General features: G+C 39.3%; 1 long non-coding RNA gene across 1 annotated transcript; it reads left to right on the top strand.

Moving 5' to 3' along the window:
• Nucleotides 1-52,781: 52,781 nt before the first annotated feature.
• Nucleotides 52,782-68,674, top strand: LOC126950042 (uncharacterized). The gene is made up of 3 exons (XR_007724038.1): nt 52,782-53,028; nt 61,623-62,761; nt 66,750-68,674. It is a non-coding gene; the product is annotated as an uncharacterized LOC126950042 (long non-coding RNA).
• The last annotated feature ends 3,415 nt before the right edge of the window (nt 68,675-72,089 follow it).

Raw genomic sequence — 72,089 nt, 5'->3', positions numbered from 1 at the left:
TAAGCTTCTCTACTTTTTTCACTCCCCTATTTTTTATTTTTTTCTTAAAATTCAGTAACATTAACCTTTCTAATAATAAAAGAAAGAAAATTTGGAGACCTAGATAAGTATATATATATATAGAAATAAATTGCTAATTATATTCTCCCTCCCCTCAGCAGAGGTTAATCATTGATAATACATATGAATATTTCCTTCTGGTTTTATTCCCTTCCGCTCCCCAGTTTCTCTCTCTTTCTCTCTCTCCCTCCGTATTGAACACAGTTGGGGCATGTGTTTATTTAGTTCTTTTCAAATTCAGCACTGTTGCATAAGCAATTTTCCTTGTTTCTAATTATTCTTTAAATACTTGATTTTTAACAGCCTTATAAATGTTCTACGGCATGAATGCACCATAATTATCTTAATTATCCCTATTATTGGGTATTTAGGTTGTTTCTGATCTTTTTGTTACAAATGACACTTTGATAAACATATTTTCTTGCACAAATCTTTGAATCATTGTTTTCAAGAAAATGTGTACTGTTTTAACACACTCCCAATGGTATTTGCTATGGTCTGAATGTTTGTGTCCCCCTGAAATTCACATGCTGAAATCCTAACCCCCAAGGTAATGATATTAGGAGGTGGGCCTTTGGGAGGTGACTAGGCATGGGGTGGAGTCCTCATGAAACACATTAGTGCCCTTATAAAAGTGGCCTGCAGAGAGACCCCTTCACTCCTTTTATCATGTGAGGACGCAGAAAGTAGGCACCGTCTATGAACCAGAAAGTTGTCCCTTACCAAACACCAAATCTGCAGGCTCCTTGATCTTGAACTTCTCTCCCCCCAGAACGGTGAGAGATGAGGTTTTGTTGTTTGCAGTATTCTGTTATAGCAGCCTGGATGGACAAAGACAGCACTGATGTGCTTACCTCACTGCACCTTTGCCAATTTTGAGGATTGGATTTTTTAAACTTTGCCAACTTGACGGATTGAAAAATGGCACTCACTGATGTTTAAATTTGCTTTTGTTTGATTATTAATTAAGATAGACTCCTTTAATATACTTGTTGACTGTTTATAGTTCTGCAAACCTATTTTATTCCTTTGCTCACTTTCTTTGATAGAGGCAATGTTTCTTATTATTTAGTGATAACTAGTTGTGTATATATTAATTTGTAATACAAACATTTCTGCTAGCTTTATTCTTTATGTTTCTATGCTCTATCCTCCATCTTGGAGAAGATTTACTGGGACTGAAAGATGGGATTTTAAAAAAAGCTTGGCGAGACCCTGTCTTTACTAAAAATACAAATATTAGCCGAGTGTGCTGGCACACGCCTGTAGTCCCAGCTAATCCGGAGGCTGAGGCAGGAGAATTGCTTTAACCGGGGAGATGAAAGTTGCAGTGAGCCGAGATCGCGCCACTGCACTCCAGCCTGGGTGACAGAGCAAGACTCTGTCTCAAAAAAAAAAAAAAAAAGAAAAAGAAAAAAGAAAAAAAAAGCTTGAAAATGAAAATAGTTGTTTGAACGTTCTGAAACAGGAGATTATATCAATCAGGAATGAGTCACTAATGATCCAATCATAAGTTAATATATTTTATTTATAATAGTTAAAACTTCCTTCATTTTGGGGAATAGTTGTTTTACAAATGGCAGCATTAGCAGCAAAGATAATGGTAAGATGAATATCAGATGCCTATTCTGCCATTATTTAAAAAACTACCTTCTTACCTCTTTTAAAGAAGAATGTTTGTTTTAATTTATAAAAGTCATACTTGCTTACTATAGAAAATATGGAAATGTATGAAAAAAGAATTTGAAATCACCTTTCAGAAACAATCACTATTTACCTTTTGGTATATTTATTTTCATACTAGGAAACATTTCTTACCTACATTAAAAAAATATACATATGTGTGTGTATGTGTGTGTGTGTATGTATGTGTAACATTAAACTTTATATGTAGTTCTATATCCTAGTTTCAAAATTTATTTTAGTTTCCCATATTATTAAACTCTTAGTATAGTTTTAATGTTTGAGTAACATTCTCTTGAATGACTTTGTGATGATTTGTGACTTTCTTATTTTAAAAATTTAAAATTATAAATAACATCATAACATGTTTTTCGTTATTTTTGTTCATGTTTTCAGATATGAACTCCTAGAAAATGATGTTACTGAGATATCGAATATGAACTCATTTACACTTGCTTTTATATTTGCCAAATTCCCTACAGAAAGGTTATACCAATGTTGCTCAAAACAGTTATATATAGGCCTGTCCTTCGCATTGCATGCTTACCTGCATTGAGTACAATTATTTTAATAATAATTGCTCTTTCCTTAAACGAAAATATCACCGTGCAGCTTTTGATACCTTTATTGAGATATAATTGACATACAATAAACTGTCTAAATTTAAAATTAAACACATACAATTTTATGCATTAAAGATCTGTATCACCTGTGAAACCATTACCATAATCAGGATAATAAGTATATCCATCGCACCCAAGTTTCCTCACACTCCTTTGTAATGTCTCCCTCCTGCTGGTCCTTGCTTTGCTCTCCCTGTACCATTCCCAGGCAACCACTGATCTGCTTCTGTCATTATTCCTTACTTCACATTTCCTGGAAATCTATGTGGATGAAATAATAAAGTATGCACTTTTTAACCTTGCTTATTTCATTAAGCATAATTATATTGACATACACAGAGATACTTCTGTGTCGTAGCATGTGTCAATAATTCTTTCCTTTCTGTTGATGAGTGGGTAATGCATTGTGTGGATATACCATCATTTGTATATTCATTCACCTGTTGGTGGACATTTGTTTTTTTTCTAGATTTTGACTATTACAAATAAAGCTGCTATAACTTTTATTTGTATACAAGATTTTGTGTGTGTGTATATATATATATATATTCATATGCATATATATGTTGATATAGTTTGACTGTGTTGCTACCCAAATCGCAGCTTGAATTGTATCTCCCAGAATTCCCATGTGTTGTGGGAGGGACCCAGGGGGAGGTAATTGAATCATAGGGGCAGCTCTTTCCTGTGCTATTCTTATGATAGTGAATAAGTCTCACGAGATCTGGTGGGTTTATCAGGGGTTTCAGCGTTTGCTTCCTCCTCATTTTTTTTCTTGCTGCCACCATGTAAGAAGTGCCTTTTACCTCCTGCCATGATTCTGAAGCCTCTCCAGAGATGTGGAACTCTAAGTTCAATTAAACCTCTTTTTCTTCCCAGTTTCAAGTTTATCTTTATCAGCAGCATAAAAATGGACTAATACATATTTGTATATATACATGTACATATGTATATGTGTATATACATGCACATATATATGAAATCATGTATATATATGTTTTCATTTTTCTTTGTCAAATACCTAGGAGTAAAATGGCTGGATCATAGGATAGGTGTTAGTTTAAGCTTTTAAGAAACTATTAAATTGTTTTTCTAAGGTAGTTGGGTCATTTTATATTCTTTCTAGCATGTGAGACTTTAGTTTCTCAACATTCATACCAATATTTAATTTGTTATCCTTACCAGTACTTAGTTTTAGACAGTCTAATAGGTGTGTAGTGGTATTTCATTGTAGTTCTAATTTTATTTTCCTGAAGACAAATGATATTGAACATCCTGTCATGTGTTTACTTGCCATTTGTATATTTTCTTTGGTGAAGTGTCTGTTAAAGTCTTTTACCTAGTTTTTATCAGATTATTTCTTTTTAAGTATTATATTTTGAGAATTCTATTTATATTCAATATAGAAGTCCTATATCAGGTATAGGACTGTCTGTTTTGCAAAGACATTTCTCAGTGCATGACTTGTCTATTTATTCCTTAACAGTATCTTTTGAGGAACAAGTGTAATTTTTTTATTTGTTCATTTATAGGTTGAAGAAGTCCAATTGTTAAATTTGTTCATTTATAGATTATGCTTTTCAAGTCATGTTTTAAAAATTTTTGCATAATCCAAAGTCAGATAAGTTAGCATCTATGTTTTCTTCATGAAGTTTTATATTTTTATTAGTTTAAAATTGTCAATTTTTGTCAAAAACCTATCATTTTTCTGCTGAATTGCTTTTGCACTTTGTTAAAAGTTAGTTGCCACTATATGTAGTTCTATTTGTGGACTCTGTATGTTTCTCTCTCTGTCATCTATCTTTGTTTTTACAGTAATACCAGATTGTCTTGATTAGTGCAGCTTTAACACAGATCTTGAAATAATGTACTGTTGGCCCTCCAATTTTGTTTTTTTCCAAGTTGTTTTGACTATTGTGAGCCCTTTCCATTTCCAAGTGATTTTAGAGTGAGTTTTTTTCAATTTAAGAAAAAAAAAAAAAAGCCTACTGAGATTTTTGCCTGGATCATGTTGAATTTGTGGTTTAATTTGGGAAGAGTTGACATACTACCAGTATTGAGTCTTCTGACGCAAGCACTAGATATATTTTTACATTTACTTAGGTCTTCTTTAATTTCCCACAGAAATGTTGTGTAGTTTTCAGTGTACAAGACTTGCACATCTTTTGCCATATTTACTCTTAAGTATTTAATATTTTTTGATGCTACCGTAAATACTTTTTAAAATTTCAATTTCTGATTGTTTGTTGCTGGTATATAGGAATATACTAGACTTTGTATATTGACCTGGAATCCTGTAACCTTACTGAACTCACATTTTAGTTCTACTAGTTTTTAAATTTTTTTTGTAGATTCCACCAGATTTTCTCCATAGATAATCATGTTGTCTGCAAATATAGACAGTTTTGTTTCTTCCTTTCAAATCTGGGTACTTTATTTCTTTTTCTTGCCATAGTGTACTGGCTGGGACCTCTAGTAAAATATTGTGTAGAAAAAGTGAGAATGGACATCCTTGTCTTTTTCCTGATCTTAGTGGGAAAGATTCATTCTTTACCATTAAGTATGGTATTTATCTATAGGATTTTCTATATGCTTTTTATCAGGCTGAAGAAGTCCTGTTCTACTGCCAATTTGCTGAGCATTTTTATTGGAAATGGGTATTGAATTTTATCTGTATGTTTGCTCTGCATCTTTTGAGATAAAGGTTTTTTTTTTTCTTCAAAGTTTGCTAATATAGTCAATTACATTAAAATTTTTTTAATATTAAGCCAAACGTGCATACTGGGATAAACCTCAGTTGGCTATGATGTATTATCCTTTTAAAAAATATTGTTGTGTTCAATTTGCTAACCTTATGTTTATGAGGGATATTGGTCTATAGTTTTTTTGTTTTTGAAGCAGGGTCTTGCTCTGTCACCCAGACTGAAATGCAGTGGCATGATCTCAGCTCACTGCACCCTCCCCTTCCCGGGTTCAAGCGATTAGGACCACAGGTGTGCGCCACCCTGCCTGGCCAATTTTTGTATTTTCTGTAGAGACACGGTTTCACTAAGTTGCTCAGGCTCGTCTCGAACTCCTGGGCTCAAGCCACGTGCCCACCTCAGCCTCCCAAAGTGCTAGGATTACAGGTGCAAGCCACTGTACCTGACAGATCCATAAGTTTCTTATGTCTTTGGTTTTGGTATTAATGCAATGTCTTCTGGAAAAGTTTGTATAGAATTAATATTATTTCTTCCTTACTTTTTTGGTGAATTTCACCAAAGAAGCCATGTGGGCCTAGAGTTTTCTTTGTCAAAATATTTTTCAACTACAATTTCAATATCTTTAATAGTTATAGGGCAATTCAGGTATCTATTTCTTCCTGAGTGAGCTTTGATAGTTTGTGTCTATTGAGGAATTTGTCTATTTAATGTAAGTTGTTGAATTTATTGGCTTAAAATTGTTCCTAATCTTCAACTGTTATCCTTTAGTATTTGTAGAATTTGCAGTTATGCCACCTCCCACATTCCAGATATGGGTAATTTGTAACTTCTTTCTTTTTTGACTAATCAATCTGGCTAGTGGTTAATCAATTTGATTGATATCAAACAACTAGGCTTTTTTTATTGTATTGACTTTATTGTTTTTTCATTTTCTATTTCATTAATTCTTGCTCTGATCTTTATTATTTATTTTCTTTTATTTTGGGTTTCACTTGCCCTTCTTTTTCCTGTCACTTAAGGTTGAAGCTGAGATAACTGATTTGAGAGATTTATTCTTTTCTAATATAGACCTAAACTATCCTCTAAAAACTGCAATAATTGTTATTAATTCCTCTTTAAATACAACTTTAACAGTAGCACACAAATTCTGGCATTTTGCATTTTCATTGTCATTCAGTTGAATATATATTCTAATTTTTTTAAATTTCTTTTTTCATCCCTGGGTTGTTTAGAAGTGGGCTATTTAGTTTCCATATATTTTAAAACTTTTCCAAAGATGTTTATGTCTTCTTACTCATTTCCACTGTGGTCAGAGAACATACTCACTATGACTTGAATCCTTTTGAATTTACTGAGATTTGCTTTATACCCAGAAAATAGCCTACCGTGTTAAACATTGTGTGTACTTGAGAAGAATGTGTATTCTGCTCTTGTCGCATAGAGTATTCTGTAAATGTCAACAAGGTCAAGTTGGCTAATAGTATCGTTCAAATCTTCCATATTCTTACTGATTTTTAAAAATGTATCAGTCAACATTCAAGTGATATTTTACTACTTCAGATATAGGATAAGAAACAAATTCGATTTCTTTTCATTTGACTTTTGTGTTATTATTGTCATATATTTCACCCGTGCAAATGGCAGAAAGCCCACAGTCCATTGTCATTATTTTTACTTAAACAGCCGACATCTTTTAAAGAGATTTAAGTGATGAAAAAAATTAATTTACCCACAGAGTTCCATTTTTAATCTCATCATTTCTTTGTATTTCAATCTTATATCATTTCTTTTGTGTAGGAAGACTTTCTTAGCATTTCTTGTAGTGTGGACCTGCTGGTAATCAATTCCTTCAGCTTTTTCATCTGTTGCCTGTCTAAAGGTCTTTAATAGGCTTTCAATTTTGAAAGATATTTTCTCTGGATATAGAATTCCAGGTTAATAGTGCTTTTCTTTCAATATCTTGCTCTTTTCTCTTCTCACTTGAATTTTTGTCCAGTGACGTAGCTGCTGTCATCTTATTTTTTTTTTCTACACATAGCATATCTTTTTTTCCTCCAGCAGATTTTAAGATTTTTTTTTCCTTATCACTGGTTTTGAACAATTCTATTATAATATGCCTTGCTGTCATTTTTCTCATGTTTCCTGTGCTCAGGGATAGTTAGGGTTCTTAGATATGTAGGTTTATAGTTGTCATCAAATTTGAAAAAGTTTGAACCATTGTTCCACATAAAAATAATGTTTCTACTGTTTTTCCTCTGACCCTGCACCCATGGTGACTCCAATTTCAGGTGCATTCAGCTCCTTGACGTTGTCCCACAGACCCCTGATAGTCTGTTTGTTTTTCTCACTCTCTTTCTCTCATTGCATTTGAAGTTTCTCTTGCTGTGTCTTCAAGTTCACTAATATGGTTCTACTATAATGTGTGCCCTGCTGTTAATCCCATCCAGTGTGTTTTTCATCTCGCACACTGTAGTATCATCTCTACAAATTTGATATTGTGTCTTTTTTATGTCCTCTATGTCTTTAACTTTTTAAATATAAGGAATATTGTTATAATACTTGTCTTATTGCTTTTAGTTCCTAATTCTAACATTTGTGTTAGATTAATCACCTGTATTAATCCCAATTAACCCTGAGTATAGGAAACACGAGAAAAATGACAGCAAGGCATATTATAATGGAATTGTTCAAAACCAGTGATAAAGAAAAAAAATCTTAAAATCAGTCAGAGGGAAAAAAGATATGCTACACGTAGAAGAAAAAAAGTAAGGATGACAGCAGCTATGTCACTAGGAACAAATTCAAGTGAGAAAAGAGCAAGATTTTTAAAATACTGAAAGAAAAACACTATTAGCCTGGAATTCTATACCCAGAGAAGTATCTTTCAAAATTGAAAGCCAATTAAAGATTATTTTGGACAGGCAAGAGATAAAAAAGCTGAAAGAAGTTATCACCTCATTGTGAGTATTTTTCTTTCTTCCTTGTGCACTTGTTTAATTTTTGGTTGCATTTTAGACATTGTGAATTTTACCTTGTTGGGTACTGAATATTTTTGTATTCACATGATGGTCTTGAGCTTTATTCCAGGATTCAGTTAGATTACTTGGAAACAGTTTGATGCTTTGGGGTCTTGCTTTTAAGGTTTGTTAGATGGGACTGGCGCATTGTTTCAGTTAAGGGCTAATTTTCTACCACCGAGCTAAGTCCCTTCTGAATACATTATGTAATGTCCCATGAATCATAAGCTTCTCCAGTCTGGCCAGTGAGTCAGGTGCTACTTGAACACCAGGCACTGTTTACCTCAATCCTTTCAGGAGAGTCTTCCCCTGGCCTCTGGTGGTCTCCTCCTGTGCATTTGCTGATTAATACTCAGCTAAAGACTGACAGAGAGCCTCCTGCACATTTCTGGGGTTCTCTCTCTGTTCAACTTTCTCCTTCTCATTATTCCATCCTGTAGGTTCTAGATGCCTTGGTCTCCCTGGACTTTCTGCTCCATCTTTCAACTCAGGAGTCTGCTAGACTCTGCCCGAATCTCTCTCCAGGAGTTGTGACCTGGAAATTCTCTCAATGCAGTGACATTGCCTTGTTTGCCTCCATTTCTCAGGGATCATTGTCCTTCACTGACTGATATCCAGTGTCTCGCAAATCATTGTTTCCTACAGTTTGTCCATTTTTCAGTTGCTTCAGGCAGGGAGGGTAAATCTTAACATTGTTATTCATCTTAGCCAGAGCAAACCAAACTCATGGTGCAGTTTACATTTGACCTTTTTCAGTTTTTGGTGAGGTGGAAATATTTGTCCCCATATGTGTCAGTAACTTTAGTTTCCCCTCTATTTTTGTTGCTCATTTTTTTCATACACATTAAATGCTTTTCTCATCAATTTATTGGAGCACTTTATGTGTTGTTTCTTGGCCCATGTTATTCAGTATAGGCCGCGAGACAATGACTTGCTATTAGAAATTTGTTTTGCCCTGAAAGCCTCACATAAAGAGTTATATAAATCAGTGTGATTCTCACCCTTTACTTGGTCCTAATACCCTTGAAAGGTACAATACACTCTCTTCAGTAAGAGAGGCTCGTTATGGCAGTAATTCTCAAGAAAGAAAAAGATTCCATCTTCCCTGTTTCTATGGAGGGCATATCAGTTTCTCTGCAGGAGCTCAAGGAAATACACACGGTAGCTTGCAAAAGTCCCTGAGGTGATTTTGATAAGCCCTTTAAAGGCAGAAGCCTCTTCTCCATTGAGATAAATTGATATAAACACTAATTATTAGACTGGTGAATCTTTATTTAGGGATCCTGAAAGGTAGCAATGGAGGTGCCCAAGGCTACTTTCAGTATTTTAGAAACCTAATAAATTTTCATTAAAATGTCTAAAGGCATTTAGATGAATACCTTTAGATGAAAAAACTGACAGATAACCAGAAAGTCAATTATTTGCTTTTACCTGAAGTTATAGCAACTGAGTGTGGTTGCTATATTACTGGCTACAGAATGTTAATCAGTGACCCAGATAAGTGGCCATATGTGTATAATATAACTAAGAAGTCAAAAATGGAAAATGAGTTAATTTTTATTTAATGAGTATACTTTGATATTGTTTAATAGACATTACCTTATAAAAACATGCAATCCCTGAAGGAAAATAATAAATAAATGTGTTCTAGTTGGTCAAAGCTGAAAACTACTGTATATACCATATCCTTTTCTTAAGTACAGAATTGCATTGGGAATCCAAATTCTCTAAGAATACAACTCTAGAAGCAAATAGAATTAGATGGAGAGAGAACCAAGGACAGCCCTTTTCTTTAGGCTTGGGAAGTGATTGTTTTCCGTTATTACTTAGACCGTCTTTTTCTTACTTTCAAAGTCACGTTACACACAACCTGAATTCCATTCCTTTCTCAGATGTTGGGCTCCAAATCTTGTTGCCAGAAAAAAACCTACACAGTATTGTGCTGCTGTGATTTTCAAAAGCATCTCATGAACAGAGTGAAGCTTCTCACATTTCTAAAATATCTAACTAAGTTGCCTAAGGTGGTCAAACTTTTAATTTTGCTGAACATATGTTTTTGTAAATTTTTTTTACAGTAAAGTACGCATAACATAAAATTTGCCATTGTAAACATTTTAAGGTATATGTTTCAGTGGTATTTAGTACATTCAAAATGTTGTGCAACCATCACCACTGTCAAGTTCCAGAAATTTTTCATTATTCCAAATGGAAACGCTGCGTGTTTCATTTTTTGAAATTCAAAGATGTATAGCTGGTCACAGTAGAGATGTTTTTAGAGAATCTCTGTAATTTTTCCCCTCTAAGAGGAAGGAAGTAATTTTTTGCAATTGTCAGTCACAAGTTTCAGGAGCAGCCCATCTGAAATTACAACTTGTTTGTCTTTGCCAGAAATTGAAGTCAACTAGATAAAATTATTCTAAAAAAAAATCTGGTTAAAATTCCAAGTATTATAATACTAATGTAAACACATAATATTGAATATAACCCAATAATACTTCATACATAGTCATGATTTGTTTTCCTTTCTATTGATAGAATGTCATTTTGAGTACTGTATCATCTTTTCAAGAGCAAATAGCTGAGTAGTACTGTTTGAGGCACTTTCTCTACAAGCACTTCTGCTCACATTTTCCCTCTTTTGGGGAATGCAGCTGCTCACTAACCCACACAAGAAGCCCGGGTGATGGTCTCCACTTATCCAGACTCATGCATTTGACACAAATGTTTGTTGAGTATTCTACCATGTCCCAGGTACTGATCAAGGCTCATACAATACAGTGAGGGAAGCTGACACATAAGAGCTGATATGGTTTGGCTGTGTCCCCACCCAAATCTCATATCGAACTGCAGTTCTCATAATCCCCATGTGTCGTGGGAGGGGCCTGGTGGGAATTAATTGAACCACGGGGGTAGTTACCCCATTGCTGCTGTTCTCATGATAGTAAATTCTCACGAGATCTGATGGTTTTATAGGGGGCTTTCCTCCTTGCTTGGCATTTCCCTCTCCTGTTGCCTAGTGATGAAAGACATGTTTGCTTCTCCTTCTGCCATGATTGTAAGTGTCCTGAGGCCTCCCCAGCCATGTGGAACTGTGAGTCAATTAAACCTCTTTCCTTTATAAATTATCCAGTCTTAGGCAGTTCTTTATAGCAGCACGAGAATGGACTAATACAAGAGCCTACCTTTTTTCCCAATTATTTTTCCCATTTCCAGTTAATTTTCAAGTCTAGTCACTCTTACCACTCAAAACTCAAATCCTTTCTCTCTAATCCTTCAGTTTAGGCAACGTCTCCTAACTCTCTCCTTACCTTCATTCATTTATTCAATATGTAATGATTGAGTAATACACAAACCAGTATTGTGCTAGGTGATGGGGACACTGGTGTAATAAGAGGGTCCAGAGTGTAGTGGGTAGGGGTGAGGGGCATCATTTAATCAAGAGATCCCACCTCTGAGAAAGTGAAGGTTAGGCTGAGATCTGGATGAAAGGCATTAAAAGTCACAGACAGATGAGTCCAATATTCTAGGCAGAGAAAACAACCCATTTGGGGTTCCTGAGAAGTGGAAATGAGAGCTTAGTCCCTTGGAGGTACTGGAAGAAAACTCATCATCAGTGGAATAGAAAGAACCAAGGAAGGCTGGGAGCAGTGGCTCTTGCCTGTAATCCCAGCACTTTGGGAGGTTAAGGCAGGAGGATTGTTTGAAGTCAGGAGTCCAAGACTAGCCTAGGCAACATAGAGAGATCTTGTCTCTACTAAAAAACAACAAAAAAAAAATTAGCTGGGTGTGGTGGTGTGCACCTATAGTCCCAAATACTCAAGAAGCTTAGGAGAGAGGATCACTTGAGCCCAGGAGTTCGAGACCAGCCTGGGCAACATAGCAAAACCCTGTCTCTACAAAGAATACAAAAAATTAGCTGGACATGGTAGTGTGTACCTGTAGTCCCAGCTACTGAGGAGGCTGAGGTGGGATGCTCGCTTGAGTATAGGAGGTTGAGGCTGCAGTGAGCTGTGATTGTGCCACTGTACTCCAACCTGGGCAACAGAGTGAGACCCTATCCCCCTCCCCATAAGAAAGAGCCAAAGAAGTAGAGATGGGGTTGATTGGATGGGTTCCTTGGACTAGATTGAGCCATAATTTGTGAATCCTATTAAGATGTTTTGCCTCTTTGTAAGGGCAATGGGATACCAAATCATTGTTTGAGCAATGGAGTAACCTGATCTGATTTGCATTTTTAGTTGACTTATGAGAATGGATTGAGGGACTCTTTGAGAGACTGATACAATGGTACCAGAAAGAAATGACAGTTACTTGCATATAATGGTAGGACGAAGAGGTGGAGCAAAAGTTGGATTCCCTCGAATCCTTGCTCTGAACTATAGCCAAAGTGATCTTTCCAAAACACCAACTAATTCTAATGGTGCCCTGCTGGAAACTGTTCAGTGATTACCCATTACCATCTGGCTAAACACCTTGAAATTTAAGTTGAGCTTTTCCTGGATTGGCACCAGCTTACCTCTCTAGACATCTTTTCACTTTCCACCATCCACTTTAAACTTCAACCTTATTGAATTGGCTTGCTGCTCATTGAGTATCCCTCACACTCTCTTGTGCCAGGTTCCCTCTTTCTTAGAGCACCCTTGCACTCATCCCTGAGCTTCAGGTCTGGGCTTGATAACCTCACTTCTTTGATTCTTCATGACTGGGCTGGTGGCCCTTCCTATGTGTTCCTGTAGTCCCCTCCTTTTACTCTATAGTAGCACCTCGTCAGTTTTCTCATCTGTCTTTCCCAATATAGTGTAAGCTCCTTGAGGTCAAGGATTTGTCCACTTGTGAATCACCAGCACGGAGAACAAGACTCAAAGGTAATTATGGAGTCAACAATATTGAGTAAATGAGTGAATGAATGACAATCCTTTCAAAGACCCAGTCTTAGAATTAAATGTGGAGTCTCAGAAGATTTGAATAAAATTGTTTTGCCAATTTGCAAGGGTCTCAAAACTCAGGACCTAAGAAAAGACATTTTTATTTTAGAGTAGATTAGTTCCCAGGCAATTAAGCTGTAAGTATACTCTGACATTTTTCTGTAGGATACTGATCTCCACAATGATTTGGAATATTCAGCATAAAGTTTCTGACATCCGATCAAAGGAGCAATTTTTTAATGCTTGGAAAAGTTAAAAGTTTTAAATAAATATTGCTTTTACTGTAAAGGAAAGAAAGATTATTTAAAATTGTGTAATGGTTGAACATGTTCTACAGCTGACAGATTCCAGGATTCTTTCTGTTAATGTGGAATTAAAACAAAAAAATGAAAAGCAATATTTTGTCATCTAAAAACTGCCAGGTAAGGGGAATTGGGGCAGAGGGATTATAATTAACTAGCCATAGTTTTGGGAATATCTGTGCCTTAAAATATCTTAATGACTTACAACAATTTTGGTTTCTATATTTTATTTGAAATGACACTGGGATTCTTTTGTGCAAAATGCCAGGGTGTTAAATTAGTGCCACTTAGACAGACTGTGGGTAATATTCTATCAATACCCTGGCAGCTCCCCTCCTAATTCCAAGAGTTTCCATGGCAATGGATGGGCCTGGTGCTAGGATATAGAAGAGGGCAATTCAATCAGGCTGCTCCAAGATCAAGAGCCTTGGAGTCATTTTTTACTCTTCTTTTTCCACAGCCCATAATTTTAATCCATCAGGAATTCTGTTGCCTCTAACTTCAAAGAATAGCCAGAAGGATCCATCTACTTCTTACCACCCTTACCACTACCATAATGTCCAAGCCACCAGAACCTCTCACCTGGATTCTTGAGATTGCCTCATCGCTGTTCTCCTTGTTCCCACCCTTGCAACCCACCCCTTCATGGTCTATTCTCAACACAGCACTCAGAGGAGTGCTTCTGAAACATAAGGCAGATCGAATTACTCTTCTATCCCAAACCTTCCCTCTTACTCAGAGTAAAAGCTAACGACCTTGCAATGGTGTGGTAACCCATCTCTAAAATGCTTTCAGTGATCCTCACATCGTGATGTTCCTACCCTGAGAATCCCTTCTATGCAGAATCAGGAATCAGTGTGTGACTTCCAGTTAGGTCACAAAAGGCATTGCAGCTTCTGCGTCAATTTCTTGGATTATTTTCTGTGGGGGAAGCCAGAGACTATGCAGTGAAACCACCTTTCAAAGATTATGACCACAAGAGAAGTCCAGCATGATTGATTCCACCTTGCTTCTAGCCTCACAGGCTGGCTGTCCTTGCTCATTCCTGGGTATAGGCCAAGCTAACTATGGGAGGAATTTAGTTTACAGCTCAATTTTAAAGTGAGGTTAATAATAGTTTCTCCCTAAAACCAGTCTCCTCCTTGTCTGGGGTCCCAAACTGCCTTTGTAAGATGAATGTAGGGCATTGAGATTAGAATTGTGGGAGGGGCTCGAATTCTGCTAAGATGTAGGTGTAGCAAAACAATAACCAGCTATTGTCTCCTAGCTTGCTTTTCTATAATCTCTTGCTGATCAGAAGTCATGTGGCCAGAGGTCATAACATTTGTGACTTTCCCAGTTTCTCCTGTAGATAGCATCACTATTATAAAACCTAAAATTGCTCTTTTGAGATGCTTTTCAGACTTTTGCATTCTTGCAACCAACCTATTCCACCCAGACCTGGGATTCATGACTCAGCTGGTCCTGTAGCCCCCCAACCCAGAGGCAGACTCAGCTCATGAGGATGCTTTTGCACACCCTTATGAGTTCATCCCAATGAACAGCAGCACCCACTCCCTAGCCCCCTGCTTACCCCAAAAAACTCTAGCCTCTGAGTTCTTGGGGAGACTGATTTGAGTAATAACAGTTTTGTCTGTGTAGCAGGCAAGAAGAACCCATTGGGCCTATACAGCAGAACCCTCAAGCAGCTCTGTGGAGAGACCACATAGAGAGGAATGGAGTATCCTGGGCACCAGCTGACACCAACTCTTTGGCTGTATGATGAACCTCTTCCAGCCTCATCCAGGCTTCAGGTGTTTGCAGTCCCACCTGACAGCCGACTGAATCTCATGAAGAACTCCAAGTCAGAATTACCCAGCTAGACCACTCCCAAATTCCTCACATACGGAAACTGTTGGGGGAGGAAATAAATAGTTATTGTTCTTCTAAGCCACAAAGTTTGGGGTGATTTGCTCTGCGGTCGGACAGCTAGCATCATCTTCCCCATAGTAGGGTCCTCTCTGGCCTCCAACTTTCTCTTTTTTCTCTCTTTCCCTCATTTACTTTCTTGGCTTCTGCCATCAGGCTTGCTCCCACTTTAAGATATTTGTTTGTACTTACTTCCCTTTTCCTGCTGTGAATTCCTTCTTGGGTGTCCCTGCAGCTTGCCCCGTCATTTCTTCCAGGTCTCTGCTTAAATGGCTCACTGCCCTACACCTCTCTTCTTCAGCCCTTTGTCTCACCTCATTTCTTCCCTAGTACTTGTCACCATCTGACATACTATACATTTACTTGCTTATTTGTATATCATCTGTTTGCTACAAGACAAATTCCATGAGAACAGGAACTTTGTGTATTTTATTCAGTATTTTAATCCCCAGTATCTACAGTGCCTGTTATTTAAACACCTCAAAAAATATTTGTTGGTAATACTGAATGTCGGCAAGAATGAAGAAGTGAACGAGGGAAATGTTACCACTTCGGAAGGACTGTAGGAAATTCTTATGGGTAAGGAGAACATTTTTAATTTACCCCAATCCTGTCCCCATGTCTTAGTTTGGAGCCATATGCTGATTTCTATCAAGTGTATATTTAAGTCAAGAAATACCAGTCTTTTACCATAATTGTAACAATATTCTAAAAATTGTTATCCTCAAAATGCTACTTGCAACAAAAGTTCTGTGTCTACATAAATAATCCCTGGGAACAGTAAGTTTTATATCCTCCTTTAGAGGATTCACAGTGTACATGGCACAGAAAAAGTACTGAGAGTACTGAGAAGTCCTGCAAAAAAAAGACACTTTACATTGTTTAACTCAATGTTTCTCAAGTTCACTTACTTAAAGAATGCTTTTTTTTTCCTTCCAGTGGCACAATCTTGAGTAACTGAGACTACAGATGCATGCCACCACACCCTGCTAATTTTTTAAATGTGAATATGGACTGTATATCATTATACTTTTATACTATCGACACATTTCATGATTTTGAAATTTTTACCAAAGTCAATGTAAGATGCTCAGGCTCTTAGAAAGTAAATGTTGAAGTGTTTTGGGTTACAGGAAGATAATGTCGGCAAATCATTCACAAATAGTACATAAAATGATAATGCTATGTATAAACACATGAAGGGAAGAGAGAGCGAGAAGAGGAAGCAGGCAGAGAACACAGCGATGCAGAATAAAAAGTCAATCTGGGTGAAGCGTAAATCAGGTTGCTCTGTGTGATTCTTGCGATTCTGAATTAATTCTTGTTGGCTCTGTTTCAATGAACGAGGTGCCAAGCTTCTATAAAAGTTGTGCCCCTTGAGAAGCAAAGATGCAAGAAGATCCCAGAGGGAAGCAATAACAACAGCATTTTGGTGATGCTGCAGATGGAACCACCATTTGTCTATAATCCTCCATGTGGTCACCACCTGCAGGAAAGATGTCTTTGTCCTCCTTGACTATGAAAGATGCAGCACTTTTGAAGAATGACGTCTACAAAAATAGTAAACAAGCACAATGATTTGGATTGATATGCAAATTTCAGTCAGTGAAGAAGTTCTCACTTCTTAAACTGGTACCACCTCAACTATAACTTACAGTTGGATAGAACACTCCATTTTAAAGATATCTATTCTCTCCTAATTAATCTATTAAATTTATTGCAAATGAAATTAATACTGCATTTTTTCCAACTTGCAAAAATAATTGTAAGCGTCAATTGATAGAGAAAAATGCAAGTGTAGACAGGAAATATTCCTGTGTTTAGTGAAAATTATAAATATATGCACTTCATACTTACAAAAGCACTGAGATGAAGCCCTTCAAGTTCCACTATCCTGATTTCTTTGTTCAATAATGTCTGTCATTCCAGCTCCTGAGATATGATCCAACAGCAACCATGAAAACGATCATGGTGCCTACTTAAAATTCACTTCAATGACACTCTTTAGGTGACCTTCCAAAAGTGAGCTTTCTCAGTTTTTTCTATCTGCAAAGAGTGTCTACTGAAACACACGTGAAGAGTGTCTCCACACATCATAAAAAGCATTTTTTGATTTTGGTGAAGATGGTGGTACAAATAGTGGCACAGTTTCCCTTTTTCAGTCATCACAATCACATTGCTGAGGGAATGAAGAACGCTTCAATGAAAGCACTGCAACAGGTCATTCACTGATGGTACGTACCATTCTTGAGATTAAAAATAAAGATGATAAAATGTTCCTTCTTGGAACTATCATCTCCTATGTTTGCAGTTAACTTGTAAATCAAAGGACTCCATAAGAAAGGGATGTTCCTGATGATTCCATTTGCAGTTTAGCTGCAAGTAAGTTTTTCACTCATCCTGATTGCCTCAGATTCCATCTTCTGCTTCTTTCCTTAGGTAATCCAATACTCTGTTTCATGGTAGTCACTGCATTAATGTCTAAATCACATGCTTTTTGTGAGATCAATCAAAAACCATTCATAATGGCTGTTGGGAATAAGAAGTTGAATACAACAGCCCATTTTTCCTAGGATGTTGAATGTCAAAGATGAAGACAGTCACAAAGTGGTTGTCTCTAAAATTTCCTGTTGTTTAAATGTTCATTTGAAAATAACTTTTGAAAATTTCAGATACAGGAAGTAGAAGTAGTCCTTCTATTCTCCTTTCACTACACAGGACTGCTAAAACTTTGTCACGTCCTTCCAAACAATTTTCATGTGAATCATGTTCTTTCTGGACTTTTGTCATGTAGCAGTATACAAATATGCACATATACAATCTTTTGATTTTAACTCATGTGTTACAATTTCAAACAGTATATTTAAGTAATCACCATTATCACAACACTGAAGTATTAAATGTCAGAATGACAAGCCCCACGTATAATTCATATTTTTATAATTAACTGTTAATATTTCAGTTAGAAAAGCTAGAGATATATGCACAGACCTCTGTAAACAACTAGTTATTCACTGAAAAATGATATAAAATATCAATTTAGGACTACAAAACATATTCCATATAGAAATTTTTTAGTGTTAGAATTACATTCATGTGAAATAAGCTATAATCATTGCAATCTTTGATTTATTGACAGATACCTCGGATAGTTGTGATTTTGTGACCAACCTGTATTCGGTAAATTTTCAAGAATTGGAATAGATAAAACCCCAGTAGCCAGCTATAAGATTTCAAAACTTTTACATAGTATCAATTTGATTGTCATTGTCAAACTGCTGCTTAAAAAGACATACAATTTATACTTTGGATCAATACTGGATAGAATCTTTATAAAAATTTTCCTAATTTACATTGTAAGTAAACTTGAAATCTATCTCTGATTATCACACATCTGATAGTTTTTTGTTTGTTTGTTTGTTTGTTTGTTTTGAGACGGAGTCTCACTCTGTCGCCCAGGCTGGAGTGCAGTGGCCGGATCTCAGCTCACTGCAAGCTCCGCCTCCCGGGTTTACGCCATTCTCCTGTCTCAGCCTCCCGAGTAGCTGGGACTACAGGCGCCCGCCACCTCGCCCGGCTAGTTTTTTGTATTTTTTTTTTTCTGGTAGAGACAGGGTTTCACCGTGTTAGCCAGGATGATCTCGATCTCCTGACCTCGTGATCCGCCTTTCTCGGCCTCCCAAAGTGCTGGGATTACAGGCTTGAGCCACCGCGCCCAGCCACATCTGATAGTTTTTAAAAGCTATCAAAAAGTAAAAAATATTCATAACCATAGTTTTCCTATACTCATATAAATATGGAAAGAGGTTAGAAAAGAAAATGGTTACAGATCTGCTTATTATTTAACAAAAAATCAGCATACATTTAGATGTAACAGTAAGTGGAATTCTAGAAATATCTGCAAGCTTAGAAATAAAACACTAGTTCCACAATTTAAAAAAAAAAAACCTTTTTTTTTTTTTGATAGAGTTTTGCTCTTGTTGCCTAGGCTGGAGTGCAATGGTGCAATCTCAGCTCACTGCAACCTCCGCCTCCAGGGTTCAAGCGATTCTCCTGTCTCAGCCTCCCGAGTAGCTGGGATTACAGGCTTCCACCACCATGCCCAGCTAATTTTTGTAGTTTTAGTAGAGATGGGGGTTCACCATGTTGGCCAGGCTGGCCTCGAACTCCTGATCTCAGGTGATCCGCCCACTTCAGCCTCCCAAAGTGCTGGGATTACAGGCATGAACCACCAAGCCCAGCCACACCCTGCTAATTTTTGTATTTTTAGTAGAGACTGGGTTTCACCAATGTTGGCCAGGCTGGCCTTGAACTCCTGACCTTAAGTGATCCACCCACCCTAGCTTCCCAAAACGCTGAGTTTACAGGTGTGAGCTACTGCTCTCAGCCAAATGCTTTCTTCTTAATACAGAACTGGAGTTCTAATCGATAATACAAGCGTTCATGAAGTCCTTTCCACAAATCGGATTCTATACCTACCACATCCTCTTAATAACTCTGTAAGGTAACTATTACTATTATCATCTTCATTTTACAGATGAGGACACTGAGGCACTGACGGGTTAAGTAAGTTGCTTAAAGTTGCACAGTTAATTGGCAGACCCAGATGTTGTTGGTGTGTCCACCAACACTGTAAATGAGAAATTTGAGCTCCTTAACTGATATTACTTTAAAACTTTACCTGTTCCGTGAGCATTAATAGTGATCATAAGCCATCCTCTTCCTTTTCAGAGAACAAAACCTCAGTATGATTTCCTCTATAACAACATATTGGAGCCACTTTCCCTATCACACCTGTCCTCAAATACTTTGATTAGTACGAATTTACTGTATCTCTAAATTTCTCTGAGGTTCAACGGAAGGAAAGTCTCTAGCTGAGAGAAACTGATCTGTGATAGAATTTTACATAATAGAAGAGTCTGGAAGAAGATTCTCTGAGGTTTGGGTTCAGAGTTTATGAAGAGTGGTGGTTCCCCAGACTAGCAGCATCAGTATTACCTAGGAACTTGAGAGAAATGCGCATTCTTGGCCTCACCCTAGGCCTTTGGAATCAGACACTGTGTGGATAAGTTGTTTAATGAGCCCTCCAGGTGATTCTGATACATCCACAAGTTTGAGGTGGTTCTTTTGTGCACCTACATTCAGCCTGGGTATCCCAAAGAATAAAGGTTGGCATTCTTTCATCATGTGTGTGTCTGTGTCTGAATATACTAATTTGTGAATTTCATAGCAAATCTCTAGAATCTTTAAAACATATTTTAGTCCTACATCAAGTTTAAATAATTTTCTCTGGTGGAAAAATGAAAAGAAAGGCTTTGAAATTTCCTTGGCTTTTAAACAGAATCTATTTAAGGGAGCAGATAGAGAACGTCCTTTAGAATCCAAAAGAAATGCATTTAATTAATAGCTCGGCTTTGTTATAGCTAATAAGCTAGTTATGTGTCCCCTGTCTGACAAGTGATAATTGCCTTTTAATATTTTTCTTCCCGTGTTGTAAACTCAAAAGAATATACGTGATAACAACTTCAGCGTGCTGGAGCTGACTTGACGGGCTAGGGTGAAATGATTGTGTACATCTTTTTCTATCTCTACCTCCTGTGGTGTCAAATGGGTAGCTTGAAATCTCCAACAATGGGAGTATTTACACCATGGAAATCAGTAATCACTTCAGGGCTGCTTTTTTTTTTTTTTTTTTTTTTTTGAGACAGGGTCTTGCTCTGTTGCCCAGGCTGGAGTGCAGTGGTGTGATTACAGCTCACTGTGGCCTCTACCTCCTGGGCTCAAGCAATCCTCGCTTCTCAGCCTCCCAAAGTGCTAGGATTACAGGCATGAGGCATGAGCAACTGCGCCTGGGCTGCCTTTTTTTTAAAAATGTAAACGGTCAACTGTTAAACATTTGCCATCACACCACTGGATATATCTGAAAGAATGCTCATTGAAGCATAGAGAAAAACAGGAGGGATAAGCAATTATCTATAAGGCACTATTGAATTAGAAAGGACAGTTATGCAAGTGTTAAAAAAGAATCAGGTACGTCATCGAAGGACATTATTATCAAGTGAGAACAATTTGCTGTATAACATGCATACTATGATACTGCTTTTTGTACATTGTTTTTAAAAGACATAATGCTCTTGCACACTTAATAAACTATAATCTAGTGTACACATAACTTTCAAATGGAAACTGGGCCACAAGATTTTATAGTGGGCCAGGCCAGCATGATTTTTCTCGGTACAACAGAAAGAGTGCAGGCTTGGGAGGAGATCAACCAACATTTGAGTCCCTTCCTAGCAGCATGACCCTAGTCAAGTTGTTTAACTTTCCTGGGCCACAGTTTTCTCATTTGTGAAATAATGATTCTGATACCCTTTCCTTAAAGTTATTATGAGACTTAAATTAGAAATCATCTCACCTGGTGCTGAGTAAGCTAACAGATAAATACTTTTTCCTCCCTCTGGGAGCCCAGTAGTAGCAGCAAAGCAAGCATGCAATGGGTGTAATCCTGGGTTGGTGACCCATGCACAGGACATGACAAAAAGTCAGGGGCCATGGGTCAGGGAGAAGGGGATGCCCTGTGGTGGTTAATTATGGAGTCTAGGGCTCAGAGGGTGCTAATGAGCTGGGTGAGTGACCGATCCAGAGAGTTTTACAGGTGGTATGGGTAACAGGAGGGTGGAGGTAATGCATACACATGGACTAGGGAAACAAGACCTCACAGGGTGATGCGGCCTAGGAGCTCATCATGATTTAGGGGCTGGTCTGAGAGATCGAGGCTGCAGTGAGTCATGTTCGCACCGCTGCACTCCAGCCTGGGTAAAAGAGCATGACCCTGTCTCAAAGAAATAAAATAAAAAATAAATAGGGTCTGGATATGGTCTTCAATTCCGAAGGGCCAGGAACTTGATTTTGTCAAGGTACCCAGTGGCCATCAGACCTTGAGGATGGGTTCACTGGCTGCTATAGCAGTTGATAGTAAATCACTAAAAACCCAATTTAAAACTATTTGAACAGGCAATGTTATTAGCTGATATATCTGAAAATGCAGCAGTTGGTGTCTGCAGGGGACTTTATTGTTGCCTGCCTACTGTCCAGTGCATCCATTCTCATTGTGTAGCTGCAGTGTGGGTTAAGGCTCTGAGGGTCGGTCTTGACTAATTTAAATCAATCATGATAATATCCCTGCTTTTCCTGCCCCTTTGACAGTGACTGTTTCAGGGATGAGTGAACCTGTGTCAATCTGGGCTAATGCAATATGAAGAATCTCACTCATTTTTGAGAAACAGAACCATGGAAATCCAGTTCCTTCCATTGAATATGATGGAGGAAGTGAGTAGCCCTGATTGTTGTCAATGTTAGCTAATAAGTACAAGGGTGTCAGAGTTGGGATAAGGCACTCTGGATAGTAGAGCAAAGCAAAGAACCTGCCTTCTGATGACATGACTGAGTTGCTGAATCAATTGACCTGAACCCTGTTCTACCATTGGAATTTCTACTTTGCAAGGCATACATTTCTACACATTGAAGGTAGTTAGGTTTTCTGTCCCCTGCTGCTGAGATCATCCTGGTTGATACACGTGGGCTTCGGCCTGGGTTTGGTCCAGGTTCTGGCTTGTGACCCCTATCGTTGTCTCACTCTGCTCTCCTCTGTGTGTCTGCTTCATTCTCAGACTGAAGTAGCTGTATTAGTGGTAGCTGTGTTAGTCAAGTTTCTCCAGAGAAACAGAACCAAGAGGAGAGAGAGGGTGGGGGGATGAGAGAGAGTAAGAGAGTAAGAGAAAGATATATATTTATTTTAAGGAATTGGCTTATGAAATCATAGGGGCTAGCAAGTGCAAAATCTGCATGGCAGGCCAGTAGGTTGAGATCCAGAGAAGAGTTTATGCTGCAGTCTTGTCTGGAGGCCACTTGCAAGCCGGCGTCCCTCTTCCTCAGGGAACCCCACTCTTTTTCTTTTCTGGCCTTCAACTGATTGGATGAGGCCCACCCATATTATGGAGAGTAATCTACTTTACTCAAAGTAAATCAAATATTTAAAAACCCTTTAGCAGCATCTAGACCGGTATTTGACCAAACAACGGAGCATTATAGCCTAGTGAAGTTAACACATAAAGTTAAGCATCAAAAGAGCTAACTGGCTTCCCGTGATATCCAGGAGTGACATGCTACTTCCTTCATCCTCAGGAATACAGATCGTTTCTGTTCCAGTTTCCTAGGCAAGACTCTTGAGTTTCACTCAGATTAGATTGGGATAGGCCATGTGCCAAAATCTGAGTCAATCCCTGTGGTTATGGTGTAATGTGATTATTGGCTAAAAACAATCAGGGGCTGCCTAGAGCTGGAGGTGGGGTCAGTTAGCCTAAAAGCACAAGGACTGCATGGAGAGCGACAGGTAACTGGAAAACGTTTCACTGACGGGAGAGGGACGGGGGAGATGGATGTTAGATAAACAACCACAAGTGTTGGCTATCCTGACCAAACACAATGGACATGGATCTGTCAATGATAGTGCCAACTTAATCATGGCAAAAATAGAAATGTCAACCAGACTCAAAAGTTTGTGTCAGCTAATCAGTGCATTTTATGCTCATAGACAAGATTCAGAGGAAGCCAAATTGTGATCAGAAAGTTGTTTGGTGAGCATGGAATCCAATTTAATACAATTCACAGCAAACAAATATTAATTGAATGTCTACTACGCAGGATGAAATTAACAGCTGGTGCCATCAAGTTACAGTAGACTAATATGCTTATTTATAGCATTAGGCTGCACCTACAAGTCTGGACACTAGTGCTGAAGACACACTGCTAAAAATCTTCACTTTCTGTTCCTAGCATTTTGGCCCTAGGTTGACATGCCCTTATAGCAATGCACTCTTTCTTCAGACTGAGTGTAATAAAATGGAAAATATTTAAACTTTTGTGTTTTGCAATTACCTTCCTTGATTAGGATTTAAAGGACTCAGCCATCCCTTACACATTTCAAAACCATAATATCAAATTGTAGGGGTACTTTGTTGCCCTGAAGAAATTCCTCCCTGTGGTTGTTACAACCATCAACTTCCCAGCCCAGACTACACACAGCGCCCAGGGTGACTTTCTTGTCTTTTAAGCCAAAACTCTTTTAAAAAGTTTTTTTTTTTTAAACCAGCTTTATTGAAGTATAATTGATATACCAAAGACTGCACATATAGTATTTATTGCATACAATTTGATGAGTTTGAATATATGCATATACCCATGAAATTATCCCCATAATCAAGGTAATAAACATATCCATCACCTCCAAAAGTTTCTTTGTGCCTCACCCCACTTCGTGGTAAGAACCGTGATGGAATAGGAACTTTTTGTAGAGGCCTGCTGGGCTCCCCAAGCATGGAAATAGAGAAAACCTTGAGTTTCATTAAGGAAAATTGCAGGCACTTAACTAGCCTTGAGAAGTAAATGAGTAACCCAATAGGTAAGAAGGTAATAATACCTTAAAACAATAGTCAAAGAAGTTAGAGCCATAAAATGTTTGGTCACCTAGAGAAAGATAACATCTTAACATGTGTCCCTGAGTTGTTCTTCAGAAACCCCAACTGTTACCAAATGGAAGATGCCATCTGCTGGCACATAGACCTCAGATAAGAGGGAGCTGAGGACTGAACTCTGACTGCCTCTTTGATCAAAATTTCTTCCCCAGGGGCCTGGAGGAAGTCGTGTCCACATGCCAGAGCTCAACATTTCTTTCTGCTGACCCATGTTTTTACACAAAACTGTCTCCTTAACCAATCGCAAATCAGAAAATCTTTGAATCCACCTTTGACCTGTGGGTCCCTGCTTTGAGATGTCCTGCCTTTTCAGGTCAAATGAATGTATGGCCTCTGTGTATTGATTTATGACTTTGCCTGTAACCTCTGTCTCTCCACTTTTAAAAACCCTTACCCCTAAGCCACTGGGAAGTTCTGCCCAATTCTCCTTGCTTGGTGTCCTGCAATAAATGTCTCACTCTCTCACTGCAAATTCTACTATTCTCTACAAAGTTTGCTTTTGCTGTACAAGGTGGGCAGACCCAAGTTTAGTTTGGTAACCAAACACTTAACGCTTTAACAAAAATTTAAGGGATGGACCCCTTTTATCAAAAATTTTAAGTGCATAATACAGTACTGTTAACTGTAGACACTTATGTTATGCAGGAGATCTCTATAACTCATTGATCTTACATAACTGAAACTTTATCCCCATTGAAAAGCTCCCAATCTCCCCACAACCCCTTTCTGGTGGGGGTTGTGGGGAGATTGGGAGCCATCATTCTACGTTCTGCTTCTATGTGTTTGATTATTTTAGATACCTCACATAAGTAGAATCATGCAGTATCTGTCCTTCTGTGGCTGATATTTACTTGGCATACTATCATCCAAGTTCATCCTTGGTGTTTCATATGGCAGGATTTCCTTCTTTTTTAAGGCTAAATAATTTTCCATTGTATGTATACACCACATTTTCTTATCCATCCACCCTTCAACGGACATTTAGGATGCTTCCATCTTTCAGCTATTGTGAATAATGCTCCATTAAACATGGGAGTGCATAAATCTCTTCAAGATCTTAGTTCTTAGTGATTTCAGTTCTTCTGGGTATATACCCAAAGGTGAGATTGCTGGGTCATATGGTAACTCTATTTTTAATTTTTTGTAAAACCGCTATATTGTTTTTCACAGTGGCTGCAGCATTTTACATTTCCACCAACAGTGTACAAAGGTTCCAATTCCTCTACAGCCTTGCCAACACTTATCTTTTGTTTTTTTGGTAATAGTCATCCCAACATCTATGACATGATATTGCAGTTTTGATTTACATTTACCTGTCCAGAGCGATGTTTTAAAAACAAAATCAGATTCTGTCACTCTTTTCTTTAAAGCCTTTCAATGGCCTCTTGTTATCCTTGGTATAAAATTCAAACACTTGCATGTGGCCTACAGGCCCTTCATTTCCTTTAACTTGCCCCTCGCAGCCTGACCATAGGCCTCATATTTGTGTTATTTTCTTATCTCTTGGCCTTTGTACATAATATTTTCGTGCCTAGAATCCTCCTCCTCCTCCCTCCTCCTCCTCCTCCTCCTCCTCCTCCTCCTTCTCCTTCTCCTTCTTCTTCTTCTCCTTCTCCTTCTCCTTCTCCTTCTCCTTCTCCTTTCCTTCTTCTTCTTTTAAGGCAGAGTCTCACCCTGTCACGTAGGCTGGAGTGTAGTGGCACGATCTCGGCTCACTGCAACCTCTGCCTCCCTGGTTCAAGGAATTTCCCTGCCTCAGCCTCCTGAGTAGCTGGGACGGCAGGCTCCCGCCACCACACCTGGCTAATTTTGTATTTTTAGTAGAGATGGGGTTTCGCCATGTTGGCCAGGCTGATCTCGAACTCTTGACCTTAGGTGATCTGCCTGCCTTGGCCTCCCAAAATGCTGAGATTATAGGCGTGAACCACCACGCCAGGCCAAATACTTCTTTTTCTTCCTTTGTTTAACTCTTTGTCATCCTTCAGGTGTCTGTCTCTTAATTGTCTCTTCCTCCAGGAAGCCTCTTTCACCATCATGCCCTCCCACCCCCACTGCCCCCCATTATTTATCCCTACTATGCTTTTCCTTGCCCCTAGACCCATAGATCCCACAGATCTCCTCCCTGGCACTCATCACTTGGTCTCCTCTAGACTATAAGCTTCTTGAAGGCAGGGGCATGTCTCTATTGCTTACATGTTATCCCTAGGGTCCAACTTGGTACCACCCCAAAAAGATATTCGGTAGTTATCTGTGGAATAGTGAAGGAAGTGTTGAAGAAGAGAAGAATGACTCATCATTACTGATCTATTTATTACGCACCTGTTCTGGATAAGGTGTTGCGCTAGGTCACTGGGGATACGGAAGTGTTACATTAGGTCCCATGGATAACCGAGTCAGAGAAACATACAATTCACAATGTCACAGAGCGTATGTTAAAGATCAAGTAGATAATGTAGGTCAGGATTTTCCAGCCTTAGCACTACTGACATTTTGGAATGATATTTCTTGTGCGTTGTTAAACTGTTCAGCAGCATCCCTGGCCTTTACCCACCAGGTGCCAGGAGCATCCCTACCCCCAGCCACCTCCAGCTGAGATGCCAAAATATCTCCAGACACTGCCAAATGTTCCCTGGGCAGCACAGTCACCCCTAGTTGAGAACCGCTGAGGTAGACATTGATGATCTGTGGCCTGGAGCGAGGATGGAGACCTCAGAGTTGGGGCAGAAGCTTGAGACTCACAAAGTCTAGGGAATGGCTCTGCTGTCTGGTTCATGTGAAGCCAATAGTGTAAAGGAAGCAAATAAATACAAAGCCTGAAAGCCTGGAGATTGTGATAGCTGAGTAATATGGAAGGAGTGGATCAGAAAGGAAGAAAATAAGCCAGCATTCAAACCTCAATGTGACTTGGACAAGTTACTTAATTTCATGAAATCTCAATTTCATCATCTGTAATAGTGGAATAGTAATTATATCCACTTCATAGAAATAGAGTAAGGATTAGATGCAGTAATATATTCAGGTGCTTCATATGGTTATTGGTTTTGAGCAAGCATAATAAATGTTAGCTACTATTATCAGGCTTTAAAATAAATGATAGGGGAGATAGAGAATTAAACTTGAAAGTTTTAATATTTAATTATCTATCTCCCTTATCATTTCTCTCAAAGCTTAATCATTAAAAATTAAATTAAAATTTAGAACTCAGAATAAAAAATGAAATTATACTTTAAGTCTAAATAAGTTTAATAAAACTTAGTAAATTATTATCACAGAGAAAATACATTAGCATAAAAATCACATAGCTATAAAAACCAATTATGTGAAAAAAAGGGTTTCCAAAGTGAATGGTGCATTAAATATTTGACTTCTCCTTTCTTGCTTTTGATCTAGAACATGTAGGTTCCAAAAGTTGCAGGAAATAGGCTGTTTAGGCTTACTTTCGTTTTCAAGGTAGCTCTATGCCTAGTGTATTTTATAGGATCACTAAAAGCAATTAAGAAGAAGGTTGTGTAATGATGCTGCTGGGATGTCAGTCTTCTGAGCTCGGAGGGGCTGGCTTTTCTCAAATATCTCTGGGGCTTCTGTAGCCCTTAGCACACTTACCTCCTTGCATGAGGTAGCTCTGCAAATGTGTATTGAATTGAACTGAATTGCCTTAATCAACTTCAAACAAGGCTTCAGGTGACTTTGAATTAAATCAGACCAGTTCCTCCAACCTCTTGTGGCTCATCACCAATGGAAGAGAACACATTTCACATCTGCTCAGAAAGCAAAAAGCCTGCTGACTTAGACACATCTTGTTTTGTGCTTCCATAACAAGTTAAAAATCCATCTCCCAAAAGTCCTGTGATTCATTCGCTCTACTGTGTTGTTAAATGAATTTTGCAGTTGTTATGTGTATTGTTTGTTTGTAATTTCAAGGTGGAACAAAGAATGCCACTGAAGGACTAAATATAGGAAAAGAAACCTAGACACAGGATTGCTCAACACACACACACACATTCACACACACACACACACACACTCACACACACACACACACGCACACACATGACAACCTGAAAAATGTCTCGAGTGATGAACTGTGTTTTCAGGATTTTTTTTTTTTTTTTTTTTTTTTTATGAGACAGAGTCTCACTCTATCACCAGGCTGGAGTGCAGTGGCATGATCTTGGCTCACTGCAACCTCTGCCTCCTGGGTTCAAGTGATGATCCTGCCTCAGCCTCCCAAGTAGCTGGGACTACAGGTGTGCACCACCACATCCAGCTAATTTTTGTATTTTTAGTAGAGGTGGGGTTTCACCATGTTGGTCAGGATAGTCTTGATCTCCTGGCTTCATGATCTGGCTGCCTCGGCCTCCCGAAGTGCTGGGATTACAAGCATGAGCCACCGTGCCAGGCCAGGATTTGGTTGAAAGAGCTGCTAAAACCCTCTCCTTTATAAGAAAGCCCAAAATACCAAATTGAGATTTTTAGCACAGCATTTTCTGAATCAACTCAAGTTCTGTCGATGAGTCAGTAAGTTTCTATTATGGGCTTCATAAAAATTCAACGCAGTCGTGTAAACAATGAAGTTTTTTTTTTTTTTTAAATAAAAAGCAAATAAACAGTACTTTGATTGACTGCTAATTGCCTTGTAGAGGTTGGGTAATTGCCTCCTCTTGGATTTTCCAAGGGTCCCTTATCCTTAAGACTATTATTTTCAAGCAGAAAAATCCATCATATTTTTGAAATTCAGAGCTGAGAGAGAGAGGTTTTCAGAGGTTTCTAATTGTGGCACTTAGAATACAGTCATGATTTTTTTTTCCCTCAAGGTTTACCACCTTAACTTTTCTCTCTGCTACTGACTTTGACTTCCCTATAGCCCAAATCAACTTTAGAGTCAGGAGTCAACAGCCATTTACTATTTATTTATTTATTTTTTTAGTGAAAGCCCATGAATCATTCCTTAAGTAGTCTGCCTTTCAGGAGGAATGTTGATTTCTTCCACCAACTGCGACCATCCCAGCTCATTTTTGCTCCATCTGCCTCCCAACAATGACAGACGAGATAGAGGGGGCTTTCAGACACGCTGATGACAAACAGCCAGAGACAGGTGACAATGAGCAGCAGCCTTGGGGTAGTTTGTCACTGAGTTTGGAATTATTAAGCTCCAATTTACTCGGAAGTGAAATGAAATTTGTGGAGGGTGCTTTGGACTAGGACGAAAGGTCTTTAACTTCCACTGTGCTCTTCTAGAGAAAGCAGGGCCCCTCATTTGGATGAGAGGCTGCCAGGAAAGAGAACTGAAAAAAGGCAGAAAAGCCCAGAGTATTTAATAAATACTATATTATTCGATACACTGAATATTCTTATTGGGCATGAGGTATAGAGAACTCAATTTCTGATGGATATGCCACCCTGGGGCAAACAGACCCTGACACATGGGAAGTATTCACTATTTGCTGAATGAATGAATAAATGAATGAGTAGCTGAACCGGGCTGTGGCAAAATCCATCCAGTTCACCTGCTCTTAATCATAATATCGAGAGACAGTGATGTGTTATGATGAGTTATAAAATATACAGCAACTAGTTGGTTAATAATTCTAAAACAGGGTTCTGAAGTTCCTTTTTTTTTTTAAGAAATCAGAACTGATTCAAGGTTATATCTATAGTGATGTTGCTTCATGTTTTTCCATTCTGATATGATTTCTTTTGATAGTTACCGATGTCTCTTATAGTTGTGATTAAAAACGTGCAACTTCTGATCATAGCTACTTCTGTTTATTTTTTAATTTTACCCATGAATAAATTTTTAAGGCAAGGGTAGATAAAGGGCGTATGTAAAATACATCTATATTTGCATTGCATGAGAGTAAGAATAATGCTGTGCACTTATCTGTTAATAACACAACAGTTATGGTCATAGAATCAAAAGCAGATTTTACTTGCATGGTACAAGTAAAAATTGCAATATTATTCATATTAATAAGATTAAAATTTATATTTTACTTTCTATGTTTAACAACTGAAATACAAAATTTCTTTATATTTGTTCTTTACTGATATTCACTGACTTTATCAATGTTAACTTTGGAGTGGAGGTCTAGAAAAAAATTGTCTTTAAAAATGTTCAGTTAAACAGATTAGCCGTCTGTATTATTGGATGCCTTTAGATGACTGATTTTATTATTCATATAAAAGCAGTTAATAGATGCCATATTAAAAAAAAATGTGTGGCCCTAATTGCTTTACCATTAAATTGTGTCAAAAATTGAGGATATCCCAAAAGCTGTGTTTATTATGCTTAGCTCATCACATCATATCTATCAGAGTGGGGAAAAAAAGATTAAAGGATCCCAAGCTGCAGCAAAGTCAGCTAATTAAGAACACAAGGACAGGAACAGAAAACCAAACACCGCATGTTCTCACACATAAGTGGGAGTTGAACAGCAACACATGGACACAGGAGGGGGACATCACATACCAGGGCCTGTTGAGGGGTCGGGGGCTAGGAGAGGGATAGCATCAGGAGAACTACCTAATGTAGATGACGGGTTGATGGATGCAGCAAACCACCATGGCACGTGTACACCTATGTAACAAGCCTGCACGTTCTGCACATGTATCCCAGAACTTAAAGTAAAAAATAAAAAAAGTAAAAAAGAAAAGAAAGGAAAACACAAGTTTTGTGCTAGACTACATTAAATTTTGGCTTTGCCTCTTGCTGGCTGTGTGACCTTGGGCAAGTTACACGGCCTCTCTGTTTCTTGGTTTCTGTATCTGTAAAATGGGATTAAGAATATACCAATACATGCAAAGTACCTAGAGCAGATGTGGCATGTAGCAGGCATTCAGTACACATAAAAAATAACTACCTAAGTCTCTAGCATTTGACATTCATTTTTAGTCATCTTTATTATAGATGCTTGTTTTTCTTCCTTTTTTCTTTTCTCTTTTGTCCCTCTGAGGCCTTTTTAAAAGCATGCAGCAATAAAAATTAGTTTATAAACTCAATATTTCGGACAGACTCTGTGATGTAGGGCCTCTGTGTCTACTCAGTTCCACAGAAATGTTTTCTTTTCCTAATTCAACACCATGGGTGTGTGCTTTTGGTAGCATAAAGTACAACTTGTATACCTTCTCACTCCATGAATCTTTTCTGCTGTGGGTCTGAATCAAGTGTTTCAATTCTTCAGCAAAAAAAGAAAATGGAATAACATGTTTTCAGCCTCAATTTCTTTTCTCTTAAAACAGCTCTGAATGCCTCACTTTCATCCTTGCAGGAACATCAAATTCTTGGCAAATGAAGAAAAAAGAATTATGTTTGTAGCTTCTTATTATGTAGCCAAATTGGTTTTAATTTTTGGCTGGCAAGGGTAGTGGTCCCAAGAGATTGTGCAACTTGCTATGTTGGAACTGAATCCGTAACGGTGGGGGGGATTCATTTTCATCTTTGAGTTTTTGGCACTCAGGAGATCATTCTGAGAGAACAAACAATTCAGCATTTGTCTTGGCTAAGACAGGATGGCAGTGTGAGGGAAGTCGCCTTCCGTTCAGAACAGACCCCAAGCTGAACGCGAGCATCTCACACAAACAAATACAGAAAGTGCTGTCCACAGATGTTGATCCTGCCTTTGACCGCCTCCTGCCAGGCTGCAGTGCCTCGGCAGGCAGACACTTCTCCAGCTTTCTTTGGAGCTGGTATTTAGAAGGAGAAAGAGGCAGAGTGGTTTGGAAACCCCTAAACGTAAGATTCTGTTCTACTTGAGCTTGTCTCGTGGTGATTTGCAAACTAAAACATCCTACCTAGAAAGGGATTTTTGTGCTATGTGGATTTTTAGTTCCCTGAAGTGCTTGGTGTAACTACCAAAAAATCAATATCCCCTAGCTGAGTTGTATGAGCATAAAGCCCTGAGGAATGCTGCCCACATTGTCCTTCCTAGAGGTGATGCCAGAGTCGGGCTCTACCCAGCCGCTCCTCAGCTCCACATCTGTATTATTCTGTTTTCAGTTCTCACGATCCCGAATGGTGAGTAGCTTTTATTAGATGGCACCTGCACGCACATGCAAATCCACCTCCACTGGGCTGGTGCTTTTCAAAAACAAAATTGCTTGTGATCCTAAGGTCCCTGCCTCAGTATGCTGATCCATAGGCAGAAACAGGACAGATAGTCGGTCGCGGTGGCTCACGCCTGTAATCCCAGCACTTTGGGTGGCCGAGGCAGGCAGATCACAAGGTCAGGAGATCGAGACCATCCTGGCTAACACAGTGAAACCCTGTCTCTACTAAAAATACAAAAAAATTAGCCGGGCGTAGGTGGTGCACGCCTGTAGTCCCAGCTACTCGGGGGACTGAGGCAGGAGAATGGCATAAAACCGGAAGGTGGAGCTTGCAGTCAGCCGAGATCGTGCCACTGCACACTCCAACTTGGGAGACAGAGCCAGACTCCATCTCAAAAAAAAAAGAAAAGAAAAAAAAAAAAGAAACAGGACAGATTTGGCCACAGCCACAAAAATATAAATGACGATGCTCATTTTTCAGTGTATCTGATCCTTCTTCTTTGACAGAGCTGTCACCAGAGAGTCCAGTCCAGTTTGAGCTCATTCTTTGAAAACCATGGCAGCCTCTCAGCAGCCCCACCTTGCACTCTTCTACCTCCTGAGAATGCAGAAAAGCAATATGGAGCTTATCATGCTGTTTCTCCTGCACCACAGCCCCGGCACCCTGTTGAACAGGAATTCTTCATCTAATTGGGCTCATTTGCAAACATCATGTTATTCTCTGCCTACCACCTTGTTTTCATCAGAACTTTTAGAAACTACATTGTTTGCATCCAAGGCTACATGCATCTCCTATATTAAGAGTGTCTTAATTTTTCCTCATTAATATTAAACATTGCTAATTTATTTCCAAAATAGAATAAGATCTAAGGCTGTTTAGAAATGGTTATTTAGTTCTTGAGCTTAAAGACACAAACACTGGCAGGACCTTGACCCAAAGCGTCTCTGATCACAGAGGGGCTCTCAACTGGGAAGTGAAGCTTCTCTCACCCGGGCTGCCTGCCTGGTGGAAAGCAAAGATGTTAGCCAAGGCTTTAAAATGCTGCTGTCATCATTATACCATGATATTAAGTTTGTCAGTGTACCTTGGCAGTTATAGGAAGAAGGCATTTCCAGACCAGTCTATTCCAAAGTCATTAAAATATTTCACCCTAAAAAAAATGCACTTTTGAGGCTTGTCACTATGGTTGGTACCTGTTGTCAAATACTTAATAACATAGAAGATGTGTGCTCATGGCTTCATCTTTTGGTAAAATTCCTAGACATTTTTCATGTCCTGGGTCTCCAACAGGTTTCAAGCAGGATTACAGTTCAGATAATTGTGGCACAGTTTTTGACAAAGAAAAACTGGTTCAATTCTATAATGTGCACGGCTATTTCCTTCATCTGGAAGTTAGGTCTCTCCTGCTTTGCTATGAAATAAAATGGATTCTGCACAATATTATAGCTAGAAGCTTAAGAAGTTAATAACCTGTTACCACACCAAAGTATTTTAGGATGATGAACCATGAAAAGGATAAAATTGGACCAACTTCAGACCTGTTTCCAAATAATAAGCAAGGTTTTATGAATCCCTCTCTGTGAGGAACCCAGCCCCAAAAGAATGTGTTTGGGGTTTCGATGAGCAGTTAGGTCTTGAGTTTTGTATATTTTAAGACACAAGAATGTTTTAAATAACAGATGGTTTTACTGAAAGATGTTTTGAATCCTGGCTGGGCTGGAGGGAGAGCCACAGGGTTGAGGCATCAAACATTCAATCTTTCAGCACAAAAACAACTTTCAAAAATTAAGCCATTTGTGAATGTCACTTAAAATGTTTAAGGGACTTAAAGGTTAAAAAAAATAATCCAGCCAGCTTGTTGTTCCTTCTTTTCTTTTTCCCCCCTTTGTAATCTTTTCAGGCCTTGAACAACACAGAAATATGCACAAACAGGCCACGAGGAAGTGACTTGTATTTGTTCTTTTGCCTCAGGTGCTGTTTAAAGGAGCATTTTGGAGTTAGCCTTCTGACGCCAAAGTGGACTCCAACTGTATTTAGGTGCCTTAGGTCACAGCAGTGGCCTTCTGGAAAGCTCATGTGTAACAGATGCTTTTCTTTTTCAAATGCCATTGCTCTTCCCTCCCCCGACCCCTTAGCTATATACCTAGGGGATTGTCAAGAAATTTCAAGACTTTTTTGTTTTGTTTTGTTTTTTGAGATGGAGTCTCTCTCTGTTGCCCAGGCTGGAGTACAGTGGCGCTATCTGGGCTCACTGCAACCTCTGCCTCCCAGGTTCAAATAATTCTCCTGCCTCAGCTTCTTGAGTAGCTGGGATTACAGGTGCGTGCCACCATGCCTGGCTAATTTTTGTATTTTTAGTAGAGACGGGGTTTCACCATGTTGGTCAGGCTGGTCTGGAACTCCTGTCCTCAGGTGATCCACCCACCTGAGGCCTCCCAAAGTGCTGGGATTACAGGCATGAGCCACCGCGCCTGGCCCAATTTTAAGACTTTTAAGAGAGGAAGAACTGCAAAAGAGAATATAGTTTCCCACAGAGAGACAATATAATTTACAGAACCTCCAAATTCAGAATCTTAGATTATAATTCTGGCTCTGACAATGACTTGCTGTGAAAACTGAGGGAACTCAATTTCTTTCTGTCAGCCCTCTAACATGGGGGCAAGTACTAAATTGGATCACAAGTTTTGTGACATACAGTGTGATGGCTAGTGAATGGCACTTCGACATTTGATGTTACTTCCATGATAATCCGCAGCCTGCATTTAATGCTGTGCAAGGGGATGAGACTGAGGATGTGGGCCCAGTGACAGTTTAAGAAAAGGCAATTTCTATGAAAAGCAACTGCAGAGTGTGCCTCCCAAATAGGATTGCCAGATAAAATACAGGTCACCCAGTTAAATTTGAATTTCACATAACAACAGATTTTTATTTTTCGTATAAGATAAGCATGCCTCAGAGATGGCGTAAAACACAGTTACCTTGAAAAAATTATTTTTGTTCACCTAGAATCCAAATTTAACTGGGTATCCTCGATGTTTGTTTGTTGGCTAAATCTGGCAAGTGTACTCTAAAACAGAAGTTTGACTCAAAACGTGATAGGTGGAAGATGTTAGACACCAGGAGGCTCTCAGATCAGAGAATTATTCTCAGGTGGAAAGTCTTAAGGCAGGTTTGGGGGTGAGTTCCTAGAACAATTAGGACAACTGAGGCCTTACTGTCCAGTCTGTGCTTTTAAATGGATGTCAGATTCAGTTCTTCTTGTGTTCTCTTGCTTCTTCCTGCCCTACTGAAGTGGCCTCGTTGTCTGGGGCAAATACCCGAGGTTTGTTGCCTCATGCCAAGGAAATCAAGGACATGGACACACGTGGAGTGAGGTTAAGAGCAGAGGTTTAATAGGCAAAAGAAAGAGGAAGGAGAACAGCTCTCTCTCCTTGAGAGGGAGGGGTGCCTGAGTGGGACTTCTGGCCCATGGCTAGTGCACAGGCTTCTGGCCCATGGCGAGTGCATAGACAGGCTTGAGGAGGCAATGTCTGATTTACATAGGGCCCAAAGATTGGCTGGACCAGGTATGACATTTACATAGTGCACAAGGAAGCTGGCCACCCCACCCTAATCTTTTATTATGCAAATGGAGTCTCTACTTTGCTATGTTGCCAGCTCCTTACCTTGCATGTGGTTGACAGGGAAAGGGGAAGATGGAGCCACCATGCTGGACATGCCTGGCCCCCAGGTAGCCCTTTCCTATTAGCACAACTGCTTGTATTCACCCCTGCAAGTGCAGCTCGATTTTACAGGCTGCTCTTTGTTAGAAAACAAAATGATTTCGGGGCTGCTTTTCAATAAAAGGAAAACCTTACTGAGGACTTCCTTATCCTCACTATCTGCTTAAATAATTTCTTCTCAACTCCTATAGCACTTACTCAGAAAATGAATTAAAGTGAATTACTTCTCAGAAAACTTGTCGACTCAACCTTCGTTCTACAAACATTTCACTGAGTGTGTACCATGTGAAGCACTCTGCTGGTTGCTGAGGAGTAGGACAAGATGGGCATGGCCTCTGCCTTCCTGGAGCACCTACTCAGGGAGTGCTAAGATCTCTTTGCACCTGGAGCTCTATCTGTCTCCTGGATTCAAACTCCAACCCACTCCCTTGTTTCCTACCTGCAATTTAATATTATACCCACTAAGTACAAATTGGGTTCTATAGGTACAAGAGAAATAAAGATAAATAAAATGTAGTTCTTGAATGCAATGAGCTTACCATGAAATGAGGCCCTTAGGCCAACAACTACTGTATAGAAAAAGGTAGGCTATGGTAAGAACACTGACAGGGACAGAGTGGAGCAGGGATCTTAAAAAGGAATCATTGCATTAGTTTGTGGGCACTGAAAGGTTTCCTATAGGAATCCAACATGAGCTTGAGGAATGCCAAGCTATTCTCTCATAACTCTGGAACTTAGAATCATCAAATTGTGGAATCTTAGAATTGGAAGTGTCCTTAGAAGTCTACATATCCAAAAATTCCTTCTATAACCTCTGCTGAGCCTCATTTGACTTTTGCTTGAATTCTTCTCACATCTTCCCAAAAAGTCCATTCCATTGATAGAAAACTGATTGTTAGAAATAACATTTCAAAACAGCTCGGTTGAAACCTGCTGTCTCTAAGCTTCCCTCATTGATTCTATACCTGCTGTTTTCCCTGCTTACCACTTTAATCAAATACCTGAATGAAGATACAGAATGGCTTACTGATTTTCCTATGATAGAAGTATAGGAGTGATGGCAAACACTACAAATGACATAAAAAAATTTCAAAACTAGTAAGCAAAGGTGTAATAGTAATATATGTAAAATCCTGCATTTAGATTCAAAACCATCAATTACAGAATAGGAGAGAATTGGCTTGGTAGAAGCTCCTGTGAAAGCAAACTAAGAGTTTAAATTAATTCTTAATTTAATATGAACCAACAATGTGATGTGACTGTTTAAAAAGCTAATAATCTTGGGCTGCACAGCTAGAACAGTGCCGAGATCATGGAAAGTAATAGCCCCAATATATTCTGCCTTGGTCAAGTTATATTTATATGCTGGTTTCAACTTTGCATGCTACATTTTAAGAGGTGTATAGATAAAAATGCTACCACTATTACATCTAGCAATAGGGGCATCTGCCCTGGTCACAGGTTTTAGAGAGCTCTACATATGACAAACATTGATACAGAAATACTTTTTTTCTTTATGTTTTATAGATTTTTTTGAAAATTTGATAACTGATTGATCAAATGGAAATCTTGGTAAAGGGACACATGTGGGAACTGGACCCTACTCCAGCCTCACAGGAGGATGGAGGATGCTGGGCTGAGCACATGATGGGGTAGTTAGTGGGTAATGGTACGGGGGGTGGCAGGGAAGTGCTGGGTAGAGAGCCCTGGTAAGGGCTCCACCCGTGGGCCTGTGCCCACGGACCTAAATGAGGACAAGAATTCCTGTTTTTGTGCTAAAAAAGTTGCTTTTTGGCCTGCCATGCCCTCCATCCTGTGCTCATATAAACCTGAGACCTTAAGTGGGCACAGACACAGCAGGTGGACATTGAGAAGAGCAGAGGAACACACCAGCAGACAGACACCAGCAGACACTGACAGACCAGCAACAGTGGAACAACACAGATGCCCAAGGGAGTTAGGCCAGGGGTGGTTGGAGAAGTCTGGCCACTGGGTGGCCCAACTCCAGGGGAAGACCAACTTCCCACTCCATACCCCTTCCAGCTCCCCATCTATCTTCCCATCTACCTGCCACCTCCACTACGCAATAATATCTTGCACTCAAACTTTCAGCCCACATGTGATCTGATTCTTCTGGTATACTGGGCAAGAACTCAGGCTGTCACACTGGCCGCCTGTCCTTGTGATAAGGCAGAGAGTCTATTAAGCTGACTAACACAAGCCGTCTGCAGATGGCATAGCCAAAAGAGCATACTGTAACACATGCCCACTTGGGCTTCAGGAGTCCTAGATGCTGCTGTGGGGCCAGAGCACCAAAGCACTCTCTGTGGTCTCTGCATCTGCCCATCTGCATGATACCCCTAGGGTTTGAGCAGCCAGGCAGGAAGTGAGGCACACCCCTATTGCATGCCCTGCAAGGGAGATAAGGAAACTCCCCCATTTCAGTAAGATGGGGTAGCAGTTAGAAGAAAATCATGGCCTCTGTCTAGAAACCTGGCAAAGAGCTGGGCTGCTGTGTTTAATGTTGGCCATCCCAAATACCCCAGAGTAGGTGTTGGGGCAGACTGGGTTTCTCAGTTGACTGCACTTTTTTGAGGAGTAATTTTGGGAAACCTTTTGAACTGCTTCAGTTGGAAAAGTGAGGCAGCCAAGGGAATTAGCCTGCTGGGCTCCCTATGGTGATGACCAGATGACCAGGCTTGTTCCTATCATAGTGCCTGCCCTGGGCTCCTGGGCCTAGGGGAAGGTTCCATCTTGCCCTTATCCCAGCATATCTATGCGCCCATCCAGGAAAGAGCATGGCTCTTTTAGCCTTTGCATTTCAAGGGTAATCCCCTGGGATGGCTGTGGGGCCTTGGTTGGAAACATGAGCTAGGCATGCACCAAGCTTGACTTATAACTTCTAAATATTTAGACATATGGTTACGTGGCCTCCATTTATACTCAGCCTATAAGTGTCAGACAAAACATTGCAATTTCTCTAGTTTAGAGGAAGAAGATTCCCTTTATTAAGGTTATACTAATAACCTCAAACAAAGGACTTGACCATCTGTAGCCCTACCCTTCTTTTTTTCTTTTTTTTCACAATTGAGTCATTCTATGTAAAAGACCTAGGATGGAGCCTTACATACAGTAAGTGCTCAAAAATGTTAGTATTTTTTCTTCTTTAACTTTCTCCTGTTCCCATCTTCCATGTACAACTACAAATATCAGCATTTTTCACAAGCTTCACCTTGATCTGAGCTTTGAAATTCTATTCACACAGGATCTTTTGTGTTTAGCCTTGATTCTGAGTCCCTTCTTCTAGTTTTTGCACGTCTTTTAAAAATAAGGACTCCTCCCAAACTCTTTGATATCCACAATGGTTCCAGAGATATTTCTCCCTTTCCTTCTCATCTAGAGTGTGTGCATGTGTGCATGCGAGAGAGAGAGAGAGAGAGAGAGAGATAATGAGAACGAAGGCAGGATTTTACTCCCTTGAATCCTCCTCTCTTTCTAAGACCTGCTATTTCCTTTTAGAGTCTCAAATCCTGGGTTTCATTATAAAACTTCCACATCTCTCTTTTCTTTAGCTATTTGGAAAACAATTTAAAATATCAGTGCACATATTTGAGTATGTTTTCCTTTGTATCAGAATTCTTTGATTTTTAGGTTATAGAAACAGACTCTGACACAAGAAAAAAGTGTTGATTGAAAGAATCCCTGAGGGTTCACAGATTTAAGGAGGAAGGATACCCGCGACCTTGGGAAGAGCAGTACTCAGGCCAGCTCTTGGAATTTGAGAGAAATACTTCATTATTGAGTGACTTGGCTCCAACCGCCTACTGTCTCTGCTCAACGTGCTGGTTCCAGGAAGCGAGATTCTGATTGGGCAATGCGATCAAGAGGAGTGAAGATCTGCAACTGGCAGCCCCTATAGAACCTCAGAGGGCTTGGATAGGGCAGGTCCCTGTGGAAAGGAATGCCAAGGGAGCAAATCCACACATACCCATCTCATTTTCTTAGCGATGTTTGAGATTATTGTTGAGGTCTCCATCACTTCAGTATTAAAAGTGTTCGGATTGAAGGCCAGAAAAATACATTTCTTTCATGAGCATCTGCTATCTGCTGTAAACTTCTCTGATTTGTTTAATCCTTAACACTTGCTTCAGCAAAGGAATAGGAAGAATGGGAGAAAGAACAGGTTTGCCAGGTCCTGGGGGTGGGGAGAGAGGATGGTGAATGACTTTGGATCTGTTTAAAATCTCTTTGGGGTATGCAAGCAGGGCTGTCCAACACCCAACTGGAAATATGGATCTTGAGTTCACGATAAAAATCAAGACTAAGACAATAGACTTGGAAGATAACTACATACTATTCATTCCATCTTTTAACTAGATACCTAAGAGCAATTATTAAATACCTACTTCATATCAGACACCATCCGGGGCTTGCATAGCAAAGTCAAATAAGTCAAGAGGGGCAATTTTAAAGAAGCATTTAGAAGACAATAGAGAAATAAATTAATCATTGTGATAAAGCATCTACTAGGGCAATGTTTGAGGTTTGTTAAGGGTGCCAGGGGAATACAAAGAAGGGACCCTGAAAGTGGTTCCTGATCCTCTGCTGTCACTTGCATTGATAGAATATATTCAGACCCTTGACTCTGCTTTGATATTAGAATTTGTCCCTATCCTGGGCCCATCCTGCGCCCTCTGCCCCACCTCTAGCCAGCCCCTTGAATGGTCTTTACCATTCTGTAGCCTCTCATAGTCCTGGAACTGACAATAAAATACCTTAGATGTAGAGATTTGGGCTAAAGATGAACTAATGATAATAAAGATATTTCATTAAAAACATATTAAGAATATGCAGACATAGCCTGGAAAAGGCTACGTAAGACAGTATTTTTTTTTTTTTTTTTGTAATTCTGTTCATTTCTCAGCATTCCTTAGTCAACCCCTTCTTTTTCAGCCCAATTAACTACTATGGCAGCATAGGTACACTTAAAAAAAAATTCAGTGATCTAACTAGAATTACAATTTTAGTTGCACTATTTAACTTCATTAGGGTGCTGGAACAGATGATCTAGAATAGAAATAATTCAGAATCCATTTTTAATTTTCTTTGCTACTAAATCTTTTTGAATGCATATTTGTTCATTAGTTTTAAACACTTGTTCTGAACAGAGAGTACACCATAATGTTTTTGCAAAGAGTGCTGACATCCTTTTTAGTACTAACGCTTAATCTGCATTATTTTTTCTGTTTAATTACATTGTATGAAAATTTACTATGCATCAATCTTAAAAATGTTAATGGGTGTTTCATAATAGTCTGCTTTTTCCAATTATATAAAGTACCCCTTTCTTGGCCTTAATACTTTATTATATTTTAGCAGAATGCTTGATGTTTTGAAAAGATACTTAAGTATTTATGTATAAAGCTTTATTTATCAGTTTCTGGGGTAAATTTAAGTCTTAAAGTTCATGTACCTCTCCGAGTGAAGATGTCAAAATTAACCCATCAGCTTTAAAGGCAATTTTTAACGTCTTGTCTTTCCTAGTCTACTATTTCTGGGGAGTCTGGACACTTGGGAATGAAAGTGAGAGACTGGGAGAAGAATCAAGGTATCATGCTGCCTCAGTGACCACAAGTTCATGTCAACCTACAAAGGTCCTTAGGAATATGAGCTCTGTCCAGGCATTACACTATCGATACAGGGAGGCAATATGGAGCCTGGGATATGGATGGCTCATGTACTCTGGTATTCATACACACCAGCACAGGCATCTATAGGATCCAGGCTCTTCTGGAGACCAGTGGTTCATTATCATCCTTTTTTCTCCCTTAACTCAACTGCATTTCCATGGGTTTCCAATGTTTATCCTCTCCCTTAATATCCAACTCCATCTAAGTTTATTTCTCTGTTTTGTGATACCAAGACTACCTTATCTGTATAATGTCTTCCTTTGATCATACCCGTTCTCCCAGAATCTTGCTGATCCAGACATACTTAAAAAATTAGGGATTTTAAATTGTAAAATACACATAACGTAATATTTAGCATTCTAACCATTTTTAAGTATACAGTTCAGTAGTATTAAGTACATTCACACTGTTGTGCAACCAATCTCCAGAACTCTTTTTATCTTGCAAAACCAAAATCCTGTACCCATTAAACAACAACTGTCAGCCCACTCCTACTGGTTTCTGACAACCAATATTCAACTTTCTGTTTCTACAAGTTTGACTCTTTTAGATACCTCATATGGGTGGAATCAGACAATATTTGTCCTTCAGTGTCTGGCTTATTTCACTTGGCATAATGTCCTGTGGGTTCATCCATGTTTAGGCATGTGGCAGAATTTCCTTCCTTTTAAGACCAATATTCAACTGTAAGGATATGTCATATTTTGTTGACCTATTCATCTGTTGATGGACATTTGGGTTGCTTCCATTCTTTGGCTGTTGTGAAGAAAATGCTGCTCTGAACATGGGTGTAAAATGTCTTTTCCAGACCAGACTCATCCTTTTTGATGACACATACTTATCTATTTTTAAAAAAGCTTTCATCATGGAAAATTTCAAATGTGTGAAAAAGTAGAGAGAATAGGATAATGAACTTCAGAATACCTGTCACTCAGCTTCAACAGTTATCAACTTGGAGCTTACAGTCGTATTGCACCTACATCCCTAATCGTAATGTCTACTCTGGATTATTTTGAAGCAAGCTCCATACATCATATAATTTCATCTGCTAATATTTTGCAATGTATCTCTAAAAGAGATAAAGGATAATAATTTTAAAAGATAAAGGATAATATATTTCCACATTTAAAAATTTAACAATGGTTCCTTGTTATCAATACCTACATAGTGTTCAGAGTATTCCAATTGTCTTAACAATTTTTAAATAGTTTTGTTTGGATTGGAATCCAAATAAAATTCATACATTGTGATTTTAAGTGTACAGATTAGTTTATGTGTCTCTTGGGTCTTCTTTAATCTATAGGTTTCTCCTCTAACTCCTTTTCCTTTTCCTGGAAATTTCCTTAAAGAAGATGTAAAACAATTTTTTGTAGAGTTTCCCAAACTTTGGATTTTGCTTATTGTTTCCCTGTGGTTTATATAACATTGACCTCTGCTCCCTAAATTCTTATCAATTGGTAGTTAGATTTAGATACTTGATCAGATTTAGATTCAATTTTTTCTTTTGGCAGGACTAACTAATGTTGTGTTTTTCCATATGATGATACATAATATCTGGTTGCTTCTTTTTTATGATTATTATAAACTAGATCAATTCACGTGATGTTGCAAACTGGGAATATTCTAATATTAACATTTCTTCTTTATAAGCTAAAATAGTTCCATAACAATAGTACTTTCTCAATTATTTAATTTTCCTGAGGTATAGTTCTTATAGAAAAGTAGGATCAATGCTTAATTATTTTTATTTATCTACCAGTTTTCAAAGCAATGAGTTGGCTCCTGAGCATCCTCCAAAAGTGAATAATAAGATTTTTCTTCTTTCAGTATAACATGAACTCAATGATTTAAAATGTACATGATGTATTTGAATTCATCGCACTTATTTTCTTATTGAGGTTGGCTGCTTTGACATGACCCTGATAGCCATTGACAGATTCTGAGCTATCTGTTCTGACAAAATACTTTAGACTCATCCTGTACTTTTCAATCCCAGGCTTGGTTTCAGTCATTTCTGCAAAGAACCGTGATTCCCTTACTGGGAGATGGCATTTAAAGACCACAATCTGATTACTCAGGGAGCTCATTGCCACTGGATTACTGTAGTTTCTAGGTCTTTTTAGTGTGACAGGGCTAGGAAATGTGTTTTTCATTTTAAAGATAAAATATATCATGAATTTGTATTGGTACTTGCAATTCAATTTAGAACCATAGTGTTTTCACTTAACCTCATGAATCTTTTTTTTTGAGACGGAGTCTCACTCTGTCACCCAGGCTAGAGTGCAGTGGTACAATCCTGGCTCACTGCAACCTCCACCTCCCAGGTTCAAGTGATTCTCCTGCCTCAGCCTCCCAATTAGCTGGGATTATAGGCGCCCACTACCACATGGCTAATTTTTATATTTTTAGTAGAGAAGGGGTTTCACTATGTTAGCCAGGCTGGTCTCGAACTCCTGACCTCAAGTGATCCACCCGCCTCGGCCTCCCAAAGTGCTGGGATTACAGGCTTGAGCCACCGCGCCCAGCCCAACCTCATGAATCTTATATCTGTATTTCCTTTACTAGAAAAAAAAAATTTTTGTTCTCAATTATACCAGTATAATTACTCTTAAAAAAAACCAAACCCCACAATACACATATAACAGTTTCAGAACAGGAATACTAACTCTAGTGCCAATAATAAGAATACTGGAAACAGTTTCATATTTTATTTCTGGAATTATTTTTGTCAGTAGGGTATGTTTCACTAAGGATGTATATGATAAAGTTACTGTGTTTAAAACTACTTGGACAATTTCCTGTCTGTATGGTTTACTTTTATTTATGGGAATTGGGTTTTTAAAATTTGGTTTATAATTACCTAAAATATTTACATGGTTCAAAAATCAAATCAAGAAAGCAGGGTCGATTTTTTAAAGTCTAACTTCTATCCTCATTATTTTGGAGTGACTTACAGGTATTCGCTTTTATTAATGGTTTACTTTAAACCTAGTGCTTATTTATTTTACTGAATGAGTACATTCTATTTCTATCAAGAAGATACAACATGAGAAATATTCTCAAAAGTAGGATATTTGATATTTATAAATATCAAAGCTCTAGGATGTGGTTCTAGCAATCACTGTGAAACAAGGAGAGAGGCTGATATGGATGCAGAAGAGTGAGAAAGGGAGAGACCTGTATGACATGAGGTTGGTGGGGGCAGATCGTAAGAGGAACTCGGATTTTGCCTGGTAAAACTGGGATCATTACTATTGATGAAACCCCATATGAGTCCAGACTTGTGAGGTTTGAAGAACTATGGTTATAGATGAAATCTGCTTCGACTTCAGCAAGGATGTTGGCTCTACCACATGTTAAGTCTATCAGTGCTGAATCTGAATGCCATGGAGTTGACTCAGAACTGGTTAAATGATCAGCTTGACAGACAGGTAAAGTCAGCCTTCTGAGGCACGCCTGTGTGGCAAAGATGACATGAGGAGAGGGTCTCAGACTCAGGAAAGTGATAGGCAATGAGCAGGGAGCATTGTCACTTGCTGTCACGAGTGGCCTGCTCACACACTCTCCACCATTTGGTGCGTGATTGCTGCTACATTCACACGAAGGTTGGCAGGAAGACAGTGGTACCTGCTCTTTTTCCATTCTTCCATATCCTGGATTAGAGATGGCCAGTGCACAGACATTTTTCGAAATATCACATTACTTAAAGTAGAGATTGATAGTAATGTTTAACCCTAGTGGGTATAAAACAAATTCTAATCAACTTGTGCCTGAATCATTCAATTAACTTAAGCATATATTGAACGTTCATTAGTGCTAGACTCTATGCTAGGCTCTGATGATGTAGCAATGAGTAAATCACAGCCTCCATGCTTTTGGAGTTAACAGTTTAGTGACAGGAGGCTAGTGCAAACAGTAATCACATCTGAACAATGTAGTAAGTCTTATGATAGGTCATTCACAAACTGCTTTTGGGGAGTTTGGAGGTGGGACTCCAGCTCAGGGGGAAGGGGAGGCTTCCTGAAGCAGAGGATACCTAGACTGCCTCCAGCTGATACGTAGACTCTGGTGGAGGCGGAGGGTGGAGGGAGGGGTCTGTGGAAGGACGATGGTGCAGAAAAGGGTCACCTGGGCAGGGTAGGGAGAGCACAAGAGTGACACACAGTGAGTGTGCAAGAAGCTCCTGAGGGTGAGGTAGAAAGCGGCCAAGGCCCAGACCAGACATGACAGTAAGGAGCCCTTCCTGGAAAGTCTTAAATACCATCCTAATGAGCTTGGACTTTATTCTGGGGCTGTCAATAAGCCACTTAAGTAAGGGCTTTTAAAAAGGCAGAAGTATTAGGAATGAAGGGGACATGGTACATATGAGAAATATCTGTTCATTATCATTTTGTAACCAGAAAAAAAAACTTTTCTTTATACAAAATTCTGACATTACTAAACTATGTAACATGAAACATGAAATTTTGCATAAATCATAATGGTTTTGTTACTATTCTAATTTGATTTATTTTGAAAGTAATGTTATTACCTTTTGGAACTTTGTTTTTTTAATTTTTCAATATATTTTGGACAATTTTCTATTTTTTCCACATATCTACCTTGTTTTTTAAGCAGTGACGTATATTCCATTGTTTGAAGGACATATTTTTTGTCTGTCTATTGCTGGATATTTGGGTTCTTCTCAACTTTTCTTTTCTTTTTCTTTCTTTCTTTTTTTTTGTTTTTTTTGTTTTTTTTTTTTTTGAGATGGAGTTTCGCTCTTGTGGCCCAGGCTGGCTTGCAATGGCATGATCTTGGCTCACTGCAACCTCCACCTCCTGGATTCAAGGGATTCTCCTGCCTCAGTCTCTTGAGTAGCTGGGATTACAGGCGCCTGCCACCACGCCTGGCTAATATTTGTATTTTTAGTAGAGACAGGGTTTTATCATGTTGGCCAGGCTGGTCTCGAACTCCTGACCCCAAGTGATGCACCCGCCTCGGCCTCCCAAAATGCTGGGATTACAGGTGTGAACCACCATACCTGGCCTCAACTTTTCTTTCTTTTTGTTTTTTAAAATCAAAGTAATGTATATACAGTTGTCCCTAGGTATCTGTGGAGAAGTGGTTCCAGGACCTCACTTAAATACAAAAATTTACAGATGCTCAAGTCCCTGATATAAATGGCATAGTATTTGCATATAACCTATGCACATCCCCCCATATATTTTAAATCATCTCTAGATTACTTATAATATGCAATATAATATAAATCCTATGTAAATAATTTTTATATTATATTGTTTAGTAAACAATGATAAGGAAAAAGTCTGTGTATGTTCGGTATAATTTTTTTCCCAAATATTTGCGGTCTGCAGTTGGTTGAATTCATGAACGTGGAACCTGCTGATATGGAGGGCCAACTGTATATACTTTAAGAAGGCAAATAAAATAGTACTACTGGGCTTATGATGAGAAACAGGAGTTGCCCCTTCCATTTCTTCTTACCCGTTCCCCTCTTCTTTGATGCAACGCCAGTCTACTCTTTTGATTATTTTCTTTAAGTCCCATTTCTTTATTTTTCATTTTTAGAAAATGAAACATAAAAAAGCTCATATCCTAAAATAGAAGATGGGAATTAGCCCCCCTTAGAAACCTTGCCTCCCCCCGCCCCCACATACACAAAACACTTTTTAAAAATTCCATCATTCCAGTATAGTTATATCTATGTTTTCAATTAAGTCAATATTCCATGTTGACAGTATCATAATTATGATTATGGAATTATTAGTCAGAGTTGAGTCATGTATATATATATATATTTTTCTATAAAGCGTCACTTAATCCCCAAAATTTTGCCAAACTGTAATAACATCTCCCAGTACATTCAAACACCTTACACCTTCTTTTTGACAACATCCCTCCAAGAGTCCTCTATCATCCTGCTCCACCTAGACAGGTTCCTGCCTGGGCTGGCTGAGCACCTGTTGCCTTGGAACTTTCTTCCCTGTCATCTTGGGTGTTTCTTTCTTCTGCTTCCTGTCTTGGGTGTCCCTGTATCCTGGTTACCATGTCTTCCTTTCTTTGGTTTACCCCCTTGTTTTGGTACAGCACATCTTCCAGTAGCTTCCTGAGAAAATCTTAAGACATTTCATAATATTTTTAGGAGAGAGAATTCACAAACTTGATGATTGATTGGACATAGAGCAATGAGAGAAGAAGGAATAAGAAATGAACCCCAAGCTTTTGTATGAGACATCTAAATGGCTGAGTGTACAGGGATTGGAGTAGGTTTGAGAGAAGAGCAAATCCACCAAATACACTGATTTGCCAGGGATATCTGGGTGCAGCAGCTAGCAGATATCTATCTGAATTTCAGGAAAGCTGTCAGCAGTGAAGATCCTGACATCTTACCTGAAATGGAAATGGTAGTTATCCATCTAGACGCAGTTGTTAAACTATGAGAGTAAATGAGATTGGTTGGGAAAAGGACATAGAACAAGGGCAAGAATGTGCAAAGGATAATCAATTACATATGAATGTTTAAAGGGTAAGCCAGGGCCAGGGAAAGAATCCATGAAGAAATCTGAGAAGAAACCTCAGAGAGGTGGGAGGACCAGGAAAAATTAGAGCCAATGGACAAAACAGAGACAGGTTATAAGAATGTGTAATGTATAACAGAATTTAAAGAAGAAGTGGGCTTATTAAAAATAATACAATACGGCCGAGTGCAGTGACTCACACCTGTAATCCCAGCACTTTGGGAGGTCAAGGCTGGCGGATCACAAGGTCGGGAGTTCGAGACCAGCCTGGCCAACATGGTGAAACCCTGCCTTTACTAAAAATACAAAAATTAGCCAGGCATGGTGGCACACGCTTATAATTCCAGCTACTCAGGAGGCTGAGGCAGGAGAATCACTTGAACTCAGGAGTCAGAGGTCTCAGTGAGCCAAGATCATGCCATTGCATTCTAGCCTGGACCACAGAGCAAGACTCTGTCTCAATAATAATAATAATACAATACAGATGGCAAAAGGATAAATGCATAAAAGTGTTTCCTGAAATATTGTTTAGAATAGTAAAAACTGGAAACAAACTTTTAACATTCATCCTCTGGAGAACTTGTAATATAAATAATGCTATGGACTCATTAGAGCACAATGCCCCTATCAAAAGTTACACAGGCTTATGCTTATGCTTATTGACATTTATATTTATTGTTTAGGAAAAGCAATGGAAGTTACTGCAAGAAATGAGTATTATATGATGCAATTTATGTAAATCTCTATGCACAGAGCCATCTGCTTGTGCATGTATGCATAGACTAGAGAGATGTTTGGAAGAATGTTCACCAAAGTGTTAATGGTGATTATCTTTGGAAGAGGAGATTTGGGTACGTTTTACTTGCTTCTTTGCATTTTAAGTATTGTTTAAATTTGTTACAATAATTATGTAATAAAAAAGAGCTATTTTTAAAGGATAAATGTTAATGATGTTAAATACTGCAGAGATTGAGTAGTTAAATGCTGTGAAGTGGGAACAGAAGAGAATTTTGAAGGAGCTGAGGAGTGAATGGGATATGAAGATAACAAAATGCCAAAGATCTTTCTAGAAGCATGAGATGGGAGGGTGAGAGATAGAGTGATGGGTGGAGGATTAGACAACGCCTTTATTCCTTCATTTTTCCCTTTCTCCTCTTTTAATTCATTCCGAACACTATTGCCAGATAAATTCCCCAAATATCCCATTATCTTGTCCCTCCCATGCGGGATTCCAGAGGCTCCCACCCAAGGAAGCTGAAATTGCCCAGGTGCCTTTCAGAGGCCTCAATAATCTGAATTCACTCACTATTCCCTATATTAACTTGCTTTTTCATTCAAACCAATTTTCCTTTAAAAATTTAAACATATGTTTACTGAGCATGTACTACAGGCCAGGCACCCTTAAAATCACTAGGTAGATAAGGACATTATGGTCTCTGCCATCATTGTAGTCATAAAGCAGTGAGGATGCCAGACTTACATACAGCTAGTATGAGTATAGAGTAATAGGGGCTGTAACTGACCTATGTGCCAATTGTTTACCCATCCATATGGACAATAGAGATAGACGATATCTGCACCTGCTGTTACTTCTGCACTTCATCTCATCACCTCTTCATTCTTTTTGAACGCCTAAATCCTCCTAATCTTTCATATCATAGATCAAGTCTAAACTTGATAGCTTTCTTCTTATGACCTGCATGACACTTACTTTTTTATTATTCCTCTAGGTGTTTGATTGTATAATACCTTCCAATGATGGTGAACTACTTATAAGTATGAACTACCCCTTCACCAAGATGAGATAACCATGAGCTTTGAAAGCTGTCACATTACCTAGCACAGGGCTAAACAGGTAGCAAGTATGATTAAATGCCTGCTGAAATTTATCAGGAAACTTCCCTCCCAAGCTATCTAATATTTCTAAATAAAATAAAAAACTTCAAAGGTGGTATATTTGAAAGCAGCGTAATACAATTTGCACAGTGAAAAGGACTACTTTAGACAGAGGAAACAGCTGTGCAAAGACAAAAAGGTACAAACATTTCAATTCTGAGGGTTGGGGGAGTGCAGGTGACAAGACAGAGGTGGTTGCTAAGACTTCAGATGGATGGAATGTTTAAATGATGAGAACAATTTAGAGAAAAAAATAGATGATAGAACCCAATCAAGATAGCATATGCAATAAATAAAATCCAAACTTAGTCATTATGCAAGACAGGGAATGAAAGCTCAATTATTATTCAAGACTATAAAAGCACAAGTATGTTCTAAGTATGAGGTGACATTATGAGCCTGCAGTTTAAGAGACTATTGCAATAATAAGTATGTAAACAGAATTATGACCTTGCAAAGGCTGGGAAATCATCTTTGTACTGTAGGTGATACAAGTGATGTCTTTACTAGGAAGTCACATCTAATTTTTCATCTTAACATTTAAAAAGGAATGTGTGAACATCACAGAGCCCTGTTTCCCAAATTTCACTCCACTGAACATTAGGTCAGGAGGATGTTAATGGATATTCCATTTTTAACATGGTCTAATGAAACTAGGAAATATTGTTTTAGAAGATCCTGAAATCTTTTGATTAAAATGATGTGAAGAGCCTATGAATAGAGTTTAGAAGAGAAGGGACTTTTTTCAGAAGTAAAATAAAACTGAGGGGAGGACAAGTGGCTGTAATAAGTAGTAGGAGGGTTATTACAAGCTGGGTACATTGAAGCTGCTTTTATCTCTGTAAAGTCGGAAATGGACATATTGCAGCAAGAGAAAGATGGGTTAGAAATGGACTGCCTGGCGAGGGTGTGAGAGGGAAATATTAAATTATTATTGCAAGGGAGCATATCATCTTCAACTTTGCACAAATGATAGGAAAGACAGAGAACCATTTAAGGATGATTTATGTGTCCCACTGCCTGGAGCTGCCAGGCAGGTGACCCTTTGAATTTATTTCTCACTCTAGAATTCCATGACTCTAGTACTGTGGACCCTAAGATGAGGGATATGACCATAAGAACGTCTAGTTCCAGCTCCACTTCTGTCACTGACCTACTGAACCACCTATAAAATGATTATCATGATTTCTCATAGTATCCTGCAGGAATTTCCCTAGGATTAATTACACAATGAGCTTCATAGAGAAAGACACCAAAAATACTTACAAGAATAGGTCAAATCATATGAAATTGCTGGTATTTGATTATTTGTGACCTATAAAAATGGCAATTTCACATGATCTAACCTAATAAAATTCATCATTCCTCGAGCCTGCTATGTGACAGGGATGGGCTGGTTTGGGGATTTGAAGATGATAAAGACATGGTACCTGCCTTCAGGGAGCTCTCAGACCAGTGAGGGAAACAGGCACTTGAGGAAAACACTGAAGTGCATTTGGACAAGGGCCACAGTGGAGGTGCCACAAGACGCTGTGGATAAAAAAGGAAGCCAGCTATTCTCCTGGGCCAGGAGAGCAAGGCCAGAAAGAGGCAAGCAAAGGGTGGCTTTGGAGGGGTTGGGACATTCATTTATGCTGGATTTTGAAGGTTGAGTAATTTACTAAGTGGGAAGGACCATTCTAAATAGAGGAAACAGCTGTGCAAAGACGAAGAAGTATGAAAAAACCTCTCTGGAGGAAAAAAATCATGTAAATTTTAAATAATATTAAGATGAGGAGACATTAATTGAACCCTCTGTAACTCCTGTTAGAATGTCCTTTTATTTAATATTACTTCGTTAGTATTTATCATAGGTTGTCCTTGCTTAACAGAGCTTGTGCAAGTTTTTCTGAATAGCTGCAGCACAGAATACTTTTCAGCAGGAAAAAGAGACGAGGCTGGACACATTGCTGGCAGCCAGGTTGAGAAAAGCCCTGTATTCAGCAACAAGGAGAAGAGCCTCCATTCAGTGGGTGCTGGGGAGGCACTACAGAGTTTTAGGTAGAGTGACAACATGATCAGATTTGCATTTTGGAAAAGAAAGTCCATAGTGGTGGTGGTTTTATGGAGGAAGGACCAAATCTGGTGCCAGCAGAGGCAAGGGCAGGAGCTGGGGAGCAGTGAAGGGGAGAGAATCCTGGCAAGCAGCGACGTTTAAGGGACAAGAGCAGTTTAGGAGGCAGAAGGAGAACTGAAGACAGTCCAGGGAGAAAGTGGCTTCAAGAAACTGAAATAAGTTCAGCAAGATAAAAACTCAACACTATCCCTGGGATCTGGAACTTGCTCATTGGTGAGAGCAAGAGCAGTTCCTGTGGCATGGACAGAAGTCAGATTTCTGTGGATCAAAGCACAAATGGGAGGTAAGGAGCTGCCAGCAATGAATATGGAAGTAATTTTAAAGGTTAGCTGGAAAGGAAAGAGGAGAGATGGGATGGTTAGAGGGAGTTGTGGAATAGAAGGGAGCCACGGTTGTCTTTTTTGTTTGTTTTGGAGGAGTAGAGAGTCTTGAGCAAGTGTGAAGTGGAGGGAGAGAAGCCAGGGGAAAGGGAGGGAGCAGGCTAGAGGGCATGGAGAGGGAAGGAGGCAATGATTTCAAATGCCCAGCGAGGTTCCTTTTTCCAGAGCAGGGGGAAATAGGCAGGCCTGGATGCAGCTGTAGATAAGTTTGATGGTGAGGCTGAGAAGAGAAAGATTGAACATGTCTTGACTTCCTCTTTTCTGTGGGATGGGAGGCAAGGTGGAGAGTAGATGGATTGGGTCAGGGTGGAATAGGGCAGCTTCCCAGGAGCACTGGGGATGTGGAATGGCTGCCGAGAGGTGACCAGAGCAAGGCAAGACTTGCCAAGCAGCACTGCAAGCTCAGCAGAAGCTGGAAACCACCAACTGTGGGGACTGTAATTTAGATGTTTGTATTATTTTTCTCCAAGCAGTGTTCAGCAGCATGGATGCAGGAGATTAGAAGGGCGAATTTGGGGAAGGGTCTCTTGATGTGGTAGGTGTAGTGAGAGTTAGGGTTACTGAGAGGGAACGGTTAAATAGACAAGCCATCATAGTATGATTCTGGGTATGTAGGAGAGGCAGTGGAACCCCCCAGAGAACTGATTGGCCTGGGAATGATGGATGGGTTCAGGATACATGAGACAGAGATCTTGGCTGGGTGCCATGGTTCACACCTATAATCCCAGAACTTTGGGAGGCCAAGATGGGTGGATCCCTTGAGTCCAGGAGTTCGAAGCCAGCCTGAGCAATGTGGTGAAACCCTGTCTGTACAAAAAGTACAAAAATTAGCCAGGTGTGGTGTGTGCCTGTAGTCCCAGCTACTTGGGAGGCTGAGGCGGGAGGATCACCTGAACCCAGGAGGTGGAAGTTGCAGTGAGCTGAGATCATACCACTGTACTCCAGCTTGGGTAACAGAGTGAGATCCTGTCTCAAAAAAAAAAAAAAAAAAAAAAGAAGGCAGAGATCTTATGAGATCTCATGGGCTCCTCATGGGCTCCACAGGCAAGTGCAGTGAGAGCAGAGACAGGGTGTTAACCACATAAGGGGATACGTTTGGGGTGTGGCTGATCAGAGTTCAAGGTCTCCGTGATGGAGTTGTTTTGGGGTCATAAACAGGATCCCAGTGTGGCCGGAAGAGTGGGCTGCTCCAGTGGGGCCTAGATGAAGGTGAATGGAGCAGAGTAGATTAAGAAACTTTCAAGTAAGAGTGAGAGATGGGTATTCCACAAAAATGCTTCCTTGCTTGGGACAGCAGGAGAGTTCGAGTAGGTAGAGATTATGAATCAGGTGCCAAAATGTCCCTTAGAAAAATATACTTGTGAAGTTCAGTTTCTCTTTGGGCATAATGTTCAGCCAATTGGTTTCATGTGCCATCATCTCCTACTGTGGTATTTATTTTCTTTCTCTTTTTTGCAGTAGTATTTGGGAAGACTCCTCTTTGATAAGGCAGGCTATGGCTTGCTTTCCTCTCTGTCTCAGCCTCCCTCTGGTTTCTCCATCATTTGCTGCCTTCCAAAGCTGGTGGATGGTTCATTAACTGCCTTCTGTTCTTGCCAATCATTTACCTGCCCAAGTAGCTGATTTCAATAGTCATAGAAATTTCCTTCTCCATATGAGTGGACATTTCAGACCCCAGATCCTGTTGCTCTTTTCTCAGCATCCTTAACTTCCCTGAGTCCCGAGGTTTCTAAGTCATTCTGCCCCCACACGCCAGGAAGTTATTTGTTTGCCAACCCATTCTCTTTTGCCAAAGCTGTTTGACAAGTTCAACATGAACAGCTTGAAATTGATTTGTAATCAATATAATGTATTAAACTCTTAACTCACAGAGGAACAGTGCAGTTTTCCACAGTATATGTTTTAGAGGTGGTAATATTCAGAACATCAAGCTTTAGGATTTTCCTGTGGACAAGTGCTGAATAACTACTTTAGCTCCACCATCAGTCACAGCCCGCCCCACAGTGGGAACCACAGAGCTATATCAAGTTAAAAGTTCTGGAGACTCTAGTCTGGGATCATGAAAACACAGTTTAGCTTCCTTTTGTGTTACTAATGCAGGGCCTCTTTCTGGGTTTCACAATGCCCCCCTCTGAAGTGAGTCAGCATTTCTGTGTTTGCTTAACTTCTAAGGTTACTGAAGCACTGAGGGGGACATAGTTGGTCCAAAGTCACGCTGCAGGGATCATGGCAGGTTAAAATCAGACCAAGAACTTGTTTCCACTAGGCAGGACTCCTTGAACCGTGCCACATCTACTGGAAGCAGTTATGTTGATACAAGCCCTGCACTTCTGTCTTTAAATAGTCCACTGGCAACTGTGATTCTAAGTCCCTATGTGGAATTAGTTCAGGCCCTTGTATGAAGTTCAGACTGGTTTGAAGGGATTCTGACAGTTTCTGCCAAATACAATACTTAGATCTAGGAGTGAGAAAAACGATGCAAGATGTCAGGGATATAAAGTGGAGACGAAGTCTGCTCTGTGCCTGTGCTTTCCAACTGGCAGTCATACCGCACACTCTCCTTTCCCTCTGGAAAATTCGTCTAAGTCCAATATCATTTTTCCCTTGAAACAATGAGATTGGATATCCGAGATGCAAGTAGATCCATGTGCGCTGGTATTATTAATCTCCAGAAACTCTCCATGTTCCAGTGTGCCAGGATACAGAGCCAGGGAGGAAGGGTGGTTTCGGATTAATAGCATTCTAAATCTATCGTACATTTTCTTAGCTTCTTTTCCTTAAACATAATTTCAAAGAGACAGAAATCCAAAATAGTGGATGTGGTCTTTTGTTGCTTACAGCATGTCACTTTTCTACATGTAAAAAATTGTAGTCCACCGTCACTAATAATTAATCATAAAATTATCCATAGCCATCATAAACAGCAAACTCACAGTGAATGGCCTTGGTTAGCAATTTAGGATCTTAGAACTGAAAGGGAATTTAGAAATAATCTGGACCAACCTCCTACTCAATTTGTGCTGCAGCATCCCTGATGAGATATCTAAGTCAGCGGTTCTCAAACTTTGCTGAATATCGGAATCACGTGGGGGAGATTTTAAAGATCTTAACGCCAGGGCTCCACCTCACATCATCTAAGTAAGAATTTCTGGGGGTAAGACCAAGGCATCAGACTTTCTTAAAACTGCCCAGGAGATTATAATGTGCAGCTGAGTCCTGACCAGTGCCCTTGCTTCTGCTCGGCTGTGCTCTGTGGTGAAGTCCTGCTTTGTGGGGTTGGTTGTACACTGACAGACAGTCCTTCCCAATAGAACTAATAGGAATTAATGCCTCTCTAGAAGCCACATAGAACCAATCAGCTCCCTCCCTCACTGAAGCTCTTTGGAGATTTGAAGGCAGTAGTAAACAATTTGCAACATACTAACCTATTTCCTTACTATGGCCAAAAATACCAATAAAAATGAAACTCTCGGACACACTACTTCATAGTGTGGATTTTAATCCACTATTTGGCCATTATCCTATCCCAGTTTTATTACTTTGACTCCTTGATGAAATAATTGGGGACAACTGTAGAGAAGTTCTCTGGAAGTTAACGCCAGCGGATTTCTGAAGCGCCAACCTGAGCTGTGTTGGTCCTTCCCATCAGCTGTCGAGTTCCCAGCTGCCTAGTTCTTCCTGTCTCTGCACCCTGCACTGCCTACCTCCTCTCCTTGGCTGTCTCACTTGTCTCTGTTCTCCCATTATCTGTGTTTGAGCCTGGGTGATGGCCAGGTCTGCAGAAGAGTGGCAGAAGGAAGAAAACAGAAGAGGACATCATGGTTATGCCCAACACAGAGACTCAGCCACTGAGTCCCTGAGGCCTGATCTAGCACCGTGTGTTAAGAGGCTAAATCCTGGAGTCATAGCTTTTGGTTGTGAACCCTGGCTCCCCCATTCACTGCAGGGGGAACTTTGGGCAAGACCCTTAACCTACCAGAGCCTCAGTTTCTTCATCTGTGAACCCAGGAGTAATAATAGTAACTAACCTCTATGAAATGAAAAGATAATCTGTGGAATATACTTGATACAGTGCCTGGTATGCAGCTAGTGCCTAATCAGAATTAGCTCTTATTATAACCACAGTCCCCTCCTCACCCCCTTCCAAAGCTATCCCTGGTCCACAAGCCCGTCACCTAACTCTCTCCTAATCTAAGCTCCGACACGGGCTGCCGGACATTACAGACCCTACCTCCTGCCAGTCTCTTTTCTCTGCACCTGGCCAGTGCTTAGCTTAGACTCACCTGGGCTCACAGTGCCTCCCAAAGGCACTGAGAAAAAAAACCATTAATATTAGCTGTTGTTCCACTGGTTGGCATGGGTTGTGAGGGAAAACTAGCAGCAAATATCTTGCTCCTGATTAGAGTTTTTCTTTGCTGCTTTCAGTTTCCTTTCTCAAGGGGCCACATGAAATTGAACTCAAAACTATGATTTGCCCTTCCCTTAAAGCATGCCAGGAAAATCATTACATTTTTAGCAGGCGCTGGAGGATAGGCTGTTTCCCTTTCCATTTAACAAACATTAAATTTTTGACCAGGGTTCCTTGAACTTCACACACTAGCAATGTGGCCTTTATTTTACTGACTTCTTCATTTTATTTTATCAGTACTGCCAGTAAAACTCTGGGAATGTGATCTGTTAGGTCCTGTCTTCGCCAGCCAAGATTTAAAGGGTGCAACAGATTGAAGATTTTCAAACTACAGAACAGTGCTTTCAATATGTGTTCAGTGGGCAACAAAATGCTTCCTTTGTGGGAGTCCATGCTCCCTCTCTTGGGTTAATGGATGACTTTCCAGGGATGCTGCATAAAAAAGTGATTTAAAAAAATGGCTGTAGGCAGCTGTGAGATAGATTCTTCAACCCAGTATACATTTTATTGCTATTTAAAAACAAGTTTAAATTAGATCCTATAACCATTATGCAACCATGTTCCCTGAAGTCTGTACATACGTCCCTCACTAGTGAGGGGAAAAGGAAGTTGGTAAATTAAGTGTTGCTGGACAGTTCTCAGGTACCCCGACTGTCAGAACAGTTTCACGTGGGTCATATTTAAATCCTCCATTTGATTATTGCTATGGGTTTATTCAGTGTGGCTTCAAAGCAAGCAGAAAAAAAAATTTAAAAAAAGAGCCAAAAGCAACAAAGAGCCACCAACCGAGGAGAAAAAATGCTTGGCTCCAAGAACTCAGTACCAGTATAAATAAAACAAACTCCAATGCTTCCAATGGTTTCTCACTTCAAATTACATCCCTTGATTTTTCCACTCTGATTTTCATTCACTTGACTGTAAGTGAGTAAATCTTTCCTAGGATCAGTGTAGGCTTGCACTCCTTTGTCCGAAGACATGAATTTACCTTGCCTGCACAGACATGTAGACATATCCACAAATATACTTGCAGAAACTGCATGAAGTGGTCCCCAGAAGCTAAATCTGGCCTTAATATATAAGAGGATGTAAATTCTATATTCACTCCCTAGAAAGTAGAGTACATCTTCTAAATTCGCGATCTAAGGTAGAGTTTATCTTCTTTGAGTTGAGTTTTTACTGTTTCCTACAGTAGTGATGGGTTTGTCACTGGTCCATTGCTGGGTAGTCAATAGTTCAATATGTTGTATTGGAGCAAGGACTAGTCCTGCAATATTAACTTGATAACACCATTTTGGAACCAACTATGCCAACCACCTTAAGAAAATTAACACATACACTTACAAACAGCTTAACGCTGTCCTGGAATAGACATTACGTCATTCCCTTTCACTTGATTCATTCATTCGTTTATTCATCAAACAAGTGTTAATTTATTCATTACTAATACAGACTCGAAAATATGAGCAACACATTTACTGTTTCTAAAATTCATGTGCTGAATTTCCCTTGTCCTTGAGTTATATGGATACCAGGATAAAACAAAATCAATATTTGTTCCAGTCATCCTGCATAAATATTTTTCCAGACAAATGGCTATTTACCATATTGAATCAACATAGACCGCTGGAATATAAAAAGGTTATTTGGAAAGTGTTTTTTCCTCCATGGGTCTGGGAACATAGGCTAGGAGGCTACCCCAAAGGGTGGGGAGCAGACCTTGATGGTGTGCCTATCATGGTGAACCACTATTCCGACATTTACACACGTGATAGCATTTCATCCTCATAAACACCCTAAGAGATAGCTATTCTCACCTCATTTCACAGAGGAGAAAACTGGGATCCCAAAAGGCTAAGTAATTCTGTTCTTAAAACGTTCTGCTCTCTGATTTCAATGACACAACATTTTCCTGATTTTCCCCTTTCTTCTCCTTCTCAGTCTTTTAGCTTTTTCTCCTCCTCCCCTTTATCTGTGACTCAATTTTGAACACTATCTACATTCACTGGTGATCTCATCTGGTACAATGGCTTTAAATACCACCCATGTGCTCATGACTCTCCAGTGTGTCTCTCCAGCCCAAACCTCTCCCATTACCGTCAGACTTGTGTATCCAACTGCCTCCTTGAAATTTACACCTGGATAACGAGTGAGCATCTCTGATTTAGTATGCCTAGTTTGGAGATCTTGAGTTTTTCTCTTCGTATCTCTTTCTCCTTGCATTTGAACCACTTAGATAAATGACTCCACCATTTACCCAATCGCTTATATAAATAACCGACGACTCATTTTTTTCATTACTATTCTCCCAATTTATAACAAACATATATTGCAAAATCTCTTTGCATTTCTTCATCTCCACCTTTGTGTAAGCTGATGCAAAATGTCCCTGACTCTCAGAAACTCCCTATTTACCTTCCTCCATCTCCTCACCTAGAATGTAAATCTGATGGCCGGAGCTGCTGTAACCAGTTGTGAGAATGAGAAAAAAGGGACTACAGTCACAGAGACATTAGCCCTGATACACTAAGTCCAAAAGTTACATCTCTCACATCATATTCTAAGGGAAAATAACTCTTGTTTCATCCAAAGTGGTCTGATTTTTGTCTGTTACTAGCAGGTGAAAACATTTCTAAGGGATATGTATTTTCCCTCCACTCCCATCAATCTATATTCACACAGCAGCCATAGGGGTATTTTTTCTAAAAAAACATAAGCTAGGTTTGTTCAGAACCAAATATTTACTGAGCAAATACTACGTGCTATGAATGCCTCTACAGGTGTACCTAAAAGTAACACCAGTGAAGCAAACAAAATTTGGACCCTCTAGTGAGCAAAACAAAGACCCTTGCCTTTGTGGAGACAATCAATATGATAAATAAACAAATTACATAGTATGTTAGAAGATGATATGTGCTATATGTGGGGGAAAAAGAAAAATAAATCAGTATAAAGTTGGGCAGAAGTGAGGGATGCAATTTTAAACAATGTGGCCAGGATAGGCTTCAATGAGAAGGTGACATCTGAGAAAAGACATGAAAGACCTAGGTGATCATGGAGATAGTAAAAAGAGATTGTATCCCAGATACGTTCTGAAAAGAAAAATCAAAGGGATTTACTGATGGATTGGCTGTGTGCTGTAAGACATAGAGACAAGTCAAACATAACTTCTAGATTTTTGTTTGCACAATTGGTAAGATGGAGTTGCCATTGCTGAGACAAGGAAGGCTAAGTGCATAGCAGATCTGTGGTATGACATAGACATCTCAGAGGCATGTTGATTTTTAGACATCTACCAAACATTTGAGAAGAGATGATGTTGAATAAGCAGTTGAAAGTGTGAGTCAAGAGTTCAGCTAACAGGACTGCACTGCAGGTATGAAGTTGTGGGTCATGGCCTATATGATATTTAAAGCCATGAGATTGTATGAAATTACTAAGATAGTGAGGGTAATTTGAGATAAACAAAGAAGCAGTGTCCTAGAAGAGATGCATTATAACATCAATAAGTTGCAGAGGAGAGAAACCAGTGGAGGAGACTGAAAAGAAGCAACCACTGAAATACGAGGAAAACCAAGAAACTGAGGTGAACTAGAAGCCAAATGAAGAAAGTGTTTTAAGGAAGAGAGAGTGATCACTGCTACTGATTATCAAATAATATGAGGACTCAGAACTGATCATTGAGTTTAGCAGCATTGAGGTCATTGGTGACCTGACAAGAAGAGTTTTCATGAATTGTAACGAAAGCTTGATTGGAATGGGTTTAAGAGAGAGTGGGAAGACAGCTCCTTTGAAGAGTTTTACTGCAAAGGCAAGAAAAATATTTGAGTGTATCTGGGGGAGTTTCTTTTAAAAGCTGGGAAAATTGACAAGTTTGTTAAATGATGAGAATGATCAAGTAAAGATGTAAACATGGATGATGTAGGAGAAAGGGAGACACTTGTTAGAGTGATGTCCTCTAAATGAAGAGATTTGCTTTATATCATGTGGTTTTAACGCATGTCCACCCACAAGCCTAAAATAAAAGTAAAAAAATAACAAGCAAACAAAAAATCCTTGCCCATAATACTTTGACACTATTTCCTTCAATAGGTGGAGTTTAATTGTGTTTCCTCTGAATACGGGCTGGTTTTAGTGAACCGCTTTTAACAAATGGAATGTGACAGAGTGGTGTGTGTGACTTCTGCGACTTGGTCATAAAAGGCATTGTGGCTTCCCTCTTGCTCTCTCGGATCACTTTGTTTGAGGGAAACCAGCTGCCATGCTGTAAGGGCCCTCAAGCAGCCCTGTGGAGAGGTTCCTCTGGTGAGGAACTGGGGCCTCCTACCAATAGCCCTGTGAGTGCACCATCTTGGAAGCAGATCTTCCAGAACCAGTCAAGCCTCCAATGGTTAAAGCCCAAGCTGACATCTTCACAGAAACCTCATGAAAGACTGTGAGCCAGAACCATCAGTTAAGTTGCTCCTTCACTCCTGCCGCATAAAAATTGTGGGATGATATATGCTTATTGTTTTAAGCCACTAAATGTTGGGGTAATTGGGAACCCAAGATAGTTTATTTACAGCAACAGATAGGAAGATAGAGTACATGAGGACACTGTGGTGGATGAGTAAAAGTGGAATGAAGAATTTGTGGAGATTCCCCTCAAATTGCTTCAGCTTTCTCAGTGACACAGGAAGCAAGATCAATAGCTGAGAGTTGAGGGTAAAGATGGAAAAAGAAGTGTTGGAGGAGTGAGGAGAAAGGAAAAGTAAAATAGTTGTATTGGGTACAGATGGGGGACAGATAGAATGGACAAGGCAAATGTAGTAGGATGGTAGGCCATATTAAGGACACAAAGGAAGTATGTCTGCAGTCATCATATAAAATGAGACAGTGTGTTGTGTGCTTTGCTTTGGCAATTTCAACTGCATTCGTGCAGAAGCAGAGTAGGTGGGGAGTTGGATTAAACCAGGGATGTACTTTTGCCAAGTGAGTACTATATGACACAAAATAGGGCAAGGTGTATGCAAAGGAGTGTTTATACAAATCAGTCTAATTGCCTTCTTAAAAATCATTTTGGTGTTCTGCTTCCAGGAAGATGGAGTAAACATATTTTGCCCTTTTCCTCCTGTTAAGAACAACTAAGATGCCTGGACATTATATATAAAACAAACACAAAAAGAATCTGAAAGGTGGAGAGAAGAAAGCAGATTGTCAAGGGACTTCGGAACCCTAGAAATGAACTTGTGGTGAGTTTTCTGGGTTTTCCTGTTGCTTCACATATACCAGACTTGTAGCTGAAGAAGATAGCAATATGGAAATGCCAACAACAAGAGCAGACAAAAAACGTCCCAACAAAATCCTGCTCTCTCTAGTCAAAGGATCAGGAAAGGGAAGTCTAGCAAGACGAAAGCGATTAGACAATAAATAATCTACCCTCACATAGCTGTAAAAACACAGCATCTCTCCATACATACTGGGGTAGTGTCAGAGAAGGCCAGGTAGGGAGTTAGGACTTTCATTTCTGCTGGCCAGTTTTGAGGTTTGCCCTTCTCGCAATGTCAGTGGAAACCACCTGGGACACCTCAGCAGTAAAAAGTCATTCCTTTCTCTCTCTACTAGGGTAGAGAGCCAGGACTTTCATGATTATCCGATGGTAATGAAGCCATACCCACTGCAATGTCGGTGGAGACTACTTGGGGAACCAGATCCCCATTGCTACCCAGCAGTAACAAGGAGCACCCTCCCTTGAGAGTGAGTGGTCAACATCAGCCCTAACATATTAATATGTTACACCAAATACAAATAATCTAAATATACCAATTTAAGCAAGTAAAAGTAAAAAGATGGAAAAAGACATATCATGCAAACATTAATCAAAGGAAAGCAGGAGTGGCTCTATTAACATGAGATAAAGTAGACTCCAGAGTGAAGAAAATGACCAGAGACAGAGAGGGATATTTTATAATGATAAAAGGGTCAATCCACCAAGAAGACGTAGCAATCCTAAATACGTATGCACCCAACAACAGAGCTGTAAAATATGTGAAGCAAAAACTGCAAAATATGTGAAACAAAAATTGATAGGACTGAAAGGAGGAATAGACAAATCCACAATCATGGTTGAAAAGTTTGATACTCCTTTCTCAACAATTAGCAGAATACCTAGACAGAAATCAGCAAGGACATAGAAAACTCAACACTGCTGAGCACCAGGATTGGATCAACATCCATAGAACCCTTCATCCAATAATAGCCGTGTCCATGGAATATATGTGAGATAGACTCTATCTTGGGCCATTAAAACAAACCTTAATGAATTTAAAAGAATGAAAAGGATATAGTGTGTTTTTCAACTACATTGAAATAAAAATAGAAATCAATAAAAAAGATAAGAGGAAAATCTCTAAACACATGGAAACTAAATAATCTATGGGTCACACAGGAAGTCTCAAAGGAAATAAAGAAAACTAACTAAATGCAAGTCAAATTACAATGTATCAAAATTTGTGGGACACAGCTAATGCAGTACTGAGAGGGAAATTTGTAACACTGAATGTGTACATTAAAAAAAGGAAAACTCTTAAATCCATAATCTAAGCTCCTATTTCAAGAACCTAAAAAAATTACAAAATAAACCGAAACAAAGAGAAGGAATAAAATGAGATTAGAATACAAATCGATAAAATTGAAAACAGAAAGTAGTAAAAAATCAGTGAAACAGAGAACTGGCTCTTTGAAAAGATCAATAAAATGGACAAACATCTTGCAAAACTGACAAAGACATAAAGAGAAAACACACAAATTCCCAACATTAGGAAGGAAACAGGCTATCTTTATTGACCCTGAACACCTCAAAAGGATAATAAAGGAATACTATGAATAACTCTACACACATATACCTGAAAATGTAGACAAAATAAACCAATTCCTGGAAAACCAAAAATGACCACAACTTACCCAACATGAAGTGGATTGTTTGAATAGCTTTATAACTACTAAGGAAATCAAATTTGTAATTTAAAAATTCCCCAGAACATCTTCAGGCCCAGATGGTTGCATCAGAGAATTCTACCATATGTTTAAAGAAGAGTTAACAACCAATTCTACACAATCTCTTTCAGAAAATAGAAAGAAAGAAAAACTTCTCTATTCACTATTTAAAAAGCTAGTATTGCCCAATATCAAAACTAGACAAAAACAGCACAAAAAAGGAAAATTACAGACCAATATTCTTTATGAGTATAGACACAAAAATCCTTAACAAACTATTAGCAAATAGAATTCAGCAACATATAAAATAAATTATATACCACGACAATGTGAGGCTTATTGCAGGAAACAAAGCTGATTTAATATTTGATAATAAGTCAACGTATTATCAGGCTAAAGAAGTAAAATTTCATGATCATATCAATCATGATAGAAAAAACATTTGACAAAATTCAATACATTCCTGATTTTAAAAAAACCTCTTAGAAAAATTGGAATAGGGAGAACTTTGTCAACACTGTAAAGAGCACCTACAAAAAAATTTATAGCCAATGTTAAATTCAGTAGTGAAAGACTGAATGTTTTCTCCCTATTATCAGGAGTTAAGCAAGACTGTTTACTCTTACTACTCATATTCAACATAGTGCTGGATGTCCTAGCTGGTATAATAAGGCAAGAAAAAGAAATAAAAGACATACAATTTGGAAAGAAACAAATAAAACTGTCCCTATTTGAAGATGACATAATAACCCACTTAGAAAATACCCAAGAATCCGCCAAAAAAAAATATATATGTAAAATCCTAGAGCTAATGAGTAAGTTCAGCAAAATATAAGATAAACATCCAAAAATTGATTGTATTTCATATATTATCAATGAACCCCTGAAGACTGAAATAAAAATACTAACATTATTTATCATTATTTAAAAACAAAAATGAAATACTTAGATGTGAATCTATAAAAACATGAATAGCACTGGTATGATGAAAACTACAAAACACTGATGAAAGAAATTTAAAAAAATGGAGAGATATATTGTGTTCATGGATTGGAAGACTCAACATATTAAAGATGTCAGTGCTCCCCAAATTGATATACAGGTTTAACACAATTTCTACTAAAATTCCAATAAGATTTTTTTGTGGATATAGTCAAGATTGTTATAAAATTTATATAAAATAAGGAAGTAGTATAGCTAAAATATTTCAAAAAAATTAAAGAAGAGCAAACAATCTACCCAATTTTGACCTATTATGTAATCAAGACTATGAGATACTGGTGAAGGGATCGACATATAGATCAATAGAACAGAACAGAAAACCCAGCAATAGACTCTTACAAATATGCCCAACTGATTTTTGACAAAGGTGCAAAAACAGTTCATCAGAGGAAAGATAAGTTTTCTAAGAAATGATGCTGAAGCAATTGGACATTCACAAACAAAAAAATGAAGCCTCACCATAAACCTCACCCATTATATAAACATTAACTCAAAATTGATCACAGACTTAAATGTAAAACATAAACTTATCCTGTTTTTTAAAATGGAAGAAAATCTTTAGGACCTTGAGCTGGACTAAGAATCTTAGACTTGACACCAAAAGTACAATTCATGAAAGGAAAAATTGATAAACTGTATTTTATCAAAATTAAAAAGTTCTGCTTTGCGAAAAACTCTGTGAAGAGTTGAAAAGATGAGTTACAGAGTGGGGGGCCATATTTGTAAACCACATATCTTATAAAGGACTAGAAGGTAGAATTTACAAAATACTCTCAAAACTCAAGAATAAAAAATTGAACAATCCAATTAGAACATGGGCAAAAGACATGACGAGACATTTCTCTGAAGAAGAGAAACAGATGGCTAATAAGCACATGAAAAGATGTTCACCATCATTAGCCATTGGGAAATGTAAATTAAAACTGTAATGAGATATTACCACATATGGGTCAGAATGGGTAAAATCAAAAATAGTAGCAACACCACGTTTTGGTGAGGATGCAGAGAAATGGAATCACTCGTACATTGCTGGTGGGAATGTAAAATGGCATAGCCACTCTGGAAAACGGTTTGGCAGTTTCTTGAAAAACTAAACATGCAACTACCTTATGACCCATCGATTGTACTCCTGTGCATTTATTCCAGAGAAATGAAGACATACAAAAACCTATACATGAATGCTTATAGAAGCTTTGTTTGCAATAGCCCTAAATTGGAAATAACTCAGTTGTCTTTTGACAGGTGAATAGTTAAACTGTGGTTCATTCTACCATGGAATATTACTCATCAATAAAAAGGGATGAACTACTGACATATACAATAAAGTGGACAACGGACTCTCCAGTGAATTATGCTTAGTGAAAAAAGTAAATCGCAAAGGTTATACTGTACAATTCAATTTATATAACATTCTGGAAATGACAAAATTATAAAAGTCTATTACAGATGTGTGGTTAACAGAAGTTAAAGAAGGAGGAAGGGAAGAAGGTGACTGGAAAGTGAAAGTGGCTATCAAAGGACAAGATGGGGAGTCCTTGTGGTGACGGAAATGTTCTGTATCTTGACTCTATCAGTGATAATGTCCTCATTGTGGCATCACTATGGATTTACAAGATGCAGCCACTGGGGGGAAAGTGGGTAAAGGGAACACCCACTCTCTCTGTATTATTTCTGACAACTGCATGTGAATTTACATTTATCTGTTAAAATGAAACATTTAATTTAAAATATTATTTGTTTTACTTCCAGTTGCTTTTAAAATAAAATGTGGCCCACAGGTGTCCACTGATCCTATCTACCTGACACTGCAATCTCTTACTGTACCACGTTTCTAACTCCAGCCACATTGTCGCTTTACTTTAATAACATTGAGCTCTCTTCTACTCCTGGTTCTTTGCATTTGCTGTTTCCTCTGCTTGAGAATGCTCTCTCCCAGTTCTTTACATGGTTCCTCATTCTGAGCCTGCAGGTCTCAACTCAAACACCGCCTGCTCAGAGAAGTCAGCCCTTACTTGCAAATCACAGGAAGGGAGAGTAGTTCAGCCCTGCAGCCTGCTGCCTGAGGGCTGAATTGCAATACCTCCATTCAATGGCCTTAAGGTCTAGGGCATCAGGCTTAACACCAGCTCTGTGTCTGTGTTCCCATCTCTAAAATGGGCACCCTGTTAGTTTCTCCTTCACAAAATTGTTATAAGAATTAAAGGGGGGCCAGGTGTGGTGGCTCATGTCTGTAATCCCAGCACTTTGGGAGGCTGAGGTGGGCGGATCACCTGAGGTTGGGAGTTCGAGACTAGCCTGACCAATATGGAGAAACCCTGTCTCTACTAAAAATACACAAATTAGCTGGGCGTGGTGGTGCATGCCTGTAATCCCAACTACTCGGAAGGCTGAGGCAGGAGAATCGCTTGAAACCTGGAGGCAGAGGTTGCAGTGAGCCGAGATCACGTCATTGCACTCCAGCCTCCAGCCTGGGCAACAAGAGTGAAACTCCGTCTCAAAAAAAAAAAAAAAAAAAAAGTATTAAATGGGTTAACATAGTCATTTAAACTAGCACCTGAAATGCCATAAAGCCCACATAAGAGTTATTTACTATTATTTTAAAAACCTCCTGTAGCTACTCTCCATCTCTTTGGTTCTCAAGGTTTGATCCCTGGATCAGCAGTATCCCCATTACCTGAGAACTCGTGAAATAGGCACACTTTCAGGCCATACCCCAGACCCACTGAAACTCTGAGGATGGAGTCCAGCAATCTGTTTCAAGGAGCCCTACAGCTATGACTCTGATGCGTGCTGCTCGAGTTTGAGAGCCACTAGTTTATCTCATCTGCCTGTTTACTTCCTTAATGTTACTATCACAGGTAGATATTATCTTTTTATTTATTTACATGATTAATGCCTGCATCTCCTTCCAGAAATTAGTATTCCACGAGGGCAGACTTGTCAATCTTCTTCACTACTGTATCTCCAACTGTTGGCATAGCATCTGGCACAAAGTAAGCACTGATAAACTACTAACAAATAGACAAATGAATGAACAAACTTGGCCAAGGTCATATTGTAACCAGGTACCCTGTTTTTAAGCTTTCTTTCTGTTGCCCTTTGTGTTAAGTTCTTAGTAATGAAATAATAACCTTTATGCTCCTTTCCACCAGGCCCTCCCTTGCATTGGTAGCTTATCTAATTCTATGTTTGCTTACAAGTTCCAAAGACTGAATCTTGAGACAATCTAGGTGCCTATGGAATGCTCCCCCACCAGGAAATTGCTTCAAGGACACAGTTAATTTATAACCTGGTTGAGCCCAAGATGGCATCAGTCTATTCACCGGATGGAGCAGTAACTTAAGTCATCGGAACGAGTCATGTAGACCCGCACAGCCTCGCCCATCTTGCATGTTCTTCACCCCAAAAGCTCCTCTTTTTAACTCCTTTGCCTTTTGCTTGAAAATTTGATATGAATTCATTAAGGCAGGAGCCTGGACAGTTTCTCCACTGCTAGCTATGGAAAAATAAAGTCACTGACTTTCTATCACAACTCATCCTTGTTATTCGGTTTTGCAAGTGGCAATCAACTGAATCTCCCTTTGGTTACAATCCATTTTTTAAATAACTGAACTGATGGATGTTGACTCCAGGCTGACTTGCCCCCTCTGACACGCTGAGAGTCAATGGCACCCCAACTCCTAGTCATTACTTAGCAGTCCCAAGTTTCCCATATAGTTGTGCAAAACGGAAGTCACTAGCATGCAGAAACCCCCACTTTCAAACTGCATTTTAAATACAAATATGGCCACAACAGAGCCAGAGGTTCTTTGGTCATGGCAGTGGGCGCTTGCTCTTCCTATTGCACTGTGTTGGCCACTTCATTACTTTACTTGTGATTGTCAAAGGAGTGTTTTCCTGTCATGGTGATGGGTCATCTTTTCTCTGTGGCTGTTAGTAGCTATGGCTGGTGAAGGGTTCCCTTCTCTTTGGGGGCTGCTTTACATCTCAGTTTGGAGGCATCCCTTTTTCACCTTGGGTTTCAGTGGAGAGAAGATTCAGTACATCAGTACCCACATTCTTTCCCGTGACACTAGCATCCCTTCACTTTTCTCCTACTTCTCTGATCATTTCATCTCTGTCTCCTCTGTGGGCTTCTCTTCCTCAGCTTCTCATTGCTTCAGCTATTAGTGGCTCTCAGGGCCTGTCAGTTCCCTTTACCTGCACATTCCTAGGATGATCCCCTTCACTCCACAGCAGGATTTCCGATTTGAACCTCTCTGTTGGCACACGGACCTCAGTGTCCCAAAGGAACCTCAGCTCAGAATATCCAAGACTAAATGACTTATTTTCCTTTGCCCATTCCAATTATTCTCTTATACTGGTTAGTGACACTGCCATTGATCCTGTTATCTAAGGCAAAAATCTAGGAGTGATTCTTTGTTCCTCTCTTTATTTCACTTCCTGTGTGTTATCAGTATTCTAGTCCTTGAAATCGTACTCCTTATCATGCCTCCCACGACCCCCTTACCCCCTCTGGAGCTAATCAGGGCTGCTGAATCACGCCATGTGGCCAGCCTGGCTGCAAAGCTTCAAGGATCTCACCTGGACTGTTGTAATCATCTAATATCTTTGGGACTGGCCTTATATCTGTATAAATCCTCCACACAACCACAATATGATTAAATAATTTTTTTAAAATGCAAATTAGGCCCCTTTTGCTCCTTTGCTTAAAATGATGTTAAAGGTCACGTGTTAAAGATATGATACGAATTCCTTAGTTTGCTGTACTAGGCCCTTCATAACTTCTATGGATTGAATGTGTTCCCCAAAGATCGTGTCTTGGAAAGTTAATACAACAATGTCGGGGGTGGGGCCTATTGGGAGCTGTTTAGGTCGTAAGAGCTCTGTCCTCATGAATGGATATGAGTTGTTACGGCAGGAGTGGGTTTGTTATAAAAGCAAGTTCAACCTTGTCTTGCCCTGCCTTGCTCTCTCACCCGTGTGATGCCTTTCTCTACGTTATGACAGAGCAAGAATGCCTTCACCAGATGTGGCCCCTCAATTTTGGTCTTCCCAGAACTTTCAGTCAAATGAATTTGTATTCGCTATAAATTACTCAGCCTGTGGTATTCTGTTATAGCAGCACAAAGTAGGCTAAAACAATGATCAATCCAGATGCCTCGATCTCTGTACCTTACTTCAAAACCTGCTGCTATGGACAGAGTTGTTTTCCCCCAGCATTCATAGGCTGACATCCCAGCCCCCAGTGTGATGGTATTTGGAGATGGAGCCTTTGGGAGGTAATTAGGTCACAAGGGTGGAGCCCTCATGAATGCGATTAATACGTTTATAAGAAGAAACAGGAGAGAGCCTTCTCCTTCTCTGCCATGTAAGAACACAACAAGAAGGCGGCCATCTGCAATCCAGGAAGAGAGCTCTCATTAGGAACCGAATCACCTGGCACCCAAATCACTTCCCAGCCTCCAGAACTGTGAGAAAAGTAAATTTCTGTGGTTTAAGCCGCCCTAGTCAATGGTATTTTGTTACTGCAGCATGAGGTTACTAAAATACCTGTACAACCTCCATACTAACCCTACCAGTATCATTAGCTTTTCAAAATGTTTTTGGCTGCACTGTCTCCTCAGGTAGAAATGAATATGCTCTTCTTTAAGCGCATCTGTATTGGTTAGGTTTTGCTGCACTAACAACTCCAAATTAGAATAACAAACACTTATCTCATGCTCATTATATGAAGGCTGAGGGGTGCAACTCTGCTCTGGGCTGCAGGTTGGCTACAGATTTGCTCTGCCTGCCTCTCCATCCCAGGACCCAGGCTGAAAGAACAGATGTCCCCTGAGATACACTCTTCCTTGTGGCAGATATCAGAATGCAAATAAAACGCCTAGTCAAAACACATGGTTATATTTAAAGCTTCTGTTCACTTGTGACGTACAACTTGCCTGCTCATATTTCATTGGCCACAGCAGTCCCATGGCCAAGCCGGACATCAGGGAGGTTGGGAGGTTTACCTCTAGAGAAGGGCAAAATGAATACCTGGGGAAAAAATCATACAATGTACTCCACTGCCCAACACCCGGCTCATATTTTCATTCTAGTCCCCAGAACCCTTGATTTGCTTACCTACATTTCTCCTCCTGAAAGGTAGGGCCTGATTTGTTTGGTTATTCCTTGCCAGCACTTAGTATAGTTGCTGAATGGGTAAATGAATTAATGATTGACCCAATAATTCAAAATGGAGAATGCAGGAAGAAGATTGAGTTTGTTGGAGAAGATAATTAGTTCAGTGTCAACCTCATGGGCTAAATATGTTCTGAATCGTGTCCTGGTAATGGATCTGTCATTTTTAATACAGTTACTAAGAGCTAATGTGTTCTGAGAACTCTACTATCAACTTAGAATCACTCTTTTGGAAAGGGGCTAATAGGCTTAAAACAGACTGTAATGTTTTGATTGACTGATTACCTTGATCTTAAATTTTATCAGATCTGAAATATAAATGCTGATAGTTTTACAGAGTTGGCTTTTTTATTTTCGGAAGCTGTGATTAAGACTAATTAAGTGGTTGTAAAATATAGATAG

The sequence above is a fragment of the Macaca thibetana genome, chromosome 3 (genome assembly GCF_024542745.1).
Source record: "Macaca thibetana thibetana isolate TM-01 chromosome 3, ASM2454274v1, whole genome shotgun sequence".
Classification (NCBI taxonomy): Eukaryota; Metazoa; Chordata; class Mammalia; order Primates; family Cercopithecidae; genus Macaca; species Macaca thibetana.
Note: the sequence above shows the minus strand (reverse complement) of the source record. Positions and strands in the feature narration are given on the sequence as shown.